The sequence below is a fragment of the Cornus florida genome, unplaced genomic scaffold (assembly GCF_030987335.1).
Source record: "Cornus florida cultivar Cherokee Brave unplaced genomic scaffold, ASM3098733v1 CherokeeBrave_3.0.0_Hap2_Chr11, whole genome shotgun sequence".
NCBI classification, from domain to species: domain Eukaryota; kingdom Viridiplantae; phylum Streptophyta; class Magnoliopsida; order Cornales; family Cornaceae; genus Cornus; species Cornus florida.
In genome coordinates, this window is record NW_026775581.1 from 123,078,791 (window position 1) to 123,150,879 (window position 72,089).

The window sequence follows — 72,089 nt, forward strand, 5'->3', positions numbered from 1 at the left end:
TTAATCAAAGATTATGATTGTAATATCCACCATCATCCTAGAAAAGCCAATGTAGTAGCAGATGCCTTGAGTAGGAAGTCTTCAGGGAGACTATCTTGTGTACAGTGTGCACGGGTGGCAAATATTATGGAATTGAGACTGATGGGAGTTGAATTGACAGTTACTAACAAAGGAGCATTGTTTGCACATGTTACGGTGAGACCTTTGTTGCTGGATCGAATTAAAGAGGTGCAAATTCATGATGCATTCCTGGATAAGAAAAGAAGAGAAGCTCAAGAAGGTATGGCAACTTAATTTACAGTTAGGGATGATGGGATTTTGTATTTTAAAAGTCGAATTTGTGTTCCAAATGATGTTTCTGTGAAGAAAGATATTTTAGATGAAGCCCACGGTTCTATATATGCTATGCATCCGGGGAGTACTAAAATGTACAGGGATTTGAAAGAATACTATTGGTGGAACAATATGAAGCGTGAAATTGCAGAATTTGTAGCAAAGTATTTGATATGTCAACGAGTGAAAGCTGAACATCAAAAACCAGCATGGTTGTTGCAGCCGTTACCAGTTCCACAGTGGAAATGGGAGCATGTAACAATGGATTTTGTGATGGGACTTCCAAGATCAAAACAGGGACATGACTCCATTTGGGTGATAGTTGATAGATTAACGAAATCAACTCATTTTTTGGCAGTAAAAACTACTTATTCTACAAAGGAGTACGCGCGTTTGTATGTTGATGTGATCATATGTTTGCATGGGGCTCCAGTTTCTATTGTTTGTGATAGAGATCCGAAGTTCACTTCTAGATTCTGGGATAGTTTGCATGAAGCCATGAAAACTTCTTTGAAGTTCAGTACAACTTTTCACCCACAGACAGATGGGTAGTCAAAATGAACTATTCAGATTTTGGAAGATATATTGAGAGCTTGTGTGCTGGATTTTAAAGGTAGTTAGGATGATTATTTACCGTTGATTGAATTTGCTTACAATAATAGTTATCAGTCTACTATTGGGATGGCACCATATGAAGCATCGTATGGGAGGAAATGTAAAACTCCATTGTGTTGGGGTGAAGTGGGTGAAAGGAAGTTATTGGGTCCAAAATTAATTGAACTTACAACAGAAAAGGTGAAGGTAATTCAACAACGTATGAAAGTAGCACAAGATAGACAGAAAAGTTATGTGGATGTGCGAAAAAGAAGGGATTTGGAATTTGAAGTTGGTAATTTTGTTTTTCTTCGTATTTCTCCTTGGAAGGGTATTATGAGGTTTGGAAAGAAGGGTAAATTAAGTCCCAGGTACATTGGACCTTACAAAATTCTGGAATGGATAGGAGCAGTAGCGTATTGGTTAGAATTACTAGAAGAGTTATTACGATTACATGACGTTTTCCATGTGTCTATGCTTCGGAAGTATATATCAGATCCATCTCACGTTTTAGTTGTGGAACCGATAGAGTTGAAGGAGGATTTGACCTATGTAGAGGAACCAATACAGATTTTGGATCACCGGAAGCAAGTGCTACGGAATACAACTATATCACTGGTAAAGGTATTGTGGAGAAGTCACACGATTGAAGAAACGACTTGGAAAAGCGAGGAAACTATGAGAATGCAATATCCTCACTTATTTGGTATGTTTCTTGCATTTTAATTTCGAGGACGACACTAATTAAGGGGGAAAGAATTGTAAGGCCGTAACACATAATCATTTTCATTAGCATAATTTAAATTTAATTAGACATTGTTTGTGTGTGAATATAAAAAATAAAAAATGATTGTTTCATGAAATTTTTGTTGTATGTTGGGCTTACTAAGGAAGCTTGTAAATATATATATCTTTTTAGTAGTGTATAGAAACTGTTGGAGAGGAACTGGGTGAGTAAGTACTAAATAGTAATCACATATCACCTTATTAGAAGTTTCTCCAATAACTTATCTACAAGGCTGTGATATTTAATTATATTAAATGGATATGTTTTTTTTTCCTTGATGCTGGTGTATATTTGAAGTAGTATTGAAGCTTGCCGTGGGACCCACCTCTACATAAATATTTCATTTTACTAGAATAAAGCTTATTCGTTAAGCTGACTATAAGCAGGTACCTTCTAGCATATTCTTGTAAGCCACCCACGCATGACACGTAGCCTAGAAATAAAATAAACAGTTTATGTTTTAGACTTTCTCATCGGCTAAGGATTGAACAAAACAGAATAGAAGTATAGAAAGTTTTATATGGGAAAAACGCAGGGGAAGGAAAGTGAAGCGGTGTGAGAAAGGAAGAAGGAAAAAGGGAGAAAAAGGAAAGGGGTTTCTTTACTATCTTTATTAGATTCAGGTGCAGGTAAGGAAATTTATATTTTGATCTCTATATTTGACTTTTAGTATTAAATCTTTCCATGTATAATCTGATTCATGAGTTTGTATATTTAATTGGATAGACTCAAGGATTAATTAGTTGGAATTATTGAGAATGAATTGATTTATATATATATGGTTAGTAATATGAGAAAACATGCAATACATGTATAGAAAGAGATTATAGAAGTCAGAGAGGGGGGTTAAAGAAGAGAAAAATAGAAAGAAGGGAAAAGATAAATTACTGCTGGGTTTTTATTACCAAATTAGTAAATAAATTCTATAAGGGATGTTTATTAATTTAATTGTCGTGGATTACTTGGTTATGGGTGTTGTATAAATGATATCTATATATATATCTATTTGTTTCACCTAACTCAAGTATAAATTTATTTATGGTTAGCTAGATGGAATGGTGAAGTTGAGATTTCATATAAACAATTGTGCTTTCAATTTTAATTATAATGGTGTAGATGGTTGGGGCTGTTATAGACGTAATGATTATTATTTAATTTTATGTAGACATAAATATAAAATAAGTATAATGTTGTTCATGCAATGAGAAGGAACAAATAACTTCAGCAATATCAAAGGATAAATAAACAATTTGAGAAGTAACCAAGGTGAGTGTACTCACTAGAATTTTATACTTGGATATGTTTAATTGAAGTATTGAAGTTGTGTATGTGAAATGAAGATATATATATATATATATATATATATATATATATATATATATATATATATATATAAAACTGGATTACATTAAATAAGGTCCATACTCTGGCCTGGAAGGAGAGTACTATATTTAAATAAAGTCCATACCCTGGCCTAGAAGGAGAGTATTATATTTTTATGCCTGGTAATAAAGTTTAATTGAAGTTATCAGATAATATTTGTTTATATTAATCTGATGTAGTAGTGTTGCATTCACTGGGCTTTAAGCTCATTCCATCCATATTTATATTTTTTCAGGTATCAGGTTAGGTTGCTACTGCCAAGTCTAGAGTCTTGTGTGTGAATGGGGAAAAGAACCATGTAACGTCTTTTGTATAAAATGTAAATATTGTAGTAGAACTTAATATTATGACCTGAAGTTACTTGTTTACTTTTCTTATAACTTGTAAGGTAGATTTATAGGTTATCTTTAATTGTAAACCGTTAAGCAGGTACTCTGATGTAGGATGACGTCATGTATGAATAAGGTTAATGCAAATGGTTGGATGCATTCTTCCCATTCTTCTTCTGCACAATAACAACGTTAGACAACCAATCAGGATAATACACTTCTCTTATAAATCCCGCATCAAGCAGCCTGTCAACCTCTTCGGCTATGATCCGGTTACGCTCTGGAGCAAACCTTCGCTGCTTCTGTTTTACAAGTCTTGCATTGGGATTAACATTCAAGGAGTGACAGGATACGGAAGGATCAATTCCAGGCATGTCTAGGTGGCTCCATGCAAATACTTCGATGTTCTAAGACAAAAAATCAACTAACTCATGTTTCTCCTCCACAGCAAGTCGTTCCCCCACTCTGGTTATTCGTTCTGGTTGGAACCGATCGATCTGTACATCAACTATGGGTTCTTTGGTCAAGTCCACTGGCTTCTCCTCCCCATTCTGCTTGGGGGAAGGCTCCTGTAATTGCTATCTCGAGCTTGACAAACGGATGGGTGCTTTCCCTTTTCCAGCATAGTTCAGCGTTATTGAATAACATTCCTTAGCTGCAACCTGGTCCCCATGAATGTCAATCACCTTGGCTCCGTCTAGCCCCAGGCATCTCATTACTTGATGTAGAGTGGAAGGAATACCTTGAACTATGTGGATCCACCCTCTGCCCATCAGAAGGTTGTAAGAGGGATGAATCTCGACAACTACAAAGGTCTCCATCAGAACCCTCTCTGCAGCATGCACTGCTACCTCCACCTTACCGATGGGCTCCACTCATTTTCCATCAAACCCTAGCAAAGGATTCCCAGTGGGCTTAAGCCGATCCGGCTTGATCTCAAGCCGATTAAATGTGTCCCTCGGCATAACGTTCACACTACTTCCAGGATCAATCAGAACTCTGCGTACCAAACATTCAGCCACTGTCAAACTGACGACCAACGGGTCCTCATGAGGGATCTGAACACGCAAAAGATCTGTTCTGTCAAACTTTATCTGTGTTGATGTGCTCTGTTGGTGCAGAGTGTTTACACTGCCTATCCTCCTCTTCATCCGTGCCTAGCGAAGGCGTGTTCGAAGCAGTTCATCTGACTCCTCAGTAGGTTCAGGCCGACCGTGATTTCCATTGATTATTCAAACCGATTGCGTATTGTGAGAGTTTGTAATACCCCTAATTTTAAAAGGCTATTCCTGGAATTTAATTTATGGCTTATTTGCATTTTATTTGCTTATTTGCGTAATAGTTTTATGATTTATTTGTTTAATCAGTCATGTTGTTTAATTAATTGCTTAATGGTTTATTTGTTTAATCAGTCATGTTACTTAATCTGTTTTTGGTAACTGTTTATATAATTTTATTTATTTATTTAATTGTTTAATCAATTTTATTTAATGGAAATTTAAATTTAAGGGAATTTAGTTTTCTGTTCTCTACGTGAATTTAGGGTTGCAATTTACATGGGTGGCCGACGTAGGTATTTATCTTAGGTCGGTTTATAGGCCGAGATGGGCTCTGGCTTTAAGGTTACAAGGATTAGGGTTTAGAGTTAAGCTTATAAATATATTACGTGAGGTAAGCTTAGGATTTGGATTCATAGCAGTTAACTCGGAGACGTGAATTGAATTCTGTGAAAGACACAGAAATTGTGAGGTACAGAGGGAGAACAGAGGAAGATAAGAGGTGTCTCTGGGTTGAACCAAGTTACTGGGGAAGCAGACTTGCAGTTTAGGACACAAACATATCACCACAGAAGCTGAGAATTTAGAGTTTCAAGTCTGAAACTCAAAGGCGAGTTCTTCTCTTCCTCCTTCCATCTGGCTTGTGTTCTGTGCACCTAGATAATCTCTAGGGTTTAATTAATTATTAAATCAGAACTTAAATGCTTACCATATAAAATATTGATGATCTCTGCATGTTAAAACAAATTCTGTTAAATGTTTGCAAGTCTTGTTTCTGTTCTCTGTTTAAGCATGTAATGGTTGTTAGCAATTTTAGTTTCTTTAATTATTTTTTCCTCTGTAAATAAATCATGGGGATGATTATGGGGTGTTATAGGACTCTAAAGATCAGTAGTGAAGAGGAACAGAGGGGTTGAACTAGAACTGTTATTGCAAAGTTTCAGATTTGTTTCTAACGCGTGTTAGTTCGGTAGCAAATTTAACCTCTATATTTGTTTCTGATGGTTGCTATCAAACCTTTGGGATGCTCCTAGGTGTTAATAAGATGCTTAAGATCTACTTTAGAAACCAACAGAGTGGTAGGAGTTGACCAGAGAGGGAGCAGACGGACTGAAACGAAGTAACGGGGACAGAGGCTCTCAAAGGAGGTGAGAGCCGGCTCCATGGATGTGGGAGCCAGCTCCCATAACAAGTAGAGCCGGCTCTAAGGACTCCTAGAGCTGGCTCTAGGTTGAAATAGCCTACTCCCAAAATTTGGAGCAGGCTCCCTTTTGCAATATACGTTTAATTTTTATTTTTTTTTAGTTTTAAGGCACTATTTGGTAATCTGGACACTGTTTGAGCCTTGGGATGCTTCTAATGGATTTTGGGGACTTTTCAGAGGATATAACTACTTGATTCTAAGTGTGATTAAACTAGTTGATGCATGGTTTAAGTCTCTAAGATAAAGGACAAAACAGTATAAAAGCAAATGACTTAGTACACTGTTATCGAATGGGACGAAATAAATTATTTAGGTTAATCTAGCAATTTGTTGGACTGTAATGGGATTATAGAATTTGTTCTAAATGCATGATAGAGTCATTGATATATTGGATTGGGTCTATGCATGCTTTGGATGCTAGTTGTGTAAACTATTAAACTGTTTCCTGCAATTACATGGTTTAATTCTGGGATTTAAATTGCTGAAATCTTAAATACTTTTCTGCAATTATTTGGATGGTGGTTTTGGACTGTAAATTACTTGTTCATTATGTATACATTGTAATTTACTTGGATATGGAGGATTGTATGCACCAGTATGGGACGGTGACATATTAGGGACGGTTTAGCTCAAAACGCATAAACCTAACCTAATGGAATGGATTAAAAGATATCGAATCCTAATTGTGACTAAGTCAGATCAGCTGTAACCAAGTTGGATGACTTCTTGGATTAACGGATGGTAGTTAAGTCATATCAACTGAATAAGTTGAGTGACTAACTAGTTGGTTTATTGTATGTCAGTTTAATAAATAGTTGAATTACATACCCTGGATTTGGACGGACTTTATATATATGTTTATGGTACCACGAGTTGAGCTTGAGTCTCAGACTCATTGGTTAGGGTGCGTATATGCAGTGGATGCGTAGCTGGTTATAATAGGTTGAGGTGTACCCTGTTAGGTCTAGGTACTCATGCCAACCTTTGGGTGCGTATTCGCATGTTGCCTTCTATTTAAATTGAGACCCCTATTATAGACTAGTGAATGTCCCTTAGTGTGGATATATTTATACGTATGGACTAGATAGATATTGTGAGGTGTCTACGGTGTATCTGCATATCGGGTCACTGTATGGATTGCAGTTAGATTAGAACTTGCTCGTGGGTCTGACCCACTCCTTTATTATTCTTTTCAGGTACAGGACGGTTCCAGCCTTAGAGCTTGATCGTGCTTGTCAAGGACAGTCCCACATTCATCTGATTACGTAGGACTTCTCTCGATGTTTCTAGCATTATCTATTTTCAGTTTTCAGTTTCAGTTGAACTTTTGGTTAGGGGTCCACCAGTGGATTTCCAAGTTGTAACCTTGAAGTTTTGGAGGAATGGAGTTTTATTTTTCAGTTATGCATAGAGGGTTTTTTTTTAATTAAATGTTCTTTTAGTTTTATTCCATCTTTATTACTTCATTTTGTCATCTGTGCTCGTTTTAAAATACTTAATTGTTGGATATTCCCTCGGGTTTGGGCCTGGGCCTGATCAACCCGTGTCTCGGATCCGAGGGGTATCACAGTTGGTATCAAAGCACTCCAAGTTTAATTGTCTCTAGGACGTTTCGTATTAAGATTTCTGCGTAGCGTTTTTTTTTATAGAGCTCATGTTTAGGATTCGTTGAATTCTTTTACGGTTTGTTTAAACTCGTACTGATGTCTGTCTTTCTATGTTAACAGCATGGTTAACACTGGAAGAGGACAGAACATGAACAGTCGACAGAGGAGAGCGGCACGTAGATAGCAGGAACGTCTACAACGTCGGCAAATGGAAGAAGAGCAGCAAATGCCAGGGTTTCAGGAGGAGCAGGAGGAAGTTCAACAGACTCAGGGTCGGGTCAGAGATTCAAAGATTCCTCCACACCTCAATGACCTTGTTGCTCGGGCTATAGAGGCTGGGGTAACAGCTACACTCCGGAACCAACCACAGGTTCAGCAGGCACTTGTACCAGCACCAGTGGTTCAGACGGATTCTTGGGGAAAGGCTAGGAGCTCTTTCACAAAGGGGAGTCCACCTATGTTCTCAGGCTCCACCGATGCGATAGCAGCTCACCAGTGGAAACAGGACATTGAGCGTCATCTTCGTTTGGTTCAGTGCACGGAGGTTCAGAAGCAGATGCTTGCTACTTTCAAGCTAGTTGGGAATGCACTACAGTGGTGGGAGTCAGTTACCACCTCAGAGGAGAGGATGACATTGTCTTATGATGAGTTCAGTGCTCGCTTTGACGAGAAATATTTTCCCTATACAGTCAGGGCAGCTATGAAGACCGAGTTTCTAAATCTGCAGCAGGGAAACATGACAGTGGCAGAGTATGAGCAGCAGTTCACACGCTTGTCTCTCTTTGCACCGGAGGAGGTGGATACAGATGAGAAGAAGCGTAACAGTTTCGTCAAGGAACTGATGTGGTTTATCAAGAGAGCTATTACAGGTAGTCCAGCCTATACTACCTATGCTTAGGTGGTAGACGTCACTCTACAACAGTATCAGTTGACTGTGGACATCAGACAAGCTCGTGGTGAGAAGCGGGGTGATAAAGACTATACTAATCAGTCAGCTAAAAAGGGGAATGGCAATAGTCACCGACAGAATGACAAAGGCAAGTTCTAGGGACAACAGCCTTGGAAGAAGCACAAGGGTGGTTCAGATGCTCACCGGAATGGGGCACCTATTCAGAGGCAACAGAATGGGGGACCACAGGTAGGACAGGGTTAGCCACAGGCTAACTGACAGAAGAAGCCATTTGGTACTTTCCAGGGTAGTTGTTACACTTGTGGAGAGTATGGTCATACCACCAGGCAGTGTCCTAAAGCAGGACAGGGACAGGGATAGTATGTGCAGTAGGGACAGAGGGCGCCAGTGCCTCTACAGGCTCCACAGGTTCCACGGATTCAGGGACAGACGCATCTGGCTTTACCGGCACCACCGCAGACTCAGGGACAGGCACCACAGCAGTTTCACTATGGCAGGGTGTATAACCCCATGCCACAGGATGTTCAGGCACCTCAGACTATTGAGGGTAAGTTTCCTATGTATGGTTTACATGGACAGGTTTTATTTGATACGGGTGCTACACACTCATTTGTAGCTAAGACTTTTGTTACTTTATCTGGGATGAGGACGAGGGTATGCACTAGACCTCAGGGTATTTCTACACCATTGGGTGATACAGCTATTATACATGAGAGTGATGGGCCTGTGACATTAGATATTAGCAGACTCAGATTTCTAGCCAATCTACTGGTCCTGGACATGCACACTTATGATGTGATACTTGGGATGGATTGGTTGTCTCACTACCATGCTCAAGTTGATTGTTTTAATAGATCTATTATTTTTACCATACCTGGTCAGGATATGTATGTAGTAGCTATGCCACGTTCTAAAGGGGGCGATGGCACTTATTTGTTCCATGTGGAGAGGGAAAATGAGGAGGGGATTACTGTGCCATTGGATAACATACCGATTATACAGGATTTCCCGAATGTATTTCAGGAGATTCCAGGGTTGCCACCTAGTCGAGAGATTGATTTTGTGATAGATTTAGCTCCAGGCACTGCGCCTATTGCTAGGGCACCCTATCAGATGGCACCGGTAAAGATGAGAGAGCTGAGGGATCAGATTCAGCAGTTACTCAGCTAGGGTTTTATTCGTAGGAGTAAATCACCTTGAGGAGCACCGATTCTATTTGTGAAGAAGAAGGATGGTTTGCTTCGTCTGTGTATAGATTACAGGGAGTTGAATAAGATTACGATTCAAAACAAATATCCTTTGCCCAGGATTGATGACTTGTTTGATCAGTTAAGGGAAGCCACATACTTCTCCAAGATTGATCTGCATTCTGGGTATCATCAGCTGAGGGTTAGGGAGCAGGATGTTCCTAAGACAACATTTCTCACGAGATATGGTTCTTATGAGTTTCGTGTTATGCCGTTTTGGACGACTAATGCACCTGCAGTATTCATGGACTTAATGAATAGAGTCTTCTGGGCTTATTTGGATCAGTTTGTTATTGTCTTTATTGATGACATCTTGATCTATTCTCGGTCAGAGGATGATCATGCTAGACATCTTCGCATAGTCTTGCAGACGCTTCGTGAGCACCAGTTATATGCCAAGTTCGAGAAATGTGAATTTTGGCAGCGGGAGGTGAAATTTCTGGGTCACGTGGTGTTAGAAAAGGGGATAGCAGTGGATCCGGCCAAGGTTTCAGTGGTGGTTGAGTGGGGACAGCCTACATCACCTACTGAGATTCGGAGTTTTCTCGGTCTGGCAGGATATTACAGGAGATTCATCCAGGGGTTCTCTAAGATAGCAGGACCACTCACTCATCTGACCAAGAAGGGTGTACAGTTCGTGTGGGATGAACACTGTCAGCGAGCTTTTGATGAGCTGAAAAGGAAACTGACTTCTGCACCGGTTCTGGTTACTCCGCAGAGCAGGATAGAGTATCTTGTTTACACGGATGCTTCGTTGCAGGATCTTGGATGTGTATTGATGCAGGAGGAGCGACCAATTTCTTATGGATCTCGGAAACTTAAGCCTCATGAGCTTAATTATCCAACACATGATTTAGAGTTGGCAGCAGTGGTCTTTGCCTTGCGTATTTGGATGTATTATCTGTTGGGTGAGTCCTTCAGTTTATTCAGTGATCACAAGAGTCTGTAGTACTTGTTCACTCAGCGGGAGCTGAATATGAGACAACGCAGATGGTTGGAGTTTGTAAAAGACTATCATTTTTCTATACAGTACCATCCAGGGAAAGCGAATGTAGTGGCGGATGCACTCAGTCGCCGACCTGTTGGTAGTCTTTCTGCTCTATTCACTACTGAGTGGAATGCTTTGAAGAGTGTGGATGAGTTATCGGATACTTTTATAGCTTGCATGGTGGTTACACCTTCCATCATTCGCAAGGTTTTACAAGCACAACTCACGGATCAGCAGTGCATTGACAAGGTTTCAGAGATAGCTTCTGGAGAGGTTCCATTTTACTATGTTGGGGCTGACGGAGGTTTGAGGTACAAAGGGCGTATAGTAGTACCTTCTGCTGATGGTTTGAGGAAGGATGTGATGACTGAAACTCACCACTATGAGTTCTCTGTTCATCCAGGAGGCGATAAGATGTATCAAGATATGAAGCGGCAGTTTTGGTGGGCAGGTATGAAGAGGGACATTGCTCTTTTTGTTTCTCAGTGTAGTACTTGTCAGATGGTTAAGATTGATCATCAGAGGCCGCTAGGAGCTCTACAGCCACTACTAATTCCGGAGTGGAAATGGGAGAGCATATCTATGGATTTTGTGGAAGGGTTGCCAAATTCTTTCAAGGGGCATAATTCCATATATGTCATTGTGGATAGGTTGACCAAGTCAGCTCATTTCTTGCCTATTTGCACTGACTACACTTCGGAGCAGTTGGCGAGGCTTTACATTTCAGAGATTGTGAAGCTACATGGCATTCCATTGTCCATTATATCGAACAGGGATTCGAGCTTTGTATGTGGATTTTGGAAGAGTTTTCAGCAGGCTTTAGGTACGGAGTTACACCTTAGTACTGCTTATCATCCTCAGACTGACGGACAGACTGAGAGGGTGAATCAGATTATGGAAGATATGCTTCGGTCGTGTGTTCTGGATTTCAAGGGCCACTGGGAGGAATATTTGCCACTTGTGGAGTTTGCTTATAACAATAGTTTCCAGAAGACTATTGGGATGGCACCTTTTGAGGCGTTATACAGTCGACCGTGTCGATCACCTGTTTGTTGGATGGAGGTTGGAGAGAATCGATTCTTAGGTCCTGAGTTCATCAAGGATACCTCTGAAAAGATTGCTCTTATTCGAGATCGCATGCGTACTGCCCAAAGTAGGCAGAAGAGCTATGCTGATCGTCGTACTCGTGCTTTGGAGTTTCGGGTTGGGGATCAGGTTCTTCTCAAAGTATCTCCTATGAAGAGTGTTATACGCTTTGGGAAGAAAGGGAAGTTGTCTCCACGGTTTGTCAGTTCATTCATGATTACGGATCGAGTTGGAGCTGTTGCTTATCGGTTGGCACTGCCGGATAATTTGGACCGCGTACGCAACGTATTCCATGTGTCCATGTTGCGGAAATTTCTGCAAGATGAGGATCGGTATCAGCATATCGATGTTGGGGAGATTGAGTTGCAGTCGGATGCAACTTATTTGGAGCCACCATGTCGTATTGTTGACCTTCGGGATCAAATCCTTCGCAATAAGGTTATCCCTTTGGTTCGTGTGCAGTGGAGTCATCACAATGAGGCTAAGTCCACTTGGGAACGGGAGGATATCATTCGCTCGCAGTTTCCTAAAATATTGGATGAAGGTAAGAGCGAATTCCGAGGACGGAATTCCTTTTGTTAGGGGGGAAGAATGTAATACCCCTAATTTTAAAAGGCAATTCCTGGAATTTAATTTATGGCTTATTTGCATTTTATTTGCTTATTTGCGTAATAGTTTTATGATTTATTTGTTTAATCAGTCATGTTGTTTAATTAATGGCTTAATGGTTTATTTGTTTAATCAGTCATGTTACTTAATCTGTTTTTGATAACTGTTTATATAATTTTATTTATTTATTTAATTGTGTTTATTTAATTGTTTAATCAATTTTATTTAATGAAAATTTAAATTTAAGGGAATTTAGTTTTCTGTTCTCTACGTGAATTTAGGGTTGCAATTTACATGGGTGGCCAACATAGGTATTTATCTTAGGTCGGTTTATGGGCCGAGATGGGCTCTGGCTTTAAGGTTACAAGGATTAGGGTTTAGAGTTAAGCTTATAAATATATTACGTGAGGTAAGCTTAGGGTTTGGATTCATAGCAGTTAATTCGGAGACGTGAATTGAATTCTGTGAAAGACACAGAAATTGTGAGGTACAGAGGGAGAACAGAGGAAGATAGGAGGTGTCTCTGGGTTGAACCAAGTTACTGGGGAAGCATACTTGCAGTTTAGGACACAAACATATCACCACAGAAGCTGAGAATTTAGAGTTTCAAGTCTGAAACTCAAAGGCGAGTTCTTCTCTTCCTCCTTCCATCTGGCTAGTGTTCTGTGCACCTAGATAATCTCTAGGGTTTAATTAATTATTAAATCAGAACTTAAATGCTTACCATATAAAATATTGATGATCTCTGCGTGTTAAAACAAATTCTGTTAAATGTTTGCAAGTCTTGTTTCTGTTCTCTGTTTAAGCATGTAATGGTTGTTAGCAATTTTTGTTTCTTTAATTGTTTTTTCCTCTGTAAATAAATCATGGGGATGTTTATGGGGTGTTATAGGACTCTAAAGATCAGTAGTGAAGAGGAACAAAGGGGTTGAACTAGAACTGTTATTGCAAAGTTTCAAATTTGTTTCTAACGCGTGTTAGTTTGGTAGCAAATTTAACCTCTATATTTTTTTCTAATGGTTGCTATCAAACCTTTGGGATGCTCCTGGGTGTTAATAAGATGCTTAAGATCTACTTTAGAAACCAACAGAGTGATAGGAGTTGATCAGAGAGGGAGTAGACGGACTAAAACGAAGCAACGGGGACAGAGGCTCTCAAAAGAGGTGAGAGCCGGCTCCATGGATGTGGGACCCGGCTCCCACAACAAGTAGAGCCGGCTCTAGGCTGAAAGAGCCTGCTCCCAAAATTTGGAGCAGGCTCCCTTTTGCAATATACGTTTAATTTTTATTTTTTTTTAGTTTTAAGGCACTGTTTGGTAATCTGGACACTGTTTGAGCCTTGGGATGCTTCTAATGGCTTGTGGGGACTTTTCAGAGGATATAACTACTTGATTCTAAGTGTGATTAAACTAGTTGATGCATGGTTTAAGTCTCTAAGATAAAGGACAAAATAGTATAAAAGCGAATGACTTAGTACACTGTTATCGGATGGGACGCAATAAATTGTTTAGGTTAATCTAGCAATTTGTTGGACTATAATGGGATTATAGAATTTGTTCTAAATGCATGATAGAGTCATTGATATATTGGATTGGGTCTATGCATGCTTTGGATGCTAATTGTGTAAACTATTAAACTGTTTCCTGCAATTACATGGTTTAATTCTGGGATTTAAATTGCTGAAATCTTAAATACTTTTCTGCAATTATTTGGATGGTGGTTTTGGACTGTAAATTATTTGTTCATTATGTATACATTGTAATTTACTTGGATATGGAGGATTGTATGCACCGGTATGGGACGGTGACATACTAGGGACGGTTTAGCTCAAAACGCATAAACCTAACCTAATGGATTAATGGAATGGATTGAAAGATATCGAATCCTAATTGTGACTAAGTCAGATCAGCTGTAACCAAGTTGGATGACTTCTTGGATTAACGGATGGTAGTTAAGTCATATCAGCTGAATAAGTTGAGTGACTAACTAGTTGGTTTATTATATGTCAGTTTAATAAATAGTTGAATTACATACCCCGGATTTGGATGGACTTTATATATATGTTTATGGTACCACGAGTTGAGCTTGAGTCTCAGACTCATTGGTTAGGGTGCGTATATGCAGTGGATGCATAGCTTGTTATAACAGGTTGAGGTGTACCCTGTTAGGTCTAGGTACTCATACCCACCTTTGGGTGCGTATTCGCATGTTGCCTTCTATTCAGGTTGAGACCCCTATTATAGACTAGTGAATGTCCCTTAGTGTGGATATATTTATACGTATGGACTAGATAGATATTGTGAGGTGTCTACGGTGTATCTATGTATCGAGTCACTGTATGGATTGCAGTTAGATTAGAACTTGCTCGTGGGTCTGACCTACTCCTTTATTATTCTTTTCAGGTACAGGACGGTTCCAACCTTAGAGCTTGATCGTGCTTGTCAAGGACAGTCCCACATTCATCTGATTGCGTAGGACTTCTCTCGATGTTTCTAGCATTATCTATTTTTAGTTTTCAGTTTCAGTTGAACTTTTGGTTAGAGGTCCACCAGTGGATTCCCAAGTTGTAACCTTGAAGTTTTGGAGGAATGGAGTTTTATTTTTCAGTTATGCATAGAGGGTTTTTTTTTAATTAAATGTTCTTTTAGTTTTATTCCATCTTTATTGTTTCATTTTGTCATCTGTGTTCGCTTTAAAATACTTAATTGTTGGATATTCCCTCGGGTTTGGGCCTAGGCCTGATCAACCCGTGTCTCAGATCCGAGGGGTATCACAGAGTTCGACTTCTGATTCATCTTCACGTACTCTATCGGTCGGTTTTGTTCCACTGCCGGGCCTCGAGTATAACTTGCGAACTCCCCTCTGGCTATCAGCATCTCTACCTGTCTCCTTAAATTCTTGCATTCATTAGTCTGATGGCCAAAGTCAGAATGGAATGCATAATACTTAGACTGATCCCTCTGTTCGAGGGGTTGTCTGATTGGTAATGGAGATCGGAACTTATCTTTATTTTCTTGGTACAGCCTTGCTAAGGTGACTTTCAATGGAGTAACCAGCTCTTCCTCCCTGGGCCTCTTCTCAGATTTCCACGAGGTCTGACGCTGTGGCTGAACCTGCTTTTGTCTGATCTTTGCTTTGGTTTTCTCTTCTGTTGATATGACGGATGTCTTCCAAGCGTTAGCTACCTCTTCTTCTTCCAAGCACATGAATCCATCGGCTCTTTCATTAAGTTCATCCATAGTCTTCGGCGTATTCACTACCAAGCTTGTGTGGAATGGAGTGCCACGAGTTATGGCCAATATAAACGCTTGAACCGCCGTAGAAAGATGACATTAAATCACCATACTCTTAGTATGGTTAAACCTGGTTAGGAAAGCTTGGAGACGCTCATCCTCATGCTGCTTCATTGTGAATAGGCTCGAAATGTCCATTGCTGGACGTTTATTTCCATAATATTGGCTTATGAACCGATCACACAAGCTTCAGAAACTATCCACTGAGCCCCTCGGCAGGTTCTTGAACCAATTGAGCGCTGGTCCAGCTAGACTTATAGGGAAGCACTTGCACATCAAGGAATCATTCTCAGTGTTTAGAGCCATTTTCAACTGGATGTGATATACATGATCAATCGGATCGGTCGTTTCGTCGAACAGAATGAAAACGGGTATGAAAAATTTCCTCGGACTCGGAGCATTCAGAATTTCATCAGTAAACGGCGAATCAACCGTTCGAGCTGCTGAACGGAGGACTTCATTTTCCCTCTGGAACCTCGCGATTGCTCTCTGATCTACAAATCTCCTTTCTGAGCTGCGATAGTTGAGCGTCGCCATGGAAGGCTGATAAGTCGGATCGAGTGATCTTTCCTCAATAAACTCTTTGCGCCACGGCGGTATAGCTTTGTGACGATCAAACTCCATTGCTTCTCCTCGGCTGAGCATTTCTTGATGTGGATCGAAAGTCATGGCTTCGTTTCACCTGATCTGTTCACGCCGTGGATCCACGTGAGTTGATCCTTCATGATCATCAACACGATAAGGATTTGGCGGCAAATCGTTTGGCCAGACCTCCTCGCGGTGAAGATCTGTCTGATTGTTCCCTACCTCCTCACCTTGATGTGCCGCATCGGTACATACAACTTCTTCTCCTGCCGGGAACGATCGCGGAATCACCAGAACTTTTTGACGCTACATTTCAGTCCTTAGATCTGCATTCTCTCTCCTGAGAGCTTCGATCATGCTCATCAACTCATCAAGTTTCATCTGCTGGACATTCTCTACCGTATTGGAGTTCTCACCCCCAGTCATCATTCTGGAACGGAGCAAAGGCATGAATCACAAATTCTAAGTTAGATCTGAGTTTCGCTGATGCGAATCACGTCAGATCTAGACTCAAATTTTACGAGTTACGTTCTCCCTTCGATAGATCAGAGCTTTTCTGGCGTCTGAGCTTGCTGGATCAAGCCGCGATAGAGTGAATCACAGCTGCGTAAACTTAACGCCAATTTCTCAAAATCAATCAAGAATCAAGAACTTCTCAAGAGCAAACTGCAATCTCTTAGATCTGGATTAAACTTCTAGAAATCAAGCTTCGTTGTCACCAATCAGTCTGAATCAACATGACGTTGATCAAACAAGAATCAACCTCCAACGCTTCCCACAGACGGCGCCAATTGAAGATGCAAAGAGTTTTCTCTCTCTATTTGGACAGAATCTCATTACATTTTCAATTAAAAAATAAATCTCCCCCTCTTTCACTCTCTTCACTGCCCTTTTATAGGCAATTACAAGTGCTGCTGGACTATCAGTTTTGGGCCTTTTTTCCAATGGGCTTGGTCTTCTTCGGTGGATCCTCTGAGCTCGGCCCATTCTGTGGTGCTCTTATATGGGTTGTATTTCATTTGTTTGCCCCGATGCCACGTCCGCGAACTATAACCAGCCCATATCACTTATTGTATCCTCAACAGCAAACTTCAGTACTACTGATTGGATAAAATAAGAGGGGTGATGGATCTGCTAAAATAGCATACACATAATTTGGAAATGGAAGTTGACAGTTCTCCAAGACCATACCAACATAACAAGATGGCACATCCACCTATGAAACTCAAAAATAGAGAAGTTTATCTCATGTGTGTAGAGCAAAAAATGTGAATAAAATTGAGAAAGTACAAATAATAGCTAGACTGATTATGTCACTCATCAAGTACCTAAAGATAATAAAGGGATTAACATTATTAGTTGATTATAAATATCTCTATTTATGAATGTTTACTATATTAGTGAAAGAGGAAGAAAGTTTGGATAGGCAAAGACTTGAGCGTTCTACCTTAGGGTTGCAAAGAGAGCGGCGTAAATTTGAAAAGCAGCCATCACAAACAATTCTAAGAGGAGCATATTGTCACGAAGTGATTCCTAAGACGCTTGGAGGATGGAAGACACGCATGCTGGTTGGCAAAGAGCAGAGTTTGACTGGGAATGGTTCCAGGGAAGGGGCGTGCAGGAGCACAGGATGGTACATCTTCAGAGTTCAGGCAGGTCGACTCGGTTCAGTTCGAGGTGCTTGTCGCTAGTCGTGGACTTGACTATGAAGAAGGGAGTTGGCCATCCCTGCACAAACTGGTCGGGAGCTGGAGCCGTTCCCCTGACGAGGCCATGGCAGGCCGAAACCAGTCAGCATGTTTCCTTGGGAGGGCAGGTCGTGGTGGCTGACCAGGGCGCTTGCGCGAGCTGAAGCAACGCCTTGGTGCCGCACGGGCCGTGCCGCTGCGCCAAATCTCTAGGCCCGTGACAAATGGTATCAGAGCAGGACTTGGGGTAAAGCACGGTGGGGTGCCCCCTTATCGGTCCGGGAGGGGTCAGAGAATGAAGACGGTGCATTGAAGTTGCGTCGATGAGGAGGAATCAATGCAGTTGGGGGGGAGAGCCTCCATCTCCCCAGGAAGAGGCGTCCGTTGAAGTTGCGCATTGAAGGGCCGGAGGGCCGCGCGCACCAAAGTTCGTGCTTAGTCCTTGGGTGATGCAAACCATGGTGAAGGGCGAGCATCAAGTCGGCAGGAGGCCATTGCTTGCTCGGGATGTCGCGGAGGCGGCATGACAGAGAAGAGTCACGTCCTTGAGGAGTGGATGTCCCCTTGGTCCGAGGCCTATCATTGGGCGAGTGCAGTGCAGGGAGCTGCACAAGGAAGCGATGGTGGGAAGGCGAGCATACCGCATGGAGGCAGACTTTGGAAGGGAGTGGACGCAGTAGTGAAGCGCCGCACTGCGACGAGGACGTCGCAGGATTTGGGTGGGGGAGAATGTCACGAAGTGATTCCTAAGACGCTTGGAGGATGGAAGACACGCATGCTGGTTGGCAAAGAGCAGAGTTTGACTGGGAATGGTTCCAGGGAAGGGGCGTGCAGGAGCACAGGATGGTACCTCTTCAGAGTTCAGGCAGGTCGACTCGGTTCAGTTCGAGGTGCTTGTCGCTGGTCGTGGACTTGACTATGAAGAAGGGAGTTGGCCATCCCTGCACAAACTGGTCGGGAGCTGGAGCCGTTCCCCTGACGAGGCCATGGCAGGCCGAAACCAGTCAGCATGTATCCTTGGGAGGGCAGGTCGTGGTGGCTGACCAGGGCGCTTGCGCGAGCTGAAGCAACGCCTTGGTGCCGCACGGGCCGTGCCGCTGCGCCAAATCTCTAGGCCCGTGACAATATGCTCTATGCTCCTGACCCGTCTTAGTTTTGTACAGTACCCCTCTTATAGCTCTATTTTCTTCAACCAGGGATATAACTGCTCCTTGCTCAAGCCGTACACTAAATAAAAAATTGCATATCAAAAAGGGACAGTGGAACCAAAATGTACAAGTAACAAAATTAAATTATAAATCAATAAGTTATACTAGGTATAGTACTAAATAAAAGCAATTGTCAAGGAATTAATACAAACTGAACACAGATGACAAACTAAAAATTTCTGTTACAGATCTATAGTTAAAAATGTACCGATGCTAGTTCCAGATCAACAAACAAAAGAATTGTTGATGATTGTCCAAAGGAAAAGAAAAATAACGCACTGGAGCCGGCCAAAGTAAGGAAATTGAATCATTAAAATATCAGTACACATAATTTGAGCCACATATTATGATTACAAAAAATTATTGTAGAATTTAAGATCAATTTATTGAACCAGTAAAAAAATTAACATTTCCGAAGTAATTAATGGAACAATAGAGATAATTAAACTAACCGATTAGTTGCAACAATAGGAAATAAAGTATACTTGGGAAGTGTAGCAGCTTTTTCCCTCATCTTCTGTATGAACCTTCCGTTGTGGAAGAATCTCCCAGCAACATCTGAATGAAACTTTTCAAGGGAATAAGACAGTTTTGCATTTCTCTCATTTTAAAAACCACAACTCCAAGTACTCTCTGCGCATCAATTTCCTCCACACAATCTGTAGTTGAAATGCTTGTGTTTTAGATTTCACAACCAAATCAATTATTGGTATAGATAAAGATGAGCAAGAGCAATTGCCAACTAGTCTCCTTCAACACACAAAAGCTTTTTACAGTAACTTGTTTCAACAGTTCCGAAAATTTCCTAACTTAAAAGGGGCTGTAACTAATTAACTCCAAAATCTGCATGCAGATCGAGTTTCATGCATACTTTCAAGGCCCAATTCAATCAGCTTCAAGTATCCAGCTGGTTGTAGCAGTTCACCAACAATTCTGTTAGGTTCTATCAAATCTCTCTCAATCACTTGAACTCGCCATCCATCCCGCAACAAAGTAACAAGAAACAAGAGAATTACAGAGACCAGTCTATGTCATATTGAAATAAATCGTTATGATGTTCTAAAGAGTGGAAAGATTAGGGCAGGGTGCAAGAAAAAAATGGACAAAGTGTGTCAGCTTGCAACAGAAACTAATACTTCCATTGAAAGTCAACCTGATATTCCTCTGCACGTCCATTGATTTAATTTTAATAAAAATAACATGAAAGGAAAAGAAATATTGGAAATTCTTTAAAAAGGAAAATTTCAGTGTGAAAGTAACTCTTCCCTAACTTTTCCAGGCAAAAAATAAATAAAATCACCTGGCTTTTTCCCAAAATATTCTTACAAAAAAACACGGAAATTTTGCTTTCTAGAGAAAAATAAATGAAATTTCAATTGTACTCTGTTTACTATTTAAAATAAAATGTATTTATGCATAAAATGGATTCTTACAAAATAGAGAGTCATAGCGGTGTTAGCTTGCAACTGAAACCAACTTTCATGCTGCCTAATGCTAACCAAATGAATCTTAGAAAATTTATTTATTTTCCATCTAACCAAACATCCCCTAAAGCTCTGTTTGTTGGACCCAAAATAGTTCCTTTAAAGAAATTTTCCAGGGACGGTTAAACGTATAGTTAGACATTGAGACGGTTCCCACCATATAAAAAATTATATTAACACAGTTCGACCAGAACATTACTTGTTTCCCGGTTAAAACCTTTTTTCCGTGAAAACGAACAGGGCATGAAAAACAAAATTCCCGAAGGAACTTTCATGTTCCAGTTGATAATTTTCCGAAGAAACAAACAGTTCGAAAAGGGTAATTAAAAAGATAGAAAACTAACTTTTCCAAGGGTGTGAGAGAGGGCTGCACCGGCGACACCGGCTCCGACGATGATGATGTCAGTTTTTGGTCCATGACTCTCTTTCTCTACCCCTCTGCAATTGCACATGTGGGCGACTCTTCTCTTTCTCTCTCTAGCTCTGGTTCGGGTGTTGACGGTCTTTGTTGTTGGGAAAGGTGTGATAGTGGAAGATGAAAGAGAACGTGGAATAGAGGGTCCATTTATAAGGGAAAACAGAGGATGTTGTGGTCATACTATCGTCAGAGTTAGAGCGATAACAGAAACAATGTTGCAGTCTGTGGGTTGGACGGTGAGCTAAGACGGGTGGTGTTGATGGATGGACCCGTGAATCAGCAATCTGGTTGGTTGGTTTTAACTGACCGGGTTCTTGTCTTTTGATCCAAGTTCCGAGTCTATCTTCTAATTCTACTCTGTTATGAATGTGAAATAAATAAACATGCAAGGTAAGAGACAAGTAATTAAGGATCCGAATCTGTTCCAATTCCAATGCACCTCTCACTTAAAGATCCGAATCTGCTCTAGTGCACTTCTCACTCGACTCTCTGTCCAGTGAGGATCCAAAGGCTGAGATCAAACCACCTAGCCACATCATCGCCTGACACTCAACAACTTAGCGCTCAGCAACTTAGTTAACAAAATTACTGATGTACTCTTTTTTTACGGCTTGTACTAATAAAATATGTACATGCATTGCGCAGGCGAGTTTGTTTGTCTCCATTATATATATACAATAGTACACTTATACATTATATATATACAAATCTTATATACATAAATTTATTGGTGTTATTCAATATCCAAATATACGTATAACAATATATTATATACAAAAATACTTTATTCCATTCCTTTTCAGTAAAATTACAAATTTCAATTCAACATACACTTATACGTTATATATATATATACAAATCTGAAATACAAAAATATATCAATACAGTTTAGTATCCAAATATAAGCATAACAATATATTATATACGGGTTCACCCTTCAATTGTTTTGTATTTGTAAGCTCATCATACATACATAAGCTAAAATCAACATTGTCGTCATGCAATTTTAACTTTTCTGTCAATGAGGCAATTTTTAGATCTTGCTCCTTGAGAGTGTGTTGTAATCTTTTAATTGCATGGGCCATACTCGTTAATTGCTCTTCGTACAAGTTGGTATTCGTCATGTTGACTGGCATAGTGACGGAGTCAGAAAAAATCTTTGGCCTTGGGTGGACCAACCTTGAACTTGAACTTGTGACTGGAGCAACCTTTGAGGTTGTAGGAACTTTCTTCCTTGCCCCCAGCGAGGTGAAGGCACTATAAATTTGAGTTGTTACTTTGACAAATTTGGGAGAATCGACTCTCATCGCATCGTGATGTCTTTTGGCAGGAACGGATGCTTTAACCTTGCTCAAACTTGCAGAAATGTTTGTACCACTTGACGAAGTTGCAACCTTCTTGCCACCTTTTGTGGTGGTAATGATTTTGTCCGTCACGAATGCGATGTCCTTGGGAATATTCTTGTTCTTTGTCTAAATCTTGTTGGAAGTCATAGAATCTAACTATGAATTTGTTGAGGATTTAATGTAGAAGAAAGAGATAAGAGGCAGAGGATGTCCCACCGGGCGTGCCAAAAATTTGTATATACAAATTCATAGTTTGCAAATAAATAACAAAATAGGGAGCAAATAGAATTTTATTAATTTATGAAAATTAGGAATACAATCCTCTGAGGTCTTCTTTACAAAAGAAAGAAAATATATCATCTGATTCGATCTCCTTTATTTATTGGATTCAAGGGCTGTTGGAGCTTGATCTTGAATCGGGTTATTGACAATTTTCTTTAGTATTTATAGTTGAAGAAGATTGCCGATGATTTCTGATCGAGGGTTGACGAAGCTTGATCTCAAACAGTGTTGTTTAGTGATTCGTCAAACTTGTTGAATCACAGAGAAAGAACGGCACGATTTTGATGCGCTTGTTGTTTTTTTGTTGAATTTGAGGAAGAACGGCACAACTTTGGATGTGTTTGTTGTCTTCATCTTCAGAGAGGAGAGAATTTGTTGAATTTGGTGAAGAACGGCACGACTTTAGATGTGTTTTTTGTTCTTCACCTTCAGGTTTGGATGTTCGAGATGAATGTCGGCAAAGCTTCTGTATCAGAGAATTTTGAATTTCCGTCCCCTCTGGATTTCTGATTCTCTAAATTTCTGGACCTCTTTCCTTCTTCCTTCAGGCCTCTATTTATAGGTTTCTTGGATTAATAAGATGATGATACGTGTCCTCTCTTGATAAGGACAAAATCATAATTGGGCCGGGCCGGCTATATTGTGATGATTATCTTTAAAATAATCATTCCAAATATATTTTATTATGAATAGTTATCTTTTTTTTATTTAATCATCTGGGCTGGGTTAATTAAATAATTTAAGTGAACCAAGTTTGAGCCAATTAAATAATTTAATTAAACATGAGACCCATATTTAATGGGTCAATTTGTCAAAACAAAAGTTCATAAAATTTTAGTATCTACAAACCTACTGGGAAAAGACTTTGGTGAAGAAGAAAAAAAAGTATAGCATGTCAATTCCTTTTCAATCAATTGTTCCCTTCATATATGGATGCTACATTAGTTTATTACAAAAGATTATTGAGTTGATGCATTCCAACGTTTTTGTTCAAGCTGGTGAATAGATTTGCTAAATTTTTACATAAACGTATCTGTTGAACATCAATGTCACTACTGTTTTGAAGTTGATGTGTATAAAAATATTTTGGTGAGATTTGCTAGGTTGTGTCATCTTTAATATAGCCTCTTTTGATCTGTAAAAGGCAGGCAACTATTTTTTATTTGTCTTGAGCATTTTGCTCTGAAACTTGCTTAACCGACTGTAGGATTCATTTTCCTATATTTAGCTATATGCTATTTGGTTGTTTGGTTATGGTCTGCTGGTTAGTTCTTAATACCATTTTGTTTAGCAGAGGCTCATGTTACAACCAGCTGGTTCACTTGCCAGTTGCCACTAAGGTTTTATGCTTAACCCAAGTGGTCACTGAGGATGAGCTCAAAGATGATGGAGACTATGAAGACATAGTGGAAGGAATGTGGAAAATTCGGTGAGCAAACTGGTGTTCCATCTATTCTTTTATTTTCCTGAAAATCTGCACACATATTGATTTTCTATGTGTCTTATCTTTCTGTTTTACAGCCTATTATTGTTGTCCCACATTCTGCTATACAGAATCATGCCTGACATACATATAATACACAAGACTCCATAACCACCACCTATCTATATTCAACTCATACTTATTCTCTGTTTATTCTGAGAATTTTTTTTTGCATATCAAATTTTTCATTGTATTTAATTTGCAGGTACTTTAGTGAACGTTGTAATCCCACGCCCAAATCCCAATGGTGAACCGGCTCCAGGGGTTGGAAAGGTTAGTATGAACTCTTAGTCTGCTTCTAATGTTAAAATTATCTGGTATACCAAGTTGTTTTTGACCATATAAATATATAGTTAATATATTGATTTAAGATTGGATTTTTTTTTTTATTCTAACTATTGTTTAAATTTGTGGTGAAATTATATATAGCTTAGACTATCTGAAATTATGTCAAGCTCGTTCGTGCATAATGCTAGCTATTCATTTGATAACAATTTGATCTGCAAATGGCAATGAAAATTTTCTTGTTTGTTTTAGGTGTTTTTGGAGTATGCAGATGTTAATAGTGCCACGAAAGCTCGTACAGGCTTAAATGGAAGAAAATTTAGCGGGAATGAAGTAGTGGGTGTATTTTATCCCGAGAACAAGTTTAGTGAAAGGGAGTATGTATGATGGCAAGTTTTCTCCTTGGACTCTGCCTGGATGTCAGTTATTCGGTGATCTTGTCTCTTTAGGAGGAACTTTCTTACGGATGATTTATTCTGATTTATGTTCTAAATAACAGTCTAGGTTTCTTTAAATAAGTGGGCCTCACAAGGGCTATTTCATTATCATTATCGGTTCGAAAAATTTAGATATTACTCTTCTTCTAAGTTTGCATATGTAACTTTTTTAAACTCAATTTTTTGAAATTATAGAATTAACTGTTTTATTTAAACTTTTGAAATGTTATGTTGTATGGTTCCTTTGAAAGCGTATAACAGACGATCTGGGCTAAAAACAAGAAGGCTTAAAACTCTAGAAAATGTGCCTCAGGTGCATGCTCCACAACCCATTGTATCTCTTCTCATATTCGTTAAGTTAAATCTTCCATTATTTCATGATCTCACTAGCATATTTGTTACTTGTACAAAAAAACAAAAATTATAATTATAAACTGGTTTCCTTCCATGCTACCAAGCGCAATATTAAACATGGCACGCCAGCCACCTGAAACTGAATCTCCTAATTGGTTAACTAATACAAGAGGACACATTACTTTCAGAGTAGGTTAAATCCCCCAATCATTAACAGGCATAATGCAAAACGAAATAGTACAACATGCAAAATTTTGGGCATTTACCACCATAAAATAATACAAAATTGTGAGGTTAATGACTAACCCAAGGTTTTAATAATTTATAGTAAGCTGAATTAAACAGATTTGTTCTTTTTCCTTTTGTGACTATCATTCATGTCTTTATCCTTCCTCTTCACCCCACCTTTAAAAGCTTTTTTCGGTGCCTGAGCACAAAGAAACCAAATTAAATCAAATATCTCAATCAACAAATTTTTTAATCAAGCAACATAGATGCAAATTAGAAAATTGTGAAGAATTGTTATAATGTTGAACAAAATTTTCAAGTGTTTTTAGCTTCTGGAGGTAATGTCCTCCTTTTTTACCATGAAAATTATATATAATATTCCCTGAAGATATTTCCATGAAACAAAAAGAGTTGAAGGTAAGAAAACATATTATAGCAAGTTACCATACCTCAGCGGAGAAAGTCTTGAGAGGGTCTCTATTTTTTCTAAATTTTCCCTTCAATCCCTTTCGACGAGCAGAATTGGTATTTCCCATTGCAGCTCTAGCAAGTTTGACAATCTTGCTTGCTTCCTGTGTTGTTGGGTCCAATAGATACTCAGGCACATCTCGTAGGTGAGGAGCAGGGGTCTTTTTGCTAAGGACCTTGTCATGCTTCAAAAGATCTGCAACAAATTAAAAATACAAGCTCAACTTGTTATTCTTCAATCTTTATATGCAACCAGTGATATTTCTACAACTCAACTTAATGTAATGTCCAACTGATAAGTTCCATACCCAAGTCTTTTGGATTATCATGAAAATGAGCCTTCAACCTGAAACAGAAACAGAGTTGGTAAAACAAATTGGAGAGAGAGATAACACAGAACTGGCATAATTTGTAGAGTTAACGCTAATAGTATAAGCAGCCAAGTCTCTCTCTCTCTCTCTCTCTCTCTCTCTCTCTCACACACACACACAAGTCCCCTAACACCTCTCTGTCAGCCCTCTCTCTCTCTCTCACACACACACAAGTCCCCAAACACCTCTCTGTCAGCCAAGTGTGACACTCAATTTTAAAATCTGAAACTGGAACTAAAGTAAGATTAAGCCCCAATCTCCATCAAGGATTTTAAACAAATATAAGGTCTGACATGTCCATAAGCTAAAACTAGAACTTCTCTAACAACCTTTAAAATGCTTCAGAAATAAAACTCTCCCATTTCTTATAGCATGCAAGTGACAGTAAGCTTGACCTGGTGAGAGAAATATATAATCCGTAGAAAGTCAAGCAATCTCTTAAAATTTTTTTTTGTTTTTTTTTTTTTTTTTTTTTGAGAAAGAGAGAGACTCTATGTAAGTAGAAGCCAAGAAGGTGTCCTAGATTTGGCAGTAAGCTTGACCAGGTGAGAGATATATGATCCATAGAAAGTCGAGCAATACTCTTTACTTCGCGTTTTTTTTTTTTTTTTTTTTGAGAGAGAGAGAATAACATTTTGTTATTTCATATAACACACGTGTCATTTATTTCAAAATAAAAGAGAGGAAGTTCATTAAAATCAAAATCAACCATGTCATCCACCAGTTCAACTCTCTCTCTCTCTCTCTCTTTTTGTTTGTGTGTGATAAGTACCACTTCTTCAAATCTCTTATCCTTCCTTCTTCATTCCCATCCTTTCTCCCGCCTTTCCTTTCTTATTTCCTAGATTTGCCTACATAGTTTATGATCCAGTGAATCATACATGCATCACTTCCAATATTCTAAATATAGTAATTTAAGTCACATACATGACTAAATCTAGTTCTACTTGCATGCTGAGATATTCAGGAGAGGAAGATCTAGAATCTAAAGAGAAAGCTACAGTCAGTAAATACCCACTTTTCAGAATTTAGAATTTCATTCCTCAGATCCTGAGCCCGTGATTCTCTCACAGCAATTTTTGTCACACTCCTTGCAACATCCTGCAGAGATCATGTCATCAGGGTATTGAAGGAAAGGAGCTTGTCAATGCAAAAGTATAAAATGTTAATTCTCAAATATATTAGAGATCACAATACAGGAAGGAGATAAGGGTAAGTAAGAAATTAGGAGAAAGAAATTGACTGCCAGATGTTAGGATGCACAACAATCCTTCAACAGGACTTCCATACACGCGCATGATCACCAAAAGGGTCTAGCATAGGGGCATTTTTCGCCTCACACATTTGGTGGTTGAGGGTTCAAGCCCCCATTAGGCAGAAGTGGGTGTGAGGGTGCTTGGCATGTGTCCTTACCTAAAATAATAAAATACAATAAAAACTATTAATAAGTTTTCCTGGGGTGGTTGCTTAATGCTTCTTATTAATAAAACCTGTCCATTTGATTCCCGCAACTTCCAGAGGCAGATATCTATAATTAAATTGGAACCATTATGGTATATTGCAGTCATGGTAAAACAACAATGTCACTATAAATTAAATTGAAATAAGTGGTTATACAGTCCTTTACATAATATTGATTGAGAGATCAACTCATTCCAAGATTTCTTTCTTGTTGGAAGAATTATTTCTTGTCCAAGAACCCAGACAAGGTTTCTTTTTTTGAGTGCCATGTAAGAGCACCTATATGAGGCTTTAAGAGTAATATTCCTCGGGCCGTTGTAGTGTACATACTATTATTTGAAAGTAAAACTGGTTTCCTGGAGAAACTGATGAAAACAGACTGGGGGTGCATATATCTACAAACTTCACAGTAATGCCAAAAAAATAGGGAAAAGCTGCTCTATCATAAATAAATATTAAAAAAAAAAAAAAAAAAGTGTCGCGCACAGTCGAGAGGTATAGCAAATATGTAGGAAACATGAAAAGCATAGCCTATCTGACCATAATCCAGTATTTGCATTACTTCATCAATGAATAAAGACTAAAGAAATTAACTTCTGTAAACTAAATGCTCAAGATGTCAACTCCAATATTGCATGATTAGGCAATGAAGGAACTTAAGCTACGTTTGGTAGGAGGGAAGGAAAGGGAAAGAAAAGAGAGGAGGGATGGAAAAGGCCGCCACTGTTTAATAGAGGGGTGGATAGGAGGGGAATGAGGCATCCTTCTTTGCCCACCATTTACCTCCATAAAAAAATTAGAGGAAGAGGACAAAAAAGAAAAAAGGATATAAGCTAGATAAAATTGAAAAGACTTTATTATAGTGGTATTAATTTATATATTTAAGGGTATAATGGTTAAATTACAATATCACCCCGTTCCTTCACTTCCATTCAACCAAACAAAGGAGAGATAGACACCCTCTTCTCCCTGGAGATGCCTCATTCATCCCTCCTTCCCTACAATCTAATTTTTCAATCCTCATAGGCTCCTACCAAATGGAGCATTAGCCATTTATTCCTTCCAAGATTAAAAGTCTGATGGGTCAAATTTATATCCATTAAGCCTAAACCTAAGAAGTGAGGGTGGGGAAAAGCTTCCTTGCTTCAGGTGTCTGCAATGTAAGTTTTAGTAGCACCATTGAGCATATTCAAGTACAAAATTTCTAGTGTTTTCTAATCTGTAGCATCAAAACCAATTAAAAATTTGGGCAAAAGCTTTTCACCCTCCTGTCATATGGTTTCAGACATCCATATTTGACACTGGTGAAGCAGACAAGGGTGTATACTATATGGAGATGGTGCAGAAACATGTAAGGAGAGGGAGAGAGAGGGAGAGAGAGAGAGAGAGAGAGAGAGGGGGGGGGGGGGGGGGGGGGGGGGGTGTGGGGTGTAGAAGGATTATATTATATATTCAAGCACACATATGGATATTGCAACCAAAACTGGACTAATTCCACATCATGCTCATTAAGATACTGATTGCAAAGCCAGAATGAACCACCCCGATATACTTGGCCTATTGGTTTAGCAAGATGTGGACTGTAAGAGGAAATGAGGAACATGATGATAGTGGTGAGAAAGGATCAACTCAAATTCCAGAATAAGATCTGGACCTATCTGGATTCACAAAGTAAAATGCTATATAGCCTATATTACAGTAGAATTTGTGCTACCAAATTTCAAATAGTTGAGGTAACGATTGGATGACGACAACAACGACGATTTATTAATAAAGGAGAGTCAAAATCACCAAGCACAACCCCAAAATACAAATTATCATAGCTTAAGAGCAAAAATAGACATTAAATATATAAGTAGAGACATTTTGAGTTCCTTGAGTTGAATGGTCTGGACTATTACTAACAACAGACACTATGCCAACTTTGAACACTTTTAGATTTATGATTTCAGAGGTATAGTTTTTTCTTTTTCTCTCTCTCTCTCTTTTTCCCTGGTTGATAAGAAGCATGGATTCTATGCCTTTAAATAGACAACACAAAATGATTGGATGTGCTGACATTGCAAATCTTAGGGCATGCACATGAGATAAATAATTATATATATTATTCACAGATAAGAAGTAAGAAAATATATAACTATATATGCATATATTTTTATCAAAACGGATAAATGTAGTCCAAATTTTAAAATTTTCTAAATTGACGATTGCTGACGTCATGTACTATTATAATGTATACAACTACGCTCTTATTATGATGTACTTTAAAATTACTCTTTTCCTATATGAGGCTACATCAGAATCTCTCTGTCAAACGCTTGACTGGTGGCCATACAAGGATGTCAAATTTTCTTTGTAAAATAAAATACGGTTTTTATGAGGTTGCACAAGGCAGTTTACAAGGTGCCTTGGAACTGTCGTACAAGTGCATGAAATTATAATTTTTTTTTTTTTTTTTTTTTTTTTGAAATCATTCACAAACCCAATAACAGTGGAACATGCTTTCAGGGGTATCCAAGAGCTTGCAAACTCCTTTGTAGAAGTGGCTGTTCCATACTTGTTTCTAAATATAATTCTAGTATATCCGTTCTTATATGCAAGCCATGATTATTGGCAGATGCACCTGTGTGAGTGACTGTTGGGGTGGGGGGGAAGGAGAGAGACTTTGCTGCTTCACTGCAGCAATCTATTTGGCACCATAATTGGACTCTAGATCATTTCCCTGGGTTAGGGAAGTGGAACAATAGAGCCCGACGCAGCCAGAAGTGTGCGGACGTTGGGCCTCTTAGGGGGGTGGATTGTGGAGGCACTGGCAGGCTACAGGCACACGATCTCACATTGCCTGGGGCTGGGTGTGGAAAGGGAAAGTGGTATATATGTGCTGGTGCAATCTCCAAATGGTATAAGGCCTTTTGGGATAAAACCTAAGAACAAAACCATGTGGGCTCGGGCCCAAAGCGGACAATATCATACCATGTGGTCGAGTGTACTGTTACCATTTGTATTATGTGTGAATGAAAATTTGTGAACGTGTACACTAGTAATGTATCTTTAGGAAGTTACAAAATGAGAAAACTACTAACATGATCTAAAGCTCAATAACAACCACTGTGATGGGGGTCCACAAAGTCATAAAATGTTGTATGACATCAAGAAACAACTTACACAATACTACCTAGTGTCCTAGGATTTGTGCTCCCAAATATCAGAATGCAAACCCTATGAATAAGAGTTGAAATATGCGATATTGGAAGTCTCAATAATTAGTAAAAAAAACTTCAAAAGGGGGAGTAAATTACCCAAACCTCCCCTAGGTTTTAAGTTGTAACCATGCACAGAACAGATGCAAAAGTTATGACCTCCCTTGAGATTATGATGAGAATACAGACTATCCCATGGCGTTTTAACAGCCCATTCAGTCCATTAAATATGCTTTTTCTACATGCTGAAAGTGCCTTTTAAACAAACTGACATAACCATCCCTAATCATCCTTCTAAAATGAAAATTTTAAACCCTTTTTAAGTACAAAAATAGTTTCAATTGTCCTCTATTTACCTTCCAATTCACCCCTCTATCCTTGTTCTCTTTCTTTCTAAAATCTTCAAGGAAGACCAACCACCACTTCTGCACCAATGTAGGCCACCTACCTTGACCTCTTCCATGCACCGCTATAGACCACCATTAACCATTGTCTTCAGCAATATGACCCATAGCCACCGATAAATGGGTTTCTCCCCCACCACCACCACCATCCTCCCAACCATCAACTCCAATCATGTTCCTACATCAATTGAGATTCACCACCACCACCATAGCAGACATAGGTAACTCTAATTCGAAATTCCCTCAAATTTTAACTGCAAATTGGACCTAATTACAAAGTTTCAAGCACCTAAAGCAACAAACAGAACTTCAAGCAAATGAAGTAAAACTCCTTTATCCCTCTCTATCTAACACAAAAAGCATATAATCTCTAAACTTGTACAAATCAAGAACTTCCTTCTGTGTTGTAAAAACAGAATCACAGTTCCTGTTGCTCACATATTCTCTCATTCCTCTCTAAATACACACTTCTTTCAGAGTATATATATGCATATAGAATCCAACAAATTATGTATATATTCTGCATATTCCCAAGCAGAGTGTGTATATATAAATGGAGGTGTTGGATCACCGACGATGTGGTGGGATTGATTCTGGTGGTGGCGGTATTGGTAGAGCAGCAGAGGAGAGATGGAGGTGCTTCACAGGGGGGTAGGTGGACAGTGTTGGGCGGTTTGGAGAGTTCTACAGAGAAAATTTTAGGGAATAGGAAGAGAGAGCTTTTAGGGAGGAGTTGGGTAATGTTTGTTCAAAGATAGTTTTAGGGGGGAGAAACAGAGAATCTTAGAGAGAGAAGGATAAGAGTATGGAAGAGAAAACAAGGAGGTTCAAAGAGGACATAATTTTTAAAAATATTAATATTAATATCAATCATGTGGATAATTTAACACTATTTTTCCGACTAACTCTAACCCAGGTGTCAGATTTGTTTTTGCGTAAGTTCTATGTTGGTTAATAATTTAAAACCTCTATGGAGTCAAGATAATTTACCCCAAAAAAGGAAAAAGAATTATGCATTTGCTTGTTTATTGACCTCAACAATTTTATTGACCTCAACAATAATAATAATAAAATACAAGAACAATTATTCAGGGAAAAAAAAAACACAAAAACGATTCCATCTCTTTGTGAACATGCACTGGAATGAATCAATAATGCTTCCTGCATCTCATTTTCTAGAATGTTGGTGAAGCTGAAGCACAAACGTTGGTATCTATAGCTATGTAACTAATTTACCAACATGCCAAAACTGGAAAACTAATATTTCACAGCGTAACTCCAAAGACACTAAAAATAAAAAATAAAAATAAAAAAACAATAAATAAATAAATAAAAATTGAGCACTGTCATAAATTATAGGATGAATCTAATATATCAAACTTCTTTCACTGATATAGACAGAATAGTCAAAACATTTACCTCAGCTCTATAACGTAAAGACTCAACTGCATTCTTAGTGAGCAAAGGAAATGGAGCAATAAATTTTGAGTCCTTGTTTTCACTCTCTCCAAAAAATGATTTGATTTCTTCAAAAGTTTCCATCTCTTCTTGAGAAACCTGTTAACATGTAATAGAATGCCAATAAGCCAGTAAAACCAAATTCAATGACAGAAAACATTATGCCCTAAGGCCCCTATGGGCCCTAACAGCATTGGTACCATTATCTAGTCTACCCAAAACATTTAAAACTCGTCTCCATTCCTGGGAAAGGAAAGTGAGGAAAATTGATAAATCCAAAAAGAAATTTATGCAAGCATATTATCAAGACCTTGGAGTACCTAACAAGAAGAAATTTTCCAGCACATCGTAATTTGATAAAGATATATTGTCTTAATACACAATTTGATACAAACACATACACATGACAAATCTCTCAATGATAGACACAGTTAGCAACTAGTAACTCGGTAAATGGTCCTTAAAGAGTATGCATACAAGAAGACAAAAGGTCATTTTGCTTAATATTGTTCCCTATCAGCGACAGACCTTGAAAATTGTATGAGGGAGCAGCCTTGAACAAGAAGAATATATAGTGGGGTATTATCAAAAATTGAGTGTGGGCATTTTTAAGATTTTAACAAAAATTATAGGAAGTTTTATAAATAAAAAAATAAAAATAAAAATAAAAAATATATATCATTGGGGGAGGCTGCCCCACTAGTCCCTTAATAGGGATGTCCCTGTTCCCTATGCAAAAATAATTTTTATATCCATCATTTAACACTTACAAGAGACACAGATGCACCAGTATTATATGCTCTTCCTGTTCGTCCAATTCTATGAACATATCCTCCAGCACTTTGAGGCATATCAAAATTTATTACCTGTTAAAAATAAATGCAGGTATTATTATAAATAGAAAACCAGTAAGAAATTTATTTACAAGGTAAATCAAACAAAATGTTTCCACTACAAGCAAACCATTCAGACCAAAACAATAACCTGATAATCTATTCACTTACTACATTATCTTTTCAATAACAAAAGAAGACTGATGGAACCCTGTTTTGTTGTTGGGTTTGTGGGGGATATATAACCAAAAAAATTATCCTTGAGAAATCATTTCACATTGGATGATATAAAGGGGAAAGAGAAGCCAGAAATAATGACAAAAAAAATGAAAAATTAAGTAAGAAAGTAAAGTTTTGAGAAAATTAATATATATGAAATTTTAAGGAAGAATATAGGAAACAACTCTTACATTAATTTGAGCTTGTGACAAAAGCTAACAAACTTCCAGATATGCCCCCAAAAGAAGGTGACTTATGTAAGAGTCATCAAATTATATTACTGTCATTGCAGTAGCAAGTTGAAAATCAAAAGCATATAAAAGAAAAAAGAAAAAGAAAGAAAAAGAAGAAAAGAAATACGACACACACATCAAAAATCAAACCTATAAACAAGTTGGCTCCAACATTTTAACACCGCCAACAAACTCCCAAAATTGGCCTCTTCCTGAGGCACAATTTCTTGAAATCTCCAGCTAAATTTCCATTTTTAGAGGATCATAAATTATTATGTGCCACTCAACTAGAAAGTAAATTATATTTTGTAATAGAAGATTATAATTTGATCATTGATCATATCTTCTGTAAAACCAGAGTACTAATTGCATCTCAGAAAAGTTCAATCATGTTTCATAATACCAAAATACAAGAATAAGAAATCCAAACAAAAAAAAAAAATCGGAGACCAAGAAGCACTCATGAGTTGACTTTGAAATTCAATTAAAATTGAACTTGAATTTATATAATCTGACATGGTTACCAACTACGGGTTTACACAAGAATTACAAATCAAAGATATGTAACTGTAAGAAAAATAAGCTCCGAAATTGTTTGCATACTGTGTGCACGTTTTTGAAGTCAATTCCTCTGACTACTCCAAATTCAGAGTCCAATTTTTGCTTAGCGTGCTTCCGAGACTTTCTGCGCTCAACATGACTCTCCCCATCAGCTTGTTCCTTCTCTTTTGATTGGCCGTCATCAGTTGCAATTAAATAATCAAAAAGTCCAGCATTGAAAGACTGAAGAAACCAGCAACCTTGAAGAAGTAAGAACTAAAATCTAGGTATAGAATTAAGAGCATTCACATAAAATTATTCTTTATCAGATTTTGGATACATGAAATTATAACATCAAATGGTAGACCTCGAGGATATGCAGACGAGAATTTTGTGGCAACTCAGCATTTAAAACAGCAGACTTGATTCCAAACTGCCACAAAAAAGTAAACCAAATTCAACAATGTAAAATGAAAATGGATGAGGAATTTGCCAACAGATTTCAACGAAAATGCAACTGATGGTATACTAGTAATTTTTAATATTTTTACAGTCCCACCCTCAATTATAAAACAGTGGGTCAGCTCAAAAATAATAACCATTAGTAACCAATTCCACTTGGCCCGAGGCCCAAATAATAACCATATATCTGTTCTAAATCAGGGACTCAAGAACACATCGACTGTTATCACCAATCACCAAAGGAACAAATTTCGTTATCCTCAACGACAGATAATGATCCTCAAATTGAAAAAACCACTCCTCTAATTCCTTTCTGGTTGTAAGAACCAGCCTGTCAACTTCCCCTTAAGCAATATGTATTGGATGTTTAATTTTTTATTCTGGTTGAATTTTAGGCCAAAAAAAAAATCCCTTTTAAGCATCTCAAAGATGCTATTAAAAATTTGTTCATCCTCAATTAAAATCAGAATTTAGTTCTAAATATATGAAACCAAGACAGGTCATTTACCAAAAGGGGAGAGAGAGAGAGAGAGAGAACCAAACTGATTATAATAACATAGCAATATAATGATGATATGAAATGCATCCATTAATAATCTAGACCATTTATTAGGGATAAAAGAATCATAGAAATACGTAGATGCATAAAAACGTAGCCAAAATACCTGTTCAAGGAATAATTTCAGTCTAAAACCCATGTCAATTGTATTAGTAAATATCAGCACTTTTTTCTGAACCAGCTCCAATTTCAAGAGGGCAAGGATGTGGACAAGCTTATCACGAGCACTGCATGAAATCTAAAATAAAATAATAAAAAGGAAAAACATAATGAAGCAGTAATAAGAACACATACATAGTTCTAAGCGAAGCATTGATGAAGATAAGATGATCCAAGATGTTCGATGATGCAGAAGTGGTTAAAGATTATCAACATCCCTTCTTATTACAAAAATCCCTCTATTCTAATATAAAAATATTTTACAAGGAATTTACCTTAAATGATGACTGCCTATGTATGTATTATTAATCAAAATCAAAAGAAAAAAGGATAACGGAGGAATGTATTATTAATCAAAATCAAAAGAAAAAAGGATAACGGAGGACATGGTTAAGTGACCATGGAAGTCATTGTTACTCATTAGGTGCATTTCTAACTTCAGACTTTACTGGTGAATGAAGGTTAAGCCTCAATTCCAACATGGATTGCAAGCTAGCATTGTGGTTACTTTCTCAATTCTACTCGCACTTTGAATTCATTAGGTTGTAGCTTGTGGTTAACTGAAGGGGTTTCCCTCACAGCAATGACGGTTGTGTTCTAAAAATTCCAAATCCTTGAGCAATAAATATAACAAGAATGGCAACATATAATTCATATATATATATATATATATATATATTTATAGATTGATAGAATATGGTTCTTGTATGATACAAATCAATAAATGCTATATGCCCAGACTAGAGAGATGTAGGAATCACTGTTTGAAGCATATTAAAGTGTCAATCACTGATAGTTTATTAAAATAGTTCAAGCCTGAAGCCCTTGTGTTTGTGGTGGAGTTTGTAGAAAGAGGAGACTCCTATTGGGGTGCTCAAGTTCTCTATTCTTAATTTGTTATGTTCTTGGGTTCAGGGCAGAAATTGTAAATATATAGGGGTGTTTGTGGATTTTTTCAATGTGTTGAGAGATTAAGGACCCCATTTGGTCCTGTGTAATTCTTTTTTGGGATCCACTCCCCGGTTGAATGGCTCTTATAATACTTTATTTACTTATTAATTAAAAAAATAAAGTTAATAAACAGAGCAAAATTTCAATCCAATAAACTTTGTTACAAAGAAGTACCTCAAAATAAACACTAGCATACCATATGTCAATGTAAATAAATATGAAAAATGAAAACATTAAACACTCTTGAGTATTAAATTTTTTTTTTTTATTAAAAAAACCCTGATGGACATGCCAGAGCATGCTCAATATGCATGCATGTCATTGGGTCCAATCCAATTCAAAAGAGAAGTAAAAGGTGCCCTTTTTGGCCTCTTATACTAGAGAAAAAAATTCGATCATCCGAAGCTTGATGGAGTTGTAGAAATAGATCAAAATATATCCAACGATTTCCCCTTTTCCTTCAAATTTACTGATAAGAGCATATCGATTCTTACCCAAAATTGCTGCACATTTTTGGGGACAATTTCATCTTTAACATCTCCTACTTCAGGCAAGGTCAAGATGTAAGGATTGTGTAGAATAAGCTTTTTCAGCTTTTCAACATCAGCACTGCATAATTTCATATAGCCAACATAAATCAACATGGATTAACCTTTTTAAGCTCTAAGAAATACCATTATCACGTGTAACTTTGATTTGGAAGAAAATTATGAATTGAGCATCAAATACATGGGAATTTTTTTTTCCTGCAACAAAGAAGCATTAAAATTTCAAAAAGAAACAAAAAGAAAAGGAAAAAATAAATAATGTAACAAGAATGTTTTGAAACAAATATTAAGGATTTCAATATTTATTTTGACCTTCGAAAATTTTCTTTTTGCTAAGTATTTGTAAAATTGAATTATTGAAAGCTGCTAATCCAATTTTAACTGATTAATAAGCTTAAATCATCAGCATTCATCAAGTAATGGAAGAAGATAATAAGATCAAAACCTGATAATGAGCTCAAGAAAACAACATCAAGAGGTATCCCATAAAGTAGATATTGGCAAGAACCAAAATTGCATGCAATGTAAAAACATTTACCAATAAGAAAATAAAAGTGGAAATAACAAAGTGTAAACAACAAACCTTGAGGTGGCCGACATTAGAAGACATTGACAGCGTCTAGGGACATGAACTGTAAGAGCTTTTAGATCCTCTTCGTATCCATATGACAGAAGAAGATCTGCCTGATAAATATAAGAATAATTGTTCATATCAAGAAACCATTTTTCAAAACTAAAGACTTAAGAATCTAGGCGCATGACTTAACATTTAAACTATCAAAGGTAATTTAGAAAGGTACAGAATCAGTGATCACTATACAGGAGCAGAATCATACAAAATTTAGTCCCGGGCTCCCAGCACTATAATTGATTTTTTTTTTTCATTCAAGTTGCACACAATACAATAAGCAGTCATTGCAAGTTTAGGTAAAAACAATTTCGAAGTCAATAATGGAAACTGAAACGACATCCACAATACACAGAATCCCACCTCATCGAGAATAAGAATTGAAAGCGCATCGTGAACTGACAATGGTTGTAAGACACCTTTTGACAGGCATGTCTGTATGCAAGCAGGTGTAGAAACCAAAATGTCAGGTGGTCCTGCCAATGCCGTTCTCTGCAACCAAAATTTTGAATCAAACATGTAACAACATAAGTAATTTTGCTGTCGCGCAAGCAACATCATATCTCAATCACTAAAATGGGAATGAAGTATGGATATGAACCCACCAATTCGGAAGCCGACATCGTGCTTGTCAATTGTACAACTTTCAATTGTACTCTACATAACTCAATTAAGGATAATGCCTCATAATAAACCTGAAAACACATCATACATATACAATACACACATTTTCATATCGAAGACTGATGAAAAAGTATAATTGTAGAAAAATTAGAATGAGTATCAGCGAAACGCACCTGTTGGCACAATTCTCGTGTAGGGACGAGAACGAATGCTGTTGGAGCGAGCTTCTCCTTGGGAGCAGATTCGGATAAAATTTTCTGAAGCATGGGAAGTAGGTATGCGAATGTCTTTCCAGAACCAGTCTTTGCGCGAGCAACCACGTCCTTACCTTCCTGTAGACATATATTAAATATATACATATATATATTAAAAAGAATTCTTGCATTTTCTCAGCAACCAAACAGGGCAAGAATGAATGCAAAGTAAGTAGAGAAGCGAAGTGAAGTGAGAACTAACAAGGATGAGTGGGATTGCGACACGCTGGATTGGGGTGGGCTTGTCAATGTTTTTCTTGGTTAGGGCACGAATCAAGCGAGGATCGAGCCCGAGATCTTCGAAGCTCTGGTCTTCATCCTGTTCCTGCTGGTCTTTGTTCTCATGGGAGGTCTCACTAGTCATGGCCATGGGACTCAACTCTCTACTGTAATCAAAGCTTTGAGTTTGAAGAGAGAGACACAGAGAAAGAGGGGGCAGGTAGCCGCGAAAGAACTAGGGATTTTGAGATGTATCAGGCTATCGGTTGACAACGGGTATATTAAGGGGAGAACAAAAATAATAATAATAATACTACGAGTAACAAATAATTAGATAACGGGTTCGGTTGGTGGTTCTGGAGCACCGTGTGGCAACGGGTTTTATTTTATACTAATACGGACACGATAGCCCGATTGGGCAATTAAGGGTAAAGTGTTAAAAAATCCCATGAATTATTAACTTTTTGCAACTAATCTCTCTGAATTAAAAATTATCCCTCTAAATTATTGATTTGTTACAATTAAGGACAAACTTATCACAAAAAACTATTTTACCCTTTGTTATTAAATTTGTCATTTCTTATTAAATTATTTTTTATTATATTTTCTCTTATTTAAATATTAATTATACCATTTACTTTAATTTTATAATTAGTATCAATTGATTATAAAATAAAAAATAAAAAAAATTGTAGCTATCATTTTCTAAAATGATTAACTTATTATAATAAAACTTATTATACTCACTTTAAAAAAATTTAGTATAAAAAAATATCTTCTTTTTCAAACAACATTCATGAAAAATTAATAAATTACGTAAATAAAAAATATCTTCTTTTTAATGCAATATAGTCATGAAAATTAAGAAATTATTTAAATTGTTTCAAAATTTTCTATTTAAGATTTTTATTTAAATAAATAATTTATTTATTAAAGGCAAACTTATGTAAATTTAATGGAGAATATTTCATCAAATTAGTATGAATTTTTTTCATAATTTATTTTACTAAGAAAAATATATCAAGTGTAATTCAATAAGAAATGTTATTATGGTCATTTAATGAAAAATAGGTAAGACAATGGGGCATTTGGAAACTAAATGTGATAGTTTATGGGGTTTTATGCATAAAACAAAGTTCAAGGGGGTTATTTGCAAATTTAGACATAATTGAGAGGGGGTTTTTTGAACTTTACCCGGCAATTAATTACCAACTCCAAAAAAAATATATATTTTTTTTTAATATTTTAAGAGTTTGGATAATCTCTTTATTTATTCCTTAAAAAAATTTAAAAAAGAAGTGGAGACTGAATAGCAGGATAGCATGCCACGAGATTAGCGTGGCCGGATGAAGAAAGCCTCTGATTAAGTAATTATTAAGTATTCCAAATCCAGACTCTAAAAATTTGTTTTTTCCCCTTTAATCATCTTCTTCTTCACTATTCTATTATTTATAGGGTTAAGTGTAAAAAACTCCCCTCTACTATCGATATAGTGCATATTAGTCCCTGTGTGGTAAAAAAAACCCCTATAATATCAATTTGGTGCGAATAGGTCCCTGGTGGTGTAAAATGACAACAATACCCTCACTTCAGTTGAATAAATTAATGATTATAAATACAGGCCATGTAAAATGACCCTTTTGTCCAAATTTGTATAAAATGGGGTTTGTTTGGCAGAAGGATAATATAAACCTCAAATTACATAAAATAAGGATAATCTAAAGCTGAATATAATTAAATCTAAAACCAAACATGCCATTTTATATTTTAAAATATAAATAAATTTATCATTTATATAATGTATATATATATATATGCACGCCATATATCATTAGGGCAAATCATTTCAGCCTCCGCCTCTGCCTCCATCGCTATTCTTGTTCTCAACTCTGAACTTGCCCCTTTCGCTCTCTCTCCACAACTGCAAACTACAAGAATCAAAAGTTCAAAACCCATATATTTTAGTTTATCTATCTGCTACAAGAATCAAAAGTTCAAAACCATATCGGCATATCATTTCATATTGTTCAAAAAAATCAAAACTCATATCTTTCTGTTTCCATTGCTCGCTATTCCAGTTCGGGTTCACCGTTCGCAAGCTTCAGCCGTTGTTCTAGTTCGGGTTCGCCTTTTTTTTTTTTTTTCTTTTTTTTTTGACCAAGTCTTCTCTCATCTCTCTCATCACCTTCTCTTTTGACCAACACTAAAAATAGAACCAAAAACTCAATTAAATGACATTCCAGCAGTTAACCTTCTGCTCCAGCAATCATGTTACTCAATAAAATATCTCGCTCATTAAAAAAATTAAAGTAAAATATCTATCAGGAAGGAAAAAAAAAAAAAAAAAAAAAACGTAAAATAAGACATGCATATCACAAACCCATAAACATATATGAGTTGTATATGTACTCCCCATTCCAATTATATAGTATTTAACAGACTTGATCCATTCTCCAACGATAGGTGGGACAACAGATACCATCAAGAAGGTTCCTATTAGCCATGAAAGAATGAAATTATCCAGCCCTACAAATGGTAACAAATTGAGATTAGATAACAAGCATTTGCTGCTCTGAAAGTACAAGCCCAGAGAGTATTATTTATACTGGGGAAAAGGAAGGGGGAAAAGCATAAACAATCATTCAAACTATTTAAATAACTTTCAAATTATTCATGATGCTTGCAACATGCATAAATAATGTCAATAATGTCTTTAAGAATCATTAATGCTCAAATTTGATCCAAAAACTTCTTATATAAGGAAATTTTCTACCTGCATCATGAATAATATTCATTTTAGGAGAATGTTTTTTAACATAGGGGTGATTCATTCACTGATTTGTTTGTTCCTTGAACATCCAATTGAGTTATATGATGCGGATGGGTAGGCAGAGGCATGAAAATAGACAACTAGCAGTTTTCGAGGTCCTTTTATGCACATATGGCGAGGGGCAAAATGGAAAACAAAAGGGTAAAATGGGGTTTTCAATTTTACTTTTTGTAAAAAGTGGTCAGAGGGATCGGTTATGCACATTTTTTTAATTTTGTGGACTTGCATACACATTTTTAAAAAGTAGGGACTAATTTTGCATAAAGTCTATATATCAGGGGGTTTTTTGCACTTAACCCTTATTTATATGGAAAGATTTCTAAGTAATTGAAAGCAAGATCAGTAGCTTCGACTGATTTACTGTCGTCGAATTCAAAGTAAGATTTGATGCATTTTGACTTTGTGTATGAATTTTTTTAAAAAAATCCACTAGTTTATTGTCATTAAATCCAGGTGCATTTTAGCCCTGTGTGCAAATTTTTAAAAAAAATTCACGATTACGATAATTGATACCGTTGTGTAACATTGATACTCGTTCGAATCCGTTACACGCGGCTGTAAACCTTGAATGACATACAAATTATTTATTTAGATACTCAAATTGCTCTTATTTATTTAAAAAAGACCAAAGCTATGTATCTATCATTAATATTTTTAGACTTTTGTTTTATTTAAAAATAATAAGAACAATTTAAGCAAATCATTATATATATATATCATATTAATCAAATGAATATTACAAAAATTATTTTCTTTTATTCCACTTGCTTCACTTTACACTCTCACTTTCACATTCGCCGTTGATTTCCATATAAATAAACTTACCATTAAAGAAATTACATCAAGGCACTGATTAACATGTTACAAAATTCAATTTATAATTCTCAAAATTTTCAAATAGTATTCTAAGACTAAAAACTTCCCTACTAGTTGCCTAGTCCAAATTAAAGGTGATCCAACTCAAATTAAAATTTGAGATTAACTAAAATTAGATGCCTTGACGCATTTGTACTAGGCTTTGACCCTTTAGATTTGGATTTCTGTAAATTGGGTTTTCATTTGTTTAAACGTGCAATTAAATTAGGGAACCACCCCTTCATTTTTATTTTTCTCTTTTTTGGTCCATCCATCAAGTCTCTTCAATTAACAATTGTGTATGTGTGTGTGTGTGTGTGTGTGTGTGTATTAGGAGTGACAAAGTTTGACATGATCCGCCAAAATAACTCGAACAAGACACCAATTAAGTAAATTTAGGTTTACCTTAAACGGATTCGGGTTATAAACGGGTCGACACGATTTACTTCTTTAGTTAATCGTGTTATATTTGGGTTAAGGAGATCAACCCGTTTAATAAACAAGTCGGATTAATGTTAAGGGTTCCTGATACGATTGTAACACGAGTCGTGTTCGGATTGAACTGTTTAGTAAAATATCTCTAGATCAACATAGCACGATTACGATCTGCAAACATGAATTGTCACCCCTAAATTACACACACACACACACACACACACACACATATATATATATATATATATATATATATATTAAAGTTATAAAGATTTTTTTTTAAAAACAAGTGGGCCCCACCAATATATTAAAAACATCACAAAGGCCATAAGGCCATTACACAGACCCGTTTCTCACTCTCCGCGTCTCGTCCAGAAGCTTCCCTTTTCTTTTCTTTTTTTTTTTTTCTTTTCCAATTTCAAGCTTTGATTCCTCCTTCCATACTTGGAATTTTTGGGTGCCGTTTACGGCAAATCGAAGAGCACGGTGAGATCTACGTGTGAGTACCAACAATTTCAGTTTTGGTACACTCTAGGGAGTTCGAAATTCTAGAGTTCTTGGGCTCAAATTGGGGGTTTTCATCAATTTGAGGTAAGGGTGTTCTAATCTATAACTTCTTGGCCTTTTGTGAATTTTTCCCCTTAAATTTGATCCTAAGCATGCTAAATTTTGAATTACCTAGCTTGTTGTTGTTATAGTTATGTGTAATTAAAATGATAAATGTATTTCATGTGTTAATTGAGTTCATATACATGTCTATTTTCATTACGGTGAATGAGCATGCTTAGTGTTTGCTATGTTGTATGTTCTATGATTGTTTATTTATTGCCTTGAAAAAAAATTGATGCTATGGTTATAAATAAATAAATAAAATAAATGAATGTTTAGAAATTCTTATTGAATTGTGATGATGATGTAAATGGAATGTGTGAAAGCCTATAGTTGAATTGATAAATTGAAACACACACATTCATGCATTCATTGGGAAAGAGAAAGGGGGAAAAATATTTTTAGAACAAACGAAATTATTTTAGGGAAAATATTTTCTAAAAGTGTTGCGAAAACCGGACGCCTAGGATGCGCTTAGTGGTCTGTAATGTTGGTGTAGTCTAGAAGGGAATGTAGTTGAGTTAACTAGGCCGAATGCGACGCCTTGGAGGTGCCTTATGGTCTTGGATAGTTAACCAACCTTCTTTTCGTGACGCCTTAGAGGTGCCTTGGGTCGGATTACACTAATGGTTTGGTTGCTGAAACTGAATTGTTTCGGAAACGGGGAGTGGCATATGCATGACATTGCACTTCATGGTACATGTGGAAAATTTGTGGTTAGATGTTATTTATACCATGCTTGTTGTTGTGATTGAGATTATGTTTTTCTCATGGTATGACCCCGTCCTTTTTTATCCATTCTTTGTGTGGGATTCACGGGGATATAAGAAGTGTGTCTTAGACACTCCCTACTGAGCTTATGCTCACCTCATTATTTTTAACATTTTTCAGAACATGTAAGAGAGGTGGTGGACAACGATCCACCACAGGTTTAGACGAGCTTGAAGACCCGTTTTATTTTGCTATTTTTTGTACTAGAACTCTAATATTTTGTAAATGTAATATTAACTATCTTGTGAAACTTTAGTTTAATTAGTATAAAGTTGTAAGTTATGGACTTTTAAATTCTAACTACATTTTATGGACTGTAACTTGATGTAACTAAAGAGTGTCCCTTGTTTGGATGAGATGGGGGAACGGGACTTTTGTATGTATGTAGTCATTTTGGAAATGTGATATAATAGCTGTATTGTGTGTTAGGACAGGATATGTTATTTTAAGGCCCAGTGATGCTATTGCATCTTTTTATGTATTTCAACAGGTTGTAGAGGGACATTTTCTGCGGAGGTCATGTCGAAATTTTTATAGATTTTATTATTATTTTGGTATCTTTTCGGGTCGTTACAAATTTGGGATCAAAGCAATGATTCGAATACTATTAGGACGACGGGTAGAGGCCTACTTAGGATTGCATGGGGAGTTGAGTTATTTGTTTACTTGCTTAGTTGCTTACGTGATTGCATGCTTATATGCTTATGTGTTTAATTATTTAAAAGGCATGCTTAATTGTTAAACTGCTCATATAATTACGTGTTAAGTGCTAAATGTTGTTGTATATTATTAGCATGATCATGTTTATCATTAGTTGGGTAATTTGGGAGTATGGAAGGTGTTTATGTGTTTCTATTCTTGTCAAATCATTCGTGTGAGGATTTCGTTCTCGTGCGTATTTTAGTATCATCGTTATTGATCCGTTTCCTTTTTCTTTTAGCGTCATGCCACCAAGAAAGGATCCCGGGGAAAGTTCTAGCTCCAATCCCGTGGAAAAGGATGAGGAGCAAATTGAAGATGATGTCTTGTTGCGTGATTTGGTCCCACCAAGAGAGGGACAAGCGAGGGGGACCGTTGATCCACCTTTGCAGTTGAGGTTAGCCGTTCAGGCGGTTCTTTTTGATGCATATCGACCGGTAGGTATGTCATCGTCACAGTTTATGCCACCACCGACACCACCACCACCACCACCACCTCCTCCAAAGACAAATGAGTTAGATAATCCTTTTTACCATATTGTAAAGTTTGTGAAATTGATGCTAACTCTGTTTGAGGGAGGCCCAGATCCGCTTGTTGCAGATAGTTTTATAGATAGGGTGGAGAATCATATTAATGCCATGAATTTGGCAACGGACAAGTTGAAAATCACATTGGCGACTTACAATTTTATTGGTGATGCTGAGATATGGTGGAAGACCGTTTCTCACACCTATAATCTGGACACAATGACTTATGATACATTCAAGAAATTGTACTATGAGAAGTACTTTCCAGCGCCTAAGCGGAGGGAACTAAAGAAGGAGTTTGATGGGTTGAAGCAAGGAAACATGACAGTTACAGAGTATGAAAACAAATTTACATCGCTTTTGAGGTTTGCACTAGGGATTGCTAATGATGAGGAAGGGAAGATAGATAAATTTATTAATGGCCTTGATCTTACTATTAGGCCAATTGTAGCTGCTTCAAAACCGACAGAGTATGCAAAAGCAGTGCAAAAGGCCTTAGTGGTTGAGGCTAAGAGCAAAAACAGTAAGGCTATCAGGGAGTCCTACAAGCATGACAGGGGTACGAGTGCTTTCTCCGTGGGTCGATCAAGTAAGAAGCAGAAGCATGAGCAGTCAAGGTTCAGGGGACAGCAGTAAGTCAGATCTGCACCAACAGCTTCAGTGTCCATGGGGTCTCCTAGATCGAATGTTACTTGTTTCAGATGTGGACAGCTGGGACATTACAAGTCCTAATGCACTCAGGCTCAGCTAACTCAAGTGATTTGTTTCAAGTGTGGGCAGACAGGGCATCACAAGTCCCAGTGTACTCAGATTCAGGTGGCGTCTGGTGGATGTTTCGGGTGTAGCCAGCAGGGCCATAGGGTGAAAGATTGTCCACAGCGGGGTAGTAGTTTGGGCAGAGGTGGAGGTTCATAGCAGAGGCAGATGTAGTCTGCCACAATTCAGTTAGGGTTTCGACCGCCGCCACCACCACCTCAGCCATCTCAGCCAGCTATGTCAGCCCAGAGTTCTCGACCTGGTAGGGAAGTTTCTTCGAGTGCACCCACTCAGCAGTCTGGTTATCAGGCAAGCGATTCTTAGGGGCAGAAGACCCAGGGTCGCGTGTTTGCACTCACTCTAGCCGAGCCACCATTCAGTCGTTCAGTTGTCAGGGATATGTTTCTTGTATCCCATTCTTGGGCTCGTGTATTATTTGATTCCGGTGCTTCTTATTCATTCATTGCTTCATCATTTGCACGGGCATTGGGTTTGGAGGTCAGTCAGTTAGACAGACAGCTTTGTGTTGACACGTCTATCAGAGGTTCAGTTGCTTTTAGTAGAGCTTGTAGGAGTTGTTCCATCACAATTGCCGGACGTGTTCTTGAGTTCGATCTCATCTTTCTCGAGATAACGGGATTTGACGTCATTCTTGGGATGAACTGGTTGTCGTCCTTCAGAGCTGTCATTGATTGTTTCAGGGGCAGAGTTTTAGTGTGTACCCCAGATGGGTATTGTTTTTGTTTTATGGGAGATCGGTGTAATCCTCTCACTCATTCATTCTATGGTGTTAGGGGTCGGGATCGGCATACGTTCTTCTTGGCTAGCCTTTTCGCTGATGATGACGTTGAGTTTTATGGGGTTGATTATCCAGCAGTTGTGCGCGATTTTTTTGATGTGTTTCCGGAGGACTTGACTGAGTTACCTTCACACCGAAAGGTGGAATTTGCTATTGATTTTATACCGGGTACCACGCCAATCTCTATGGCACCGTATCGTATGGCACCAATTGAATTGGAAGAATTGAAGAAACAGTTTGATGAATTGAGGATGAAAGGCTTCATCTGGCCGAGTGTGTCACCGTGGGGTGTACCGGTCTTGTTCGCTAAAAAGAAAGAAAGATGGTTCTTTGAAGTTATGCATTGATTACTGAAAGTTGAATCATGTCACCATCAAGAACAAATATCATTTGCCAAGGATAGATGATTTGTTTGATCAGTTGAAGGGAGCCAGATGTTTTTCGAAGATTGACTTGAGGTCAGGTTATTATCAATTGCGGGTTAGAGAGGAGGATATTCCAAATACCGCTTTTCGTACGCGGTATGGACATTATGAGTTTCTTGTTATGTCTTTTGGACATTATGAGTTTCTTGTTAATGAACCGTGTCTTCCACGATTATTTGGATTAGTTTGTGATAGTTTTCGTGGATGATATTCTTGTGTATTCACGGACTTGGGAGGAGCACGAGGTCCATTTAAGTATAGTGTTGCAAATTCTACGGGAGCACCGTTTGTACGCCAAATATGAAAAGTGTGAGTTTTGGCTACAAGAGATGAAATTTTTGGGACTTGTTGTCTCGGAAGGTGGGGTTTCAGTTGATCCTTCAAAGATAGAGGCAGTTCTGAATTGGGAGCAACCCAAGAATGTCTTTGAGATCCGGAGTTTCCTTGGCCTAACGGGTTATTATCGGAGATTTGTGAAGGATTTTTCCCGTTTGGCAGCTCCTATGACCAGATTGACCCGGAAAGGGATCAAGTTTGCATGGAATGAGGCCTGTGAGTCTTCCTTTTAAGAGTTGAAAACAAGGTTGACTACGGCTTCGGTGTTAATGATACCTGAGCGTGGCTTGGGTTATGTGATCTATTGTGACGCCTCACGTGATAGTTTGGGTTGTGTATTGATGCAAGATTATAGAATAGTGGCTTATGGGTCTTGACAGTTGAAGACTCACGAGCTTAACTACCCTACTCATGACTTAGAGTTAGCGGCAGTTGTGTTTGCTTTTAAGTGTTGGAGACACTATTTGTATGGTGAGAGATTTGAGGTGTTCTAGGACTACAAGAGTTTCAAGTACCTTTTCTCCCAAAAGGACTTGAACAACAGACAGAGGCGATGGGTTGAATTCTTCGAAGACTATAACTTTGATTTGCAGTATCATCCTGGTAAGGCAAATGTGGCAGCTGATGCTTTAAGCCAGAAATCTCGTGGGACTTTGGCTAGTTGTGATATCCCTCGGATCCGATACACGGGTTGATCAGGCCCAAGCCCAAACCCGATGGAAATATCAGACAATTAAAGTATTTTAAAGCGAACACAGATGACAAAATAAAATAAGAATAAATATTAAAAGCTGAAAGAAACTAAAATAAAATCCTTTAAAAAAAATACTTAAATCCCAATAATCCAAAACCTCCAAAAGATTAAACAACTCGGGAATCCATCTCTAATGGACCCCTAATAATAATCCAAACTGAATAAAAAATAACTGAAAGAAACATCCAGCAACAAGCTATGGAAAGAGAGTCCTACGTAGTCGATAGAATGGAAGTCCGTATCTGCATTGCACGACCAAGCTCCAACCCTGGAACTGACGAGCACCTGAAAAATAAGAGAGTGGGTCGGCCCACATGCAAGTTCTAATCTAACTGCATTCCATACAGTGACTCGATACGTAGATACACCCTAGATACCTCACAATATCTATGTAGTCCATATATATATATATATATATATATATATATATATATTTACACTAGAGGACATTCACTGGACTATAATAGGGGTCTCAACCTGAATAGAAGGCAACATGCGAAAACACACCCAAAGGTGGGCATGAGTACCTAGACCTAACAGGGTACACCTACCTACTATATCCAGCTACGCATCCACTGCATATACGCACCATAACCAATGAGTCTGAGACTCAAGCTCATCTTGTGGTACCATAATCATATATCTAAAGTCCGTCCAAATCCAGCGTATGTCATTCAATTATTCATTGAGGTGACATACGAAACACAATCCAGTTAGTCATTTAACTTATCCAGCTGATATGACTTAATTACAACCACTTAAACCAGGAAGTCACTCAACTTAGCTAGTTGATCTGACTTAAACACAATTTAGGATTCAATAGTTTATAATCCATTCCGTTAATCCGTTAGGTTAGGTTTTAGCGTTTTGAAGCTAAACCGTCCCTAGTATGCCACCGTCCCATACCGGTGCATACAATCCTCCATATCCATGTAAATTACAATATATAAATCACAATTTAGTAATTTACAGTCCAAACCATTATCCAAGTAGTTGCAGAAAACGTTTCATTATTCTATCAATTGCAATCTAACAGTAATCCAAGTAATTGTAGAAAAGGTTTAATATTTTAACAATTAGCATCCCAAAGCATGTATAGATCAAAAAAATTACATAGATGACCCTATCATGCATTTAACATAAGTTTTATAAACATTCTAAATCCCATTAAATTGCTAAAATTTAGTTAAGCAATTAATCCGTCTTTTTCCCGTTAACAGTGTAGAAAGTTTACTAATTTAATACTGTTTGTCCCACTGACTCAAAAGCCAACTTTGATCAATCTAAGGTCCTAATAACACTCAAAATAAACCATTTAATCCCTCTGTGAAGTCCCAAAAGTTTCAGAACAGTTCCTACGCTCCAACAGTAACCACAACTCGTAAAAAAAAATATCAGAATGTCTACTATTGAAGAGAACCTGCTCCAAGACTTTAGGAGCAGGCTCTAATGAGCCTGGAGCCTGCTCCATGGACATTGGAGCCGGCTCTACATGTGTGGGAGCCGGCTTCCACTTCTATGGAGCTGGCTCTCACCTCCTCTAAGAGCTGTCTTCAACCGCTGCAACTTCTGCGACCTTCTGCTTCGTCTCCGGTCGCTCCCAACCTGTCTATTTGGTTTTAAACTGTTCCTAAGGGATCTAACTGTGTCCAGTATAATCCCCATGATGTGTTTACAGTAGTTGAAGTTAAATACAAAAACTACCAGTTCTACAGGCTAAGCATGCTTTAAGAATACAACTGAAAACAAACATGCACAAACTGTAATTTAACATAATAGAACACATATATATCATCAATATGGCATGTAATATACATGTAAAACTCAGTTAATCATTAATTAATCCCTAGAGACTATCTAAGTGCACAGAACACAAGCCAGAGGGAAGGAGGAAGAAAAAAACTTGCCTGTGATTTTAGTTTTGAAATCTCGGCGTGGTGTCCACTGTTTCGGCAACACTGAACTACCGTCTATCCTCCTTGTACTTCTACTCTTCCCTTCTCCTAGGTCTGACCTTGAAACCTCAGTCGAATCCCACACCGAACGTGCTCTGTTCTCTTAAAACCTCACTCTGTATCTCTCTGTTTTTACAGGACTCAGTTTACGTCTATGAGCTAAGTGTTATGATCGTACCCTAGACTTAAAGTATAATGGTGTATTTATAAGCTTAACCCTAAAACCCTAATCCTTGTAATATTAGAGACAGAGCCCTAACTCGGCCCACGAACAGCCCTCATTATAAACTTTGTCGGCTTCCACCTAGAAACCCTAAAGAATTTATTAACGTAATATAAATACTCATTTAACCTAATTACATAATTAAACCTTTATACTAATTAATTAAGGATACATAAATAATAAAAACAATTCAAATAATTTAATTAAACTAAGTAATACAAGTAAAACAAATAATGCAATTAAATCAAATATTAAATCAAATAATTCAAACAAATTAATTAACCAAGCAACAAAATAATTAAATACTTAAAAATACAAACAAAACAATTAATTAAAATACAAGGACTATCCTTATAAAATTAGGGGTATTACATTAGTTTAGCCATTCGGAAATGGAAGATGTTTGAAGATTTGGCTGAAATGGGATTGTATTGCTTTGATGATGATGATGATGGCAGTGAGTCAGCATTTTTGTTTAGTCTCGTGGCTCAACCCACTCTTTTTAGACGGGTGATTGAGTCACAGAGACAGGATTCGGATTTGGATGCCATTTACACTCTGATCTCCAGTGGCGAAACTGTGAAGGATTGGACCTTATATGCAGATGGAGGTCTACGGTTCAGGGGTTTGTTAGTTGTTCCCACAGTTTGTCGTGAGGACGTCTTACGGGAGTTTCACACTTCCCGCTTTGCAGTTCATCCGGGTAGTACCAAAATGTATCACAATTTGAGACGTCAGTATTGGTGGAATGGAATGAAGAAGGACGTTGCACAGTTTGTGGTTAAGTGCCTTACCTGTCAGCAGGTAAAGGTCGAGCACCAGAGACCAGCAGCTGGTTTATTGCAGCCATTGCCGGTAGCGGAGTGGAAATGGGAGGAGATTATAATGGATTTTGTTACGGGTCTTCTTAGGTCACGGAGGGGAAATGAAGCCGTATGGGTAATTATCGACAGATTGATTAAGACGGCTCACTTCTTGCCTATTAAGGCAACAGATGACGCAGAGGCACTCGTTGTACTTTATGTGAAGGAAATTGTGAGATTGCACGGAGTTCTAGTGGCTATTGTGTCGGATAGGGATGCCAAGTTTACTTCGAAGTTCTGGGAAGGATTTCAAGCAGCGTTTGGCTCAGCGTTGCACCTTAATACGGCATTCTATCCACAGACGGATGGCCAGTCGGAGCGTACCATCCAGATCTTAAAAGATATGCTTCGGGCCTGTGTACTTGACTTGGGTGGTAGTTGGGAGGATCACCTTCCACTTATTGAGTTTGCCTATAACAACAATTATCAAGCGAGTATTCAGATGGCTTCATTTGAGGTGTTGTATGGTAGACCTTGTAGGTCCCCTTTCTGTTGGACTGAGGTGGGCGAGATAGCCGCCTTAGGTACCGACATTGTACTCGAGACTACCGAGAAGATTAAGCTGATCAGACAGAGATTACTTACAACTCAGAGCCGACAGAAGAGTTATGCAGATAGACGGAGACGACCGCTATTCTTTGAGGTGGGAGACCATGTTTTTCTTCGGGTTTCTCCACGGAAAGGGTTGATGAGGTTCGGGAAGAGTGGCAAGTTGTCGCCATGATTCATTGGACCTTTTGAGATATTGGACCGTGTAGGAGAGGTTGCTTACAGACTAGCATTGCCACCGCAGATGGACAGGGTCCAAAATGTCTTTTAAGTTGGGTTGATGTGGATGTTTCCTATGAAGAGGGACCAATTCAGATCCTTGACACACAGCAGAAGGAGTTGAGGAAAAAGACGATACCGTTGGTAAAGGTTCTTTGGAGGCATTACGGAGTTGAGGGGGCTACTTGGGAGCTTGAACAAGAGGTTCACTCTAAGTATCCAGAGTTGTTTTCTCCCTCAGGTATGGCTTGATTTCGGGGATGAAATCTTTTAAAGTTAGGGAGACTGTAATGGGTATGATTATATATATATATATATATATATATATATATATATATATTAAAGTTATAAAGATTTTTTTAAAAGCAAGTGGGCCCTACCAATATATTAAAAACATTACAAATGCCATAAGGCCATTACACAGACCCGTTTCTTTCTCTCTGCGTCTCGTCCAGAAGCTTCCCTTTTCTTTTCTTTTTTTTTTTTCTTTTCCAATTTCAAGCTTTTATTCCTCCTTCCATACTTGGAATTTTTTGGTGCCATTTGCGGCAAATCGAAGAGCACGGCGAGATCTACGTATGAGTACCAACAATTTCAGTTTTGGTACACTCTAGGGAGTTCGAAATTATAGGGTTCTTGGGCTCAAATTGGGGGTTTTCATCAATTTGAGGTAGGAGTGTTCTAATCTACAACTTCTTGGCCTTTTGTGAATTTTCTCCCTTAAATTTGATCCTAAGCATGCTAAATTTTGAATTACCTAACTTCTTGTTGTTATAGTTATGTGTAATTAAAATGATAAATGTATTCCATGTGTTAATTGAGTTCATATACATGTCTATTTTCATTATGATAAATAAGCATGCTTAGTGTTTGATATGTTGTATGTTCTATAATTGTTTATTTATTGCCTTGAAAAAAAATTGATGCTATGGTTATAAATAAATAAATAAAATAAATGAATGTTTAGAAATTCTTATTGAATTGTGATGATGATGTAAATAAAATGTGTGAAAGCCTATAGTTGAATTGATAAATTGAAACACACACATTCATGCATTCATTGGGAAAGAGAAAGGGGGAAAAATATTTTTAGAATAAACGAAATTATTTGGGAAAAATATTTTCTAAAAGTGTTGCGAAAACTGGACGCCTAGGAGGTGCCTAGTGGGCCGTGATGTTGGTGTAGTCTAGAAGGGAATATAGTTGAGTTAACTAGGCCGGATGCGATGCCTTGGAGGTGCCTTGTGGTCGTGGATAGTTAACCAACATTCCTTTCGTGACGTCTTGGAGGTGCCTTGGGTCGGATTACACTAACGGTTTGGTTGTTGAAACGGAATTGTTTCGGAAACGGGAAGTGGCATAGGCATGACATTGCACTTCATGGTACATGTGGGAAATTTATGGTTGGATGTTCTTTATACCATGCTTGTTGTTGTGATTGAGATTATGTTTTTTCCATGGTATGACCCGTCCCTTTTTATCCATTCTTTGTGTGGGATTCATGGGGATATAAGAAGTGTGTCTTAGACACTCCTTACCGAGCTTATGTTCACCCCATTATTTTTAACATTTTCAGGACATGGAATAGAGGTGGTGGATGACGATCCACCATAGGTTTAGAAGAGCTTGGAGACCCATTTTATTTTGCTATCTTTTGTACTAGAATTCTAATATTTTGTAAATGTAATATTAACTATCTTGTGAAACTTTAGTTTAATTAGTATAATATTGTAAGTTATGGACTTTTAAATTCTAACTACATTTTATAGACTGTAACTTGATGTAACTAAAGGGTGTCCCTTGTTTGGATGAGATGGAGGAACAGGACTTTTGTATGTATGTAGTCATTTTGGAAATGTGATATAATAGTTGTATTGTGTGTTGGGACATGATAGGTTATTTTAAGGCCCAGTGAGGCTATTGCATCTTTTTATGTATTTCAACAAGTTGTAGAAGGACATTTTCTGCGAAGGTCATACTGAAATTTTTATAAAATTTATTATTATTTTGGTATCTTTTCGGGTCGTTACATATATATATATATTAGAATCAAGGTAGATTATATATAAATAACTTTTAAGCACAAAGCCGTATAAATAAAAAAGATTGAATTGTTGTTTGGCCATGTTTGCACATGTGTATGTATTTTTAGGGGTTATAATTCGTGTTTGTGGGTTACAGTCGTGTCGTGTCAATTTTAAAGTATTCTACTAAATAGTTCAACCTAAACACAATTCATTTAATAATTGGATTAGGAATCCTTAATAGTAACCCGACCTATTTATTAAATGGGTTATACCTGCTAACTTATTTAATGTCCTATTTTGTCAAAATCAAATATTTTATTATTTATAATTCTCAATTAAAAAATATATGTCTCAATTCAATCAAATTACTATATAGTTTCTAATACACAAGATAACAATTTAAAAAATATATGTTTAGATTGTTATTACTTACGTATTATGGGACTCAATTGATAATGACAACTAAATGAGCTAATGTGCAATTTTGTGAGGACTCATGTTGAAATGAACTAATTAATCATAATTAAATGAATTAAAATTTTAACATGACACAATTAGTTAATCGTGTTAACTCATATATAATTCAAATTCGTTTAATTTCAATACAAATCTGTTTATATCGATCGTGTTCAAGTCGTGCAGATAAATTTAAACTTTGCTAACTCTGCTACCCCATGTGTATCTAATTTGGAGAACTGAGAGTAGATTGATGTTGGGATTTGCTAGAGATCGTTGAGTCACATGGATTGATGGTTCAATCACTAAAAATCCAAGTGTGAAGGCGATTGTTAGTCAATCAGTATGGAGGAACATTTTGGTGATGCAACATCAAAGAAAATATTAATAAAGCATTTTCTTTCACTGTGTATTCGCGTGGATTTAAGCACTGATGAAATAGTTTTAGAGAAGAGGTACTGGAGTTGGAATGGAATAATATTGTCAACAATGCGGTGTGCGTATATTCAACATTTTGAATTACGGAAATTTAAAATATAAATAAATAAAGTTATTTAATTTGTGATGATTTACTGAATTCTACTAAAGGGATTGTTTCGTACATTCACTGTTTTTATTCAATAAAAACTAATCTTTGTCAGGGGAGAAGAAACAAAAAAGTTGCTTTAACAAATGATATTGCATAATTAATTATTAATAAAAAGAAACTTTCATTAGCTTAGGTTTTTCATTTCCTTCTGAAGCTTTGCAACTCCCTGGAGATTTGTAATTGATGGTCACTCATTGTTTCAAGTTCATGAAAACAATGTTACATTTTGCGTAAGAGTACTTGTTCTCTCTGATTTTTTATAGAGTATGTCAAAGATTTCTTCTGATTTTTCATAAATTTTTCTGTGTGTTCTGTCTTTCAACATTGCTTCTAATGAAAATTAAAAGTATTACTCCCTCCGTCCTAATATAGTCGTCCACCTCATAAACTGTGACTCACAATTACGTGAATCACAGTTTAGGAGGTATACAACTATACTATTTCTCTCTAATTTTTCATAAATTATGTCAAATATTTTCTCTGTTTTTTAATAAATTTTTTTTTGTGTTATGTCTTTCAACATAGCTTCTGATGAAAGCTAAAAGTATTAGTACTAGTATTTTTCAAATGACCCATTCAAAGCTGATGCTTGATATAGAAATTTTCTCTTCTATATTATCAAATATATATATATATGTTGGAAAAATGCAACAACACATAAGGAGATGGTCCAGGTGTCACAACTTGCAATTTGTTGTACTTTCGAATATCCTAGCAAGCGACCCTCAATGGCTGCAGTGTCGAACAGGATCAAGGAGGTTTGTGGAGTTGAGGCATAACGATTGATTGTACAAGCAATTTTCAACTACAAAATCCAATAGCCAGCAGAAAAAACACAACATGATTTCGATTTCAATGGATATTTTTTCATTTCCTCTCTGAAGCTTTGCAACTCCCTGGAGATTTGTAACTGATGGTCACTCATTGTTTCAAGTTCATGAAAACAATGTCACATTTTGCGTAAGAGTACTTGTTCTTTCAACGTTGCTTCTAATGAAAGTTAAAAGTATTATTCCTTTTATTCCAATATAATTGTCCATTTCGTAAACTGTGACTCACAATTATGTAAATCACAGTTTACGAGGTGTACAACTATATTATTTCTCTTTAGTTTTTCATAGATTGTGTCAAAAAATTTCTTTGATTTTTAATAAATTTTTTTGTATGTTCTTTCTTTCAACGTTGTTTCGAATGAAAACTAAAAATATTAGTACTAGTATTTTTCTAATGACCCATTCAAAGTTGATGCTTGATATATAAATTTTCTCTTATATATTATCAAATATATATATATATGTTGGAATAATGCAACAACACATATCTTGTGACCAGCATATATATCATGGAAATGTGATGGGGGGTTGCAGAATTGCAATCAAATCACTGAAAACATCCTGGAATACCACTTGAATGCAACATTACAAATAACAAGCGTGGCAGGGGACCCAGCCCTCATGATGACATGCATGCCATTCTCGGAGGACCCATTAGTTGAAAGCAAGCTTTGACCTAAGCTTTAGCCCCTTTAGCTTTCGGTGTACACTTTGTTTCTTCCTCCATCTCCCATGCCCCTTGTTACTTATACTCTCTCTCAATTGGCCCAATCCTGGCCCCCTATTGCTCATTATCTATATCCCATAGCTTAATTAACCATATTTTCAACAATTTTCACCTTCCATGTTTTAAGAATAATAATTCACTCTTCATCCTTTTCTTTTCTCTGCCACAAACAAGAAGAGAAGAAAGCGGTTTGTGCAAATTCATAATTCTTCCAAATCAGAGCCGCTCTCATGCACCCTGCACATGCTTTTGCTCCTACTTTGTTTGACTTAAATTTTGTCATCTCTCTGGATGAGAATGTTACTAGACAAATCAAAAGCCTTTTGTGTTAGAATAATTTGGTTTCTATTTGCCCCTTTGAAACGTTTCTGCATCCAATGGAAAAAATCGAGACATCAGAGCTCTTTACACTCCTTCCCTCAATTTATATATCTATATATATAAATATATAGTATTCATTTTTCACACTTCACCCTCCTATCATTATGAAGCTGTTAAAAAAATGATGATTTATTTGTATTTTTTAGATAATGACAATTTTACCATGTATGGAGTAAAATGCTAAAAAATTAATTTGGGGGGGGGGGGGGGGGGTGAGTGTCAAACATGTGACTTTATAACTGAGGTATCTTAGCAGCTAAACCAGGTAAAAAAATTTCAACAAATTTCACTCTTTCCAACGCATAACAGATATGGCGGGCTACAGCATCCAATGAAGTCTGGTCTACCCAAACCAAACTTTGTGTACATCTTTCCATGGAGTTTGGTCTGCCCTATCTTTGCTTCAAACCATATATAATATCCATGTATCTATCCATATTATTATGTCACCATTTTAATGAATGGCTTTGCCATTTTTGGTCTTAGCTGTATCATATGCAGGGGTGACTGGACCATTAGGCAACTTAGGCTATTGCCTAAGGCCCAACCAATAAGAAGGCCTCAAATTTTTTTATTTCTTCCTATTATATTCTTTCGAAAATTTTTATTTCCTTCCTATTATCACTCAAACCAATATAAAAGCTCCAAAATTGTATTTCCTTATATTATAACTTTCAAAAAATTATTTGCTTATATTATAACCTTAATAAAATGTTATTTCCTTCTTATAATTAATTCTACCCAACAGAAACGCCGCAATTTTTTTTATTTGCTTATATTATAACCTCAAAATTTTTATTTGCATCGTTTATTAGACCCTAATCAATAGAGATTTAATAGAAGGCCAAACGATTTCTATATTTTATTTTAACTCTTTTTTCTCTCTATCTTGGCTCCTAAAACTTTCCATATTCTTATTTTAACTTTTATCCTCTTTGTTTGTTTGTTTGTTTTTTTTTTTTTTTTTTTTGCTTCTTATTTATGACATATTTTCAAGGACGGATTCTAATTTAAACTCTGAACATTTTTAGGATCACAAATGAACTAAGGACGGATCGAATTCAACTTTTGTGAATTTGATTTGCATTTGGTTTCTTGAGGAAAATGAGTTGCATTTAATTTTTCTTGTCACATAATTGATCTAAGAATTTAATTTGTGTTTGGTTTAAAAGGTCACTTATGTGACAAGAAGTTAATTGGATTGACTAAATATATACTTAGATATTAAAAGATTATTTTTAAAATTTTCACCTAACACCTCAAATTATATTGACCCGCCTCTATCATATATACCATCATTGAATGGCATTACATCACCATGGTAAAAGAGTTATCCTATTCTGTTGTTAGTGAGATGTATTTTATCTATTCTTTATTTTCTAAAGATGATAGTACATCAAATAACATAATAGCACTACTGGTTAAATCAGCAAACCATGGCTAGATAAGTAAGCAATAACTATTGGTGCTTTAAATTTAGGATTATCTCAAAATCCAAACTGTCAAATCGGTGCTTGGAGTTGCTTCTTTGATGGCAACTTAACATCATCCCATTCATCCCCAATCTGTCTTAATTCAAGCTACTACAAATACAAAACATCATTTTATCCCATCATATATGAGAGAAATAAAATTAAGTATAAAATTTATTAGCAAATGCTATTACAAATTGGGACACGCACACTCTTGTTTAAACTAAATGCATTCCACTCTTAAAGTGAAATGACGCAAGTGTCCCTAACTCATAAATAAAAAAGGGAAAATTACATATAAATGGAATCAAAGTTCCATATTTACTTAGAGACTGAGTCAAAGTTCCATATTTCTCTAAAATGGATTGCTGAGGTGGCACATGGTTTTTTACTGTTTAGAAAATTGTGGTGCCTAAAATGCCCTTTCCTAACAAAAAAGTAGTACCTTCAGTTCAAAAAAGTAGTACCTTCAGTTCAAAAAAGCAGTACCTTCGCGGGTGTTTAAAAAATATGGTACCCAAAAAGTAGTACCTTCAGTTCAAAAAAGTAGTACCTTCAGTTCAAAAAAGTAGTACCTTCGCGGAAGGGTATTTTAGGCACCACAATTTATAAACAGTAAAAAACCATGTGCCACCTCAGCAATCCATTTTAGAGAAATATGGAACTTTGACTCAGCCTCTAAGTAAATATGGAACTTTGACTCCATTTATATGTAATTTTCCCAATAAAAAACCATGTATCAAGGGTATGTTTGTCATTTACATTAAAGAAAAAGACAAAAAAAGGGAGGAGTGCATTATCACCACCTATTAATTAAAGTAAGATAATACGAGTAATAATACAAAGATAATCAAGGGCACGTGAACTCCAGAGATGGACTCACCAAGGGTAGAACAACTACTGAGTGGTTGGTGACTCAACTCTCACCCGAGGGTCAAACCTTTGGGGGATTTTTCCAAACTTACCTATTACACAATTTGACTTTCCAATTCAGATTATTGAAGATAACATGTTAAAGAAACAAAATAAAAAATGTGATCGATCCCTTTAGGGCCGCGCTAATGCTCTGAGTAACCGGTACTTCAAAAAAAAAAAAAAATTAAAAATAAAAATGAAGTGATCTTAATTAAAAGAATATAAGATATTACGTAGAATACTATCATCATTATCACCAACAGACCACAATAATGTTTGCCACTTAATCCACCCTCACCAACGCATGAAATAATAATAGAAAGGGGGTACTCACATGACTCAACAGGACAAGAGTTTGATGACCTAAGAGCACACTTGATATGATGGAGTTGCTCTAATATTAAACATCAAATTCAAACCTTTTTAAATATTTGTAAAGTGTATATATACTACTAATAAAATGGATTCAAATGGTTGAATTTCAAATATTTGCTACAGAGTCTCATATAGAGTGGGGGTTTTGCCCAAATTGTGTTCATAATCATCAATCAATACCTCAGAAACTGGACAAATTAAATTCGGCAACATGTGGTGGGGTTGGACCATTGGTCTCCTACCACCTCACATGACTAGCAATGTCACTCAATGGACATGTGTGCACGCATGTGTGTGTATAATATATCCATATAATGAATGCAAAAGTCTTTGTGAGTTTCAGAATGAGTTGTAAGTATATAATTTGGTAATTAATGCTAAAGTCCTTGTGAATTGTAAAATGAGTTGTAAGCATATATAATTTGGTACATGAGTTGTAAGCATATATAATTTGGTACAAAGCACATATAAGTGTTTCCCTCAATAGTCGTAACCCTGCCCTACACACAACGCACACACAAACAGAGAGTACGCAACAAGCAACAGCAAAAGGACTGCACTATTCGGACAGAGTAAAAAAGAAGGATATTTCACTAAGAACTCGTAGTATTTGAATGGCTTAATGCTTTATACATTGTTAATTGTTAAGAAAAATAAAAATTGTGAAGAAAACACAAATTAAGATAAACCAAAAGGGTTGTCAACTAAAAGAAAAAAAATCCCAAAAAAAAAAAAAAAAAAAAATCCAAAATCAGTAAAACTGTGGAAAAGACAACAATTGAAAAACCCATGATCATAACATTATATATATATATATATAGATATATATCCAAACAGGACATACCTTCGATTTGTAACCATTATTAGTAATCAGGCATGAGCTGACTAATTTTGCCTTCTTCAACAGCCATCTTCTGCTCTGTAACTCTCAACCACACACACACAGCAGTAAAACTGAGGACCAAGCTCAAGAACCCACTTCCCAATCCGATCCCAACAATGGCTAATATCGATAACCCTTTGTTCTTCAACGGCGGCAAAGGGTATCCGTAGAGATCCTTATTCCCCTCGTAGGAGCTCGCATTGAACCTCGGCAAATTCCCACTCCGATTCCCCAACAAAGCCGGAATCGGACCGGAGAGTCTATTATTGGAGACGTCGAAGACGGAGAGGCGGACGAGGAGGCCCAGCTGCTGGGGGATTTGACCGGTGAGCAAATTGTCGTGGAGATCGATGACGTTGAGGTAGGCGCAGAAGGCGAGCTGTTGGGGAATGTCGCCGGAGAGGCGGTTAGCGGAGAGGTTGAGAAGGGCGAGGTTGACGAGGTACTGGAGCTCCGGCGGGATGGGTCCGGTGAGACCGTTGGAGGAGAGGTCGAGGGACTGGAGATTGGTGCAGTTGGAGAGGTAAGGGGATATGGAGCCTTTTAGAGAGAGATTAGTGAGAGAAAGCTTGTAGATGCGGCCGTTGTTGCAGGTGGCGCCTTGGATGTAGGAGGTGAAGCCGGAGCAAGGGTTCGCAAAGGTGGCTCTGGTCCAGTTCCGGAGATTCTTGTTCGGGTCTTGTAAGGACTCGCTCAGGTGGGTCAAGCAGGCCTCGTCGTCTGGATCTGGGCTCGATGGTGGGAGGCCGGCGCACGTTAGCAAGCACAGCAACAGCAGTCTCCACCCACCCATCTATCTACTTCGAATAGATATAGAGATAGAGACGGGATGATGGTTTTAGAGAGAGACACAGAAGGATTTTGATGAGTTCCTCTTTTCCCTTGCGCTATGACGGCGCACGGTAGCAGGGTGGAGACAGAATTTTTTTTTTTTTCTTTGGAGAGTTGGGGAGAGAGAGATTAGTGAATATGCTTATAACTCTTTAATTTAGTTACTGTTTTGCAACTTTGAAAAGAGTGCTTGGGAAGGGAAAGAAGTGGAATCAGAGAAAATGGGTTTGTGATTCCGGTGCTATATAGTATTTCATTAAAGGGGGAAAGCGCAAGTTAGCAAGGGAAAAGTGGGGGAGGGATGAGTCTGTTCATGGGTGTTGAATTATTTATATTTTGATATTTGGCCATTTGGGAGGACAGAGAGAGGGGACTTGGAGGAGGAGAAGGGGGGTGGAGAGAGAGGAGAGAGAGAGAGAGGAGAGAGAGAGTGGGGGGGCACTAACTTGGGTTTGGTGAAAATGAAAGTAGTACTAGTTGTATATGACACGAGTGAGAGAGAGGGCTTTGGTGTGGGGGCGGTCACCTGTACATATGAGGGAGTCGGAAAGCGACAATACGTAGGGAGGATCGTAACTCGTAAGGGTGGTTTCGGTATTTCACTCGAATTATTTTTTGTTTTTCTCTGAAAGAGAAAGGCATTGTTGTCGATCTGGATTTGATTCATCCAAGAATTTATCATCAACCATTTTCCGTGACTGTCATAATGTAGTTTTTGTTTAATTTATTAAAGTCCAATATTACAGCTTGATCATCACAAGTCAAAACTTGTTTTTGAAGCTTTAATTGAGTTTTGGATGGTAATGTTAAATCCAAATTTAAAAATGAGTCGGGAATAAAATTTATTTCATTTGAAGTTGAATATTCATCTTATTAATTAGATATCAATCTGAATTTTAATTTATATCAATTCTCTTTAGATTTATTCATTTCATGACCCGCAAAACAAGTATGCTAGTAAAATAAAAATATTGTAGATAAATTAGAATTTTATTTCGTACCATTGATTGAAAACGTATATTAATCAAATTAACTCAAGGAAATATAATGCACAAAACTTAGGTCTTTTTGAATGAGAATGTACTCAAATTGTTACAACCTTATGAATGAGGATGCAGTGATGCATTCATCATAACTAGTGAAGTGACTTATTAAAAAATAAATAAAAATTTAAAGGTAATAATTGGATCCTTGTCCACTATATAATTCAGTTTTTATTTATTTATTATTTTTTAAAATTAATTAAAAAAAATGTGTTCATTTATTATGAGTCACTTCAGCAATCATGAAATACAATGTTGTTAGATAAATTATTATATGGTCCGAAATTATTGATTCCGATTAATTACTAATTAATACAAATTTTTATAAAAAATATGAATAAATCTGATACATTTGTCTATGCGTTAGTTAATAATTTAATAAATATAAATAGTCCCAAATCGTATTGTGTAATAATTTCTGGAGGACCTAAGCATTGTCTAATCATAATTATGCCGATTTCTTGTAAAAAGAAATAATTCATCAAATGGTTGAATCTACATTTGTACTTGGCATTGATATGGCAATTAAAATGGCATTATTATTATTGTTTTAATAAGAAAAATGAGATAATTGATCCAAGAGTGAAACATTTATTTATTTTTCATTCATTTAGAATATTTATGGTTTAAATTTTCAATAAATACATACATATATATATATATATATATATATATATATATAAAGGAAGCAATAAACACATATCACTAACTCATCATATATGTCCTATATTTTTGGGATTTGATTTTCGTATTGCACTTTTTATATTTTGTACTGCATTTTGTTTTATTAACAAAACAAATGATACAATTGTCCTAAAAAACAGAGCTAGAAAGGATTGTCAAGGCCAACAATCCTTGACTGCCCATGTGTTATTGCATTAACTAAAATAAGTTTATTGTGTGATGTCTCAACATACATTATACATTATACATTTTTTTAAATAGAAAAAGAAGGTCAAATGGTGTTGATCAGTCATTTGATTTGGTATGTTATTTAACTCATGATTTTCAAGTAAAAATAAAATATAAAAATATTGAATTCAAGATTTATAATATGGTCAAGACTCTAGACATTGTTTTGTTAGTGTGACAGAGAAACTTTTAATCGCAAATAAAATGATACGGTTGGGCATGCGCATGTGTGTGAGAGAGAGAGGAGGGATTGATTTTGTTTTCAATTTAGTTGGGCGCATGTGAGAGAACAATTTATACTCTCCTTCGAAGAGGAAGTGGACAAAGGAGAGAGAGAGAGAACATTGTTGTAGTTGTTGGTGGGGTTTGTCCTAATTAATCTCATTGCTTTTCTCTTTTAAGTGGCATAGTCAACACACAAAAACTCCTTTGTTTTGTTTTGATTGATTGAAAAGTTTTTATTCCTTGGAAAATAGTATCATGTATTAATTCAAACTGTACCTTTTATAAACCATTTGGCTTCTTCAAGAGGAAAAGGATTTTCTTTAGCCATGTTTCGACTCATGGATAGAATCTTTTCTTTTCAAGTCGTGGACAACGTAGTTGAATCTCTTTGTCATTCAATAATGTTACTTCTAGTAAATGTAAGTGAAAATAAAATGGGAATATTAACGTAATGGAATGATCATTCTTATTATATTATTTAATTATAAATATAAAATGTGCAGAAATTTAATGATAATAATCATTATAATGTTTGGTTGGACTAATTTAAAATTTAAAATGGAATAAATTTCAAATTAAGTTCTAAAAAATATCCCTATTAGTAATAAATAAATTAAATTAACAAAATGACATTCTTTTATAATTTTTTAAAAATAAATGGTAGTAGTGGCAATGGTGGATCGTGATGACGATGGTGGTGGAAGTGGAAAGTGGTAGTGGTGTAGGCGGCGGTTGTGGCGGTTGTGGTGAAAGGCGGCGGTTGTGGTGAAAGGTGGCAGTGGTGGAATGCGGTAGCAGTAGTGTGGTGGTACTGGTGTAGGTGGCGGTGGTGGAAGCCAATAAAGATAACTATGGTGGGGTTGGAGGGTGGTGGAGGCGATGGTAGAAGACAATAGCGGTGGTGGTGAAAGGCGGTGGCAGTGGTGGAGGTGGAAGACGATGACGGTGGTGGTGGTGAAAAGCAGTGGTGGTGGAAGACGGTGGTGGCAGTGGCGATGAAAGGTGGTGGCAGTGGAAGGTAGTGGCGGTAGTGAAAGGCGGTGATGACAATGGTGGTGGAAGGTGATGAAAGATGACGGTGATGGTGGTGGTGAAAGGCAGTAGTGGTGGAAGATGGTGACGGTAGTGGTGGTGAAAGGCGGCGGCAATTGCGGCAAAAGAAAGCGGTGTTGGTAGTGAAAGGCGGTGGTTGCGGCGAAGGAAAGCGGTAGGTGGTGTTGACGGTGGAAAGCGGTAGGTAGTGTTAGTGGTGGAAGGTAGTGGTGGTTTGTTGACTTAGAATATAAAGATTTTTTGGAAAGTTGATTTTTTGAAAAATTTTACTTGGGAATGGAATGATCATTTCATAAGTTTAGTTGTGAAATGAATTTTCATTTCAATGGAATGTCCATTTCTACTTTATATTATATATTAAGTAAAAAAATGATTGGAATGGACATTTTATTTCATTTCTACACACCAAACACAACAGAAGAGTTTAGTACTTGAGTCTATTCATCATGGTCACGGTGTGGATTGCATGCCTCTGTATATGTAGCTTAGTAGTAATGTTTGAAATCAAACGATTTGGGATATGAAATTGGAATTAGAAAAGAAATTGGATTGTAATTAAAATTAAATTCTTATTTAACTTTTGAAATACCGATTTATAAAAAAAAAATTCAAATAAAATAGTTTTTATACCAGCTAGGAATAAAAAAACGTGACAGTTACAAAGGAGTTTGGTAGAATGAGAAATATAAAAATAGTTTATAAAAGGATAATTTTGGTAACATACCAAATTCCTTCAAATCCGGCCATTTTTCCTCGAATTTCTCAACGTTACAAAATTTCTTTTGAAATCCCATCAAATTCCATTTCCTTTTTAAATGTCATTATTCCAAACAAGTGAATTATCTGTTGAAATCCAATTCCCATAAAATCCCAAAGTTCCAAACAAAGTTAGGATTTTGGTTCTAGGGCTCGTTTGGCATAACTTTTACTTCCTCTTTTACAGAGAAGAAAAAGAGGAGCAGAAGTTATCACTCTCATTTAACTTATTTATTAACGTTTGGAAAAAGTATTTTAGAATAGTTTTTAATAGTAAAAGAGTTTTTCAATCTGTTTGGCAAAACATTTATGGAAGCTCTTCTACTACTGAAATAATTATTTTGCCCTAAGAGTATTTTTTAAAATTATCGTTTAACTTGTTTTTTCGAAACACTTTCTCTAAAGACATACAAATAAACTACTCAATATAATCAAATTTATCACAACCTGCCATATAATTAATAATACTAATAATAACAATTAAGAGATGATATAGAAAATTTTCATTTTGATTCCACCAAAATATAATAATAAGAATAATAAAATATTGAAGGTTTCTATTTTTTCTTCTAAAAAGAAAATATTTAATCTCATACTTTTTGACTTTCCTAGAATAATATTGTTGTTTCCTTATAATAACAAACTTGATTTTATTATAAGGAAACTTAATTATATTATAAGGAAATGAACGAAAAAATAGAAAGAAAAATATTGTTATGGTCAACGTTTAATGTTCCAATGGGATTGATTGCAATATAGGGAAGATCTATGCCGGTGAATTAATTTGATAAAAAAAAAATGCTATGCCGATGAATTAATATGATAAAAAAAAACAATGTTATGCCGATGAATTAATCTGATAAAAAAAAAATTTTATTTTTGGGTAAATAGTTGGAATCCATTGATGCAACAAAAGAGAAATCAATTTATGGGTGAAAAAAAAAAATAAAAGATTTGTGATGGTATGATGGAGCGTTAAAATATAATGATTATTCTTATGAAAGTCAGCGATTGTTTATCGAGGAGTTTTGAAAATATTTAGAGAAAATAGGAAAAAAAAAAAAAAAAAAAACATGAAGAAATAGGCAGAGAAGAAATACCAAATTATAGATTGAAAGATTGACTGAGTATAGCCATTGGTTCTCTTTAGCTTAGAATTATGCAATTTAATGAGTTATTCAAATTTGAACAATAAAGAAAGAATTGCCCCCAACAATAATCTTCTTAATTTTTTTTCTCTGGTTGAATGCTTGATGGATCGTTCTTGTGAGTACGAAGGGATATGTTGCAGAGAACACAGATGCGAGTTTTTTTGACATTAGGGTTTGGAAATAGAATTAAGGGGGTTTTTTTTTTTTTTTTTTAAAAGGTACGCTTGTCATTTAAAAAGTTTTATTAATGTCTCCAAAACTATTCCCGTGTATTTTAGAAGCTTCTCCAAGACGTTCTTCTAAGCCTGAAAAGCTCTTTTTAAAAACTCGGCAAACACTACCAAAAACAGCTTCTAAGCCCAAAAAACCAAAAACAGGTTTGAAAAATCAATCCAAACAGGCTTTAGGATTGAACACGAGTTTCTAATATTAATTTGTATGTAAGAGTTGGGTTGAAGTTGAAATGAAAAAAATGGTCCAAAAAAATGTGCAAGGTTTCCACCCTGGGTTGGTTTGGTGGCTCAAGTGATGTAACAGGGGATTGAACATGAGTGCCTACAAACCAACATAATGTTGTAGGGGTGATTCATGGTTGTAGAAGAGAGGGTGTCATACAGAGAGCACCTGAAAGAGAAGGGTCTCCAATGGAGGGAATTAGGGACCCAAAAAACATTTTGTGGTGCAGGACCATTTGGGGATGGGGACTGGGAAGGCTTGAGCTTCAAATCTGAGGCCTTCTACTCTCAAACATTTACCACCTCACTCCACCACCAATGCTACTGGTCCCTCAGACAAACCAATATCTCTTTTTTGTTCTATACCATCTTTTGGTCCAACTTTGTCACTTCAATGCAAGCTTTGTGGGTTTATACTAGGCAAGGTATTTTTTGTATGTTTGTACTTATTAGGTCGGTAACCAATAATTTAGATATTTTTAATGTATTCTTTCTTCTTTTTTCTTATATATATATATATTTGGGGAGGTGGAGTAAGGATAATGTTCAGAAAGGTCTCTGGGGGATAACATCAAGATAAGAAAGTCATACACAATTGAAATCTAGGTTTTGGACAACGTTTTTAAACAAGTGCAACCATCGTTTCAGTCTTTGGACCAATTAAGAAAAATTTGACTTCCTACTTCAAAAAGTGAGAAAATATCAATAGATTATAGTCGTTAATGTATGTCGACTTGAGTAATTCTTAAATATCAGTATGCTAAACTATTTTTCAATAATCTTTCTCAATCCATTTATTTCTTAAAATCGGGGACATAAAAAAAAAAAAAAAATCTAAGGTATCTTAACACCAAACTTATGAGACTCACATAACTTTCTTAGAAGTTTGATTGCAAAATGGTACTACTTAACAACTAAGAAAAAAGAAATGGTTCTTTTTAAGATTTTCTTTTCTGATGTCAGTAACTTTAAGGTTATAAAAAAATATTTATATATTAAAAATAAATCAATGAATGATTTTAATTTAGATATATTATATGTGTATATAAAGAAAAGAGAGAGAGAGAGACCCAGTGACTTTAATGATCTAATTCCTTCAAATTAAAGGGTTATGAAGAGAGAGAGAGAGAGAGAGAGTAATGATCTTAATAGGCTTGAAAATAAGAGAGGTTTGTGACCTTTTAATGTTTGAATATGAAATGGGCCCCGTAAAGACAACAATATCAACCTTTTGTTGATTGCATGGTGGGGGCAAACTCATTCTCCAGCATGATGCTGCCTTTCAAAATCAATGGTATGCTGGAATTGGACTTTGGTTGGATTGTGCTCGACAAACCTTTTTTCCTAGGGTCTGTTTGGATGTTGATTTATAAACTAAATCGAGACACATATAACAACTTTTCTGAATAATAAAAATTACTAGTACAAAATATATATAAAAAAGAAAAATCCAGAAGGCCTAAGTAACATATATCCATTCAAAAACTCACTGGTGGGTTGTTTTCATTGAAGACATTCAAGGTCCCCCCTTAGTGCTACATACCAAATCTATAGTGTTTCTTTGTTTAGGCATTGGTCCATTGATGGTGGTACACTAGTCAAGTGAGCCACATATTAATTCCTTACACTAGTTTACCTTTTTTTGAATTTGAGCTCAAATAATTTAAACTTGTGCGGCTACACACTATGGTCTACACAATCACATCTCAGACCTAACATTTGTATCAAATTGTGTTATCTTCTGCTCTTTATTAAATTTCAAAGTTATTAGTCCAACCTTTTACATTGCATCAACCAATGCCCTTGTTGTAAGTTGTTATATATATATATATATATATATATATATAGCACTCTTGCTTGAATATCACTTTCTGTTGAAAGGAAACCAGACCCAATTCTTGACTAGGCTTAAAGCCAGTAATAAGAGGCTGTTTATAATGACATTTGCGGCTGATGATACAGGTTGGGTTCGGGCTGGGCCGGGTTGGCCCGCCCAAGTTGCACCCCTACATTTGGACATTGAATTCAAACGGGCTTAGCTACAACTTACCAACACATACTAGCCCTACAAATTGGGCCTGCTACTCCAAGTGCCCAATTGAGGTTCATATATATTTAAAAAATGCTTTTGAAAAGTATTATCGATATATTCCAGACGTCCTCCAAGAAGCATTCCGCATATCCCACTCGTATCAAAAAATTAAAAATTAATTTTAAAAAATTGGATACTTCTCCGAAATATGGGATACGTATTCGGACGTATCCTAGATGTGTAGGGACTAGACACGATATTGCCACGATACCTTCGAAAAAGTATCCGTGGTTCGTATAATCTATTGAATTGAGGACCACAGTGAGTACTTGGACCCCATATTTCAAAATATACATTTATGGTGCTTGTATTCATTCTGTTGCATGTTGCAGTTTGGGACTTTGCATAAAGCAAAACACAAGGTTTCTCTATGGCGGTCATTTGATGAATTAATTTGCTATCTAGTTGCTAGTTGTTACATCGATGCTCCCACAAAATTGCGATATTTCTTGCTCTGCCATGTGAGAGAAGTTATTCCCTTCAGACTGAAGCTGGTTGAAAAATTTTATGTTGACATTTTTCTATATTATATATATATATATATATGATGGCTCACATCAGCTTATTCTCTCCCCTAACAATAATTTACTTATCACTCAATTCATCTGAGTAAAACATACCTGATGTGTCTCTTCTATTTGATGCTTCTGTTCTGTCATGTTCGCTCAAATTTGGCCAGCATTGAGTTGTATGGTTCACCAATTAAAGTGCGTGGACAACAATGCATACCTTCAGAGCATCTCCATTAGCATATTCAAATTGTTACATTAGCAATTTTAAAGAACCACGTTAGCATTTTTAAAAGCACTTTTTAAATTTTGACTATCTAAGATGTCCCGATGGTGCACTCCTGCTCTTCAAAAATAATAACATTTTAGTAATTTTTTAAATGAAATTTTATGCAAGGGTGACAATTCGTGTTCGCGAGTCATAATCGTATCGTGTCAACTTAAAGGTATTATACTAAACAGCTCAACCCGAACACAACCTGTTTAATAATCGTGTCAGGAACTCTTAACACTAACACGATCTGTTTATTAAACGGGTTACATGTGTAACCTGTTTATTAACCTATTTACAATATATATATATATATATATATATATATATATATATATATATATATATATTATTTAAATTATTAATAATACTCAATAAAATAATAAATATTAAAAAAAATATAAGTTTTAATCAACCAAATTACTAAATAGTTTATAGTTTACAAAAGATTAAATTATAAGACACAATTTTATATAGTAATTCTAGAACTTAAATAGACATTTATTTACGACATATATAGTTAAACGTATATAAACGGGTTATACGAGTTGAACCCCTCAACCCAAATACGACACTATTAACTAAATAGGTTAATCGTGTCAACCTGTTTATGACCCAAATCCATTTAAGGTTAACCCAAATCCATTTAAGGTTAACCCAAACCCATTTAACTCGTATCGTGTTTGAATCGTGTTGGCGGGTCGTGTCAACTTTTGCCACCCCTAATTTTATGTAATAGAATCTTTATTTAATAAAAATAAAAAAGGCAAAAATTAAAAGAAAGGTGGTATGGATTAATTTATTTATATAGGTGAAAAAAAATTATTTATTATTTATTAAAAAAATTCATTTTTTTTGGGTGTCGGGAATAGAGCCGTTAAGGCACTATTTGTCACACAATCAATGCCTTAACAACTCTAATTTTAGTGTTATGCACTTATATATATATTAAATATAAAAAATTGAATTTGTTCTAATTTTTGGCTTTTTTGCTCAAAAATAATTCATTTTCGTACAGTTTGTGTCAGCCAAGTAATTTTAGTGTTGTGCTGGAAAAAAAGGCCAAAACATCGGTTTTCGGATTTTTTTTTTCTGAACCAAACATGTCCTTAGTGCTGTGCATAGTATTCTGTGCCTGTTTTAAAAAATAAAAAATAAAAAAATTGGGGCCCGTATGCAAATGAAGGGGAATACAAGGCTAGGCTCGCGGAAATGGATTCTGTGAGCCCAATACACTATTTGTTCTAATCTTTTGTTGTGCCCTTTATTTGATTAAGATGTGTTTGAATTAAATTTTGAACATATACCTTTAGCCAATAAATTCATCAACAATCCGACTATTAACCATTTTTAAATTATTGGATTTAGAGCATGAACATGTTTCGGGGACCAAAATATGTCACTAGATGTTAACAGAACACAGATTAAAGATGAATAATCACTGATTAGAGCTGTTTGTTTGGCACCAATAACAGATGGAATCTAATCAAGTA

At 36.6% G+C, this 72,089-nt stretch overlaps 3 protein-coding genes and 2 pseudogenes across 4 annotated transcripts; 2 read left to right on the forward strand and 3 right to left on the reverse strand.

The window, feature by feature from the left end:
• LOC132282040 (squalene epoxidase 3-like) overlaps positions 1 to 21,063 on the reverse strand; it is a 36,116-nt pseudogene extending 15,053 nt beyond the window's left edge.
• Positions 21,064 to 23,957: 2,894 nt separating this feature from the next.
• LOC132282434 (splicing factor U2af large subunit A-like) lies at positions 23,958 to 24,953 on the forward strand (annotated as a pseudogene).
• Positions 24,954 to 25,451: 498 nt separating this feature from the next.
• Positions 25,452 to 39,308, reverse strand: LOC132282433 (DEAD-box ATP-dependent RNA helicase 16). Of its 2 annotated transcripts, XM_059784107.1 has the most exons (15): positions 39,019 to 39,308; positions 38,736 to 38,894; positions 38,544 to 38,633; positions 38,302 to 38,430; positions 37,894 to 37,994; positions 37,257 to 37,371; positions 35,759 to 35,890; positions 34,999 to 35,064; positions 34,695 to 34,874; positions 33,577 to 33,672; positions 32,768 to 32,905; positions 27,302 to 27,384; positions 26,221 to 26,258; positions 25,894 to 26,108; positions 25,452 to 25,643 (listed from the first exon to the last, which is right to left on the reverse strand). In XM_059784107.1, the coding sequence occupies exons 1-15, from the start codon at positions 39,184 to 39,186 to the stop codon at positions 25,554 to 25,556; spliced, it is 1,800 nt and encodes a 599-aa protein (XP_059640090.1). In that variant the 5' UTR covers positions 39,187 to 39,308; the 3' UTR covers positions 25,452 to 25,553. The 2 variants fall into 2 exon arrangements, with proteins under 2 accessions (XP_059640090.1, XP_059640091.1); XM_059784108.1 differs by lacking the exon at positions 37,257 to 37,371 and having other exon boundaries at positions 35,759 to 35,879.
• A 7,608-nt stretch (positions 39,309 to 46,916) lies between these two features.
• On the forward strand, positions 46,917 to 50,944 carry LOC132282041 (uncharacterized). Its single transcript, XM_059783673.1, has 2 exons — positions 46,917 to 47,484; positions 50,925 to 50,944. The coding sequence occupies exons 1-2, from the start codon at positions 46,917 to 46,919 to the stop codon at positions 50,942 to 50,944; spliced, it is 588 nt and encodes a 195-aa protein (XP_059639656.1).
• Positions 50,945 to 60,985: 10,041 nt separating this feature from the next.
• LOC132285561 (receptor-like protein 44) lies at positions 60,986 to 62,560 on the reverse strand. Its single transcript, XM_059787755.1, has 2 exons — positions 61,260 to 62,560; positions 60,986 to 61,119 (listed from the first exon to the last, which is right to left on the reverse strand). Exon 1 carries the CDS (start codon positions 62,089 to 62,091, stop codon positions 61,279 to 61,281), a length of 813 nt encoding a protein of 270 aa, XP_059643738.1. The 5' UTR covers positions 62,092 to 62,560; the 3' UTR covers positions 60,986 to 61,119; positions 61,260 to 61,278.
• Positions 62,561 to 72,089: the final 9,529 nt, after the last annotated feature.

Coding starts and splice junctions, on each gene's coding strand:
- LOC132282433 (XM_059784107.1), bottom strand. CDS start 39,186: ATGGCCATGACTAGTGAGACCTCCCATGAGAACAAAGACCAGCAGGAA. Junction 33,673..34,694: donor ACTTCAAAAACGTGCACACA/GTATGCAAACAA, acceptor TATTTTTAACAG/GTAATAAATTTTGATATGCC. Junction 26,259..27,301: donor GAAATTCTAAATTCTGAAAA/GTGGGTATTTAC, acceptor TTTCTGTTTCAG/GTTGAAGGCTCATTTTCATG.
- LOC132282041 (XM_059783673.1), top strand. CDS start 46,917: ATGTTTCTTGTATCCCATTCTTGGGCTCGTGTATTATTTGATTCCGGT. Junction 47,485..50,924: donor TGCTATTGATTTTATACCGG/GTACCACGCCAA, acceptor CTGTTTTTACAG/GACTCAGTTTACGTCTATGA.
- LOC132285561 (XM_059787755.1), bottom strand. CDS start 62,091: ATGGGTGGGTGGAGACTGCTGTTGCTGTGCTTGCTAACGTGCGCCGGC.